Raw genomic sequence first — 72,089 nt, 5'->3', positions numbered from 1 at the left:
AGATTTTGAAAATCACCATGATAGCTTCACATCACGTCACATTTATTAAATATAGAGGGAGTTACGTTTTACCAAAATATGGCATACCGATTTATTTTAACAGATATAAGCTAATTCTCTCAATTTTAGCAATCGATTCTGGCCTTGATAGTCTTGTGATAAACATAATCAGACTTCTACCTATGGTTCTTAGGTTCAAATTCCGATGCAACAATTTAAAGAGAGCACACTTGGAGTTTTTGGTGAGGATTTTTGTAGGCTGTGCCAAGGTGTACCAAGTATTAAGTGATCGTGACATGTTTTCAGGGTTGTAAATCGAAGTTTTCGAAATCTTTTGCTACAGAGGACAGTATGTGTTTTTGCAAAGATATTATTGGGATTCTGAAAGACCTAGGTGTCGTACATAAGTCAGATAAATGGCGTTTATTCATAGATGCCTCAAAATTACGTTTAAAAGCAGTTTTGTTTCATAATAGCAACGAATTTTCATCAGTTCCTGTGTTTCATTCAGTTGGACTTAAAAGAAAGTCATGAAAGCATATCTAAGGTTCTACATGCTATAAAATACCAGGATTACGGTTGGAACATATGCAGTGATCTAAGGTTATTGGTTTTCTTGGGAGGGGGGGTTCACAAAATATTGTTGTTTTTTGTGTTTGTGGGACAGTCGTGTGATAGAAGAACATTATGTTGTGCAACATTGGGACAAGCGGGACGAGTTCATACCAGGATTCCTTTAGTGCAATCAAACAAGGTTCTTCTTCCACCCGTGCACTTCAAACTTGGATCGATGAAAAATTTCGTGAAGGGACTAGATAAAGAAGGTAACGGATCTGCATACTTGAGAAGTGTGTTTCCTAATTTAACATATGTCAAACTTAAGGAATTTTCATAGGACCCCAAATTGGGAAACTCCTGAAAGACGATGTGTTTGAAACCCAGTTAAAAGAGGTTGAATTGGCAGCTTGGCGATCATTTAAGGCGATAGTACGTTTTTTGTCTAATTTACTCTAGTGCTACAAAAACATGGGCTGTCGAATGTCGTTGAAAATTCATTTTCTTCATTCCCATCTCGAATTTTTCCCCGAAAATCTGGAAGATATGAGTGAGGAACAAGGAGAGCGGTTTCATCAAGATATTTACATGATGGATAAACGGTACCAAGGCCGCTGAGATCCTGTAATGATGGGGAATTACTGCTGGTTCCTTGTGAGGGAGGGTAAGCATGAATATAAAAGAAAATCCCTTAGCAGCAAACATTTTTAAAAACAATTACAGGTATGCTGATTACATAAATTATTATTGAAATATAACTATTTCGCAATGATTTATGATATTTTTTCTGAAGTTAAATGAGTTATAGAGAACGTATAATATTTTTTTACACTTGTATTACAAACTTGAATTATTCGTATATATCCCTTTATTTTAACATTAAATGTTGGTACATCTTTTGATGTAGACGTGTTAGAGACTTTTTTATGGTGATTTTCTGAATCAGCGCGTTTATTTCCTCCAGAATCACATATTTTCATTGAGAAGGTATAACAAAAAACTTTTTTGTTGGCTAGTGTTATTAATACAAAGTTAAAAATTATATTGCAACAAAAATTTCAAAAAAGGAAAATAGTAAAATTAAAAATTAACAAAATTTTTAATTATAATTATAAGGTTTAATTTACATTGGAGGTTTAATTATAAGGTTTAATTTACATAATAACATTGAAGAACGTTCTTACTGACCTTTTTTTAAGGTCGTTTTCTGAATATGTTTTTCTTTTTCTTTTTCATATATTTAATCTTTATTTACTATTATTAACTTTTATATTTAAATTTTAATTTTTTTAATTATATATTTTTATTTTGTTATTTATTTATTTTATTCCTTTGGTTAATGCAGCAAAAGCTTGTGGCTTCCTTGTAGCTAATATTAATACTTCCTATTATGTTAGTATTTAGATGTTTTTTACTCATTAGTTTTTTTTTACTGTAATCCTAAAATTTCTGAGTGTTCAAGAACTGTACACTAATATTCTGCAATAAACGAGTTCAACCCTTCTAGGGCAGAAAATAGGCAGTCTGACTGGAAAGAGGAACACCACATCAGTTAATATTAATAATATAGCGACAAGGCGGAAATAATTTTCAAATCTAGAAAAATTCTACAAAAACACTGTAAAAATATAGGTCCTTCTTTGCATACGTACAAAAGAAAGTTTGCACGTACTCACATTAAAATGGACCCAAGTGCACACAACCTGTTGTATTTCAATTCATCATGACATGCATCTTTACGAGGATTATTAATTCTCGTGCGGTATTGAACAGTAAAAAAAAAAATAATAATAAAATAATAAAAAATATATACACATATATATATATTTGTTTATTCTCCATGGTGGCCACATAAGGCCAGAGGAGTTTATAAGATAGAGAGAATACAAGAGCAATACTGTATTTAGCGGTCAAGTGAGCTAGAACCATAATCAACTAAAACGATTGTAAGACAGTGCCCTCGCCTTTAAAAACTTAGCTAAGGCGGTCATGATAAGGTTTGTTGCATTAGATTGGCTTAGTTGCTTACAGATCGTAAGGAAGCGAAAATTACAAACATTCCTAAAAGCATCCATATACATTCGTTAGGTTCAAAGGACTCATAAAACCAGACCAATGGAAGGATGGCCTGCACACAAACCAGTTTTAAAGCATCTTTCAGAAAATACGGGCTAACATCAACCCATATGGGAAAAAGTCAGCATCCACTAAGTAGGCATTTCAACCCCCAATGCATGCACAAGACATTCTCAATTCCATTTAGATCTGGAGAATAGGCGGCCAGGGGATGTTGGAAAAATCTCGGCAATGTTCCTGGAACTATTAAGATATAATTTTTGAATGGTGGATAGGTGCGGTATTGTCTTGAAAGATTCTGTCGCAATCAGGGTAAAAATGAAGCATTCGGAGATGATGTTGGTCCGATATGATAGAACGATATTTACTGGAGGTAACACGATTTCTAATGATACGAGCGGATATCACGCCACATTTTCACCCTACTATTTGTGCAAAAAAAAAAAAAAAAAAGTGCAAATCGAGCCTCCTCAGACCACATGACTTTCTGCTATTTCACAGTCCAGTATTGGCTTTGATGGCACCACTCCAGTGAATCTTTCGATTTTTTACAGAAAAAAGTGGCTTTTGTACATCAGATCACAGATTTTGTGCCATCAGATCCCAGATTCTTCAACTCTCGTCTCATGGTTCAGTTAGAAAAGAGTGTTTCTTTGCCAAAATTGAAAATTTCACTAATTTTCTGCACACTGGACTTTCTGTTCTATACTTTTGAGATGGTTGCTTTCGACACACCAATGATTTCCTCTGTTTTCTTAATCGCTCCTGCTAAACAAGTTCGACCAACACCTTTCTGAAAATCAGAAAGATCACCTGTTTCCCCAACCGAATCGACTGAGAAGCTTCAGGAAAGCGTAAGTATTTATATGATTCCTAGAACTTGTGAAACATTTGCGTATTATCGTACGTTTAATTATCTGTTGACGCCAACTACAAAATGTTTCTAATATTTTGGCCAGTGAGACCAAAGTACATGCATCTTCAACTTTGTAGCTCGATGAACGCTACCATAAAACTCCCACTGTTGTCGAATCTTCGATAGAGATTTTTTAGGAGCTCTCAAAGCCACTTCTTAAACTTCTTGCAGTTTATTTCTGTTTAAACCCATGACCTTGGGTTATGGTTACGGTTATTAACACTACCTGTTTGAGAACACATGTATAATGCAATGAACAAATGTCTTATTTGGTAGACGCTTGTTTGGACATGGGCATTTATTACTCAATACTTCTTGCCATTAAAAAAAATGATTTAGATGCAAGATAATGTTCCAAAATAAATGCACATTTTTCTTGTGAAAAACCCATTTATGCACAGCACTTAATAAATGCTGCACCGCTCCTCAAATGGCCTGATTACACAAAATCGTACAAAAAATTAAACAAATGATTTTTATCCAATTCATGGCTGACTATCTCAAGAGTTTCCTTGTTATTTCTCTAGAAAGACTGACTGTTCACTGAATACAGCAAAAACTACTCCTGCGCTTGACAAATTACCAATTACATAAGGAAAGATTCTTATGTTATCTTTATAGAGCAATCTAATAACTTGGGAGTTTTCCAGCGTAGTTTCCATTCAAATTATATTCGTGATGTACACGAATATGAATGGAAACATTACACATGTCCGTGCTATTGTTTTACCTACAGGTCCTTAATAAGGTTTCGTGCCATTGGAACACCAGTCTTAAAAACTTCGCAATGCACGTGTTTCGTGAACAGTGAGAGAGAGACCGGAAATAGATTTTCACATATTACGGCTTCGAGTAATCACTTCCATAAACATATTTTTGTTAAATATTTACAGATGTTAACAATATATGTTAGAAGTGGGGATAAGAGGGAATATTTTGACTTATGTCAGTGTTTAATGTTTAGAGATCTTACCACATAAAAGTTTCGTTTGACATTACCCCTAAGCCTATTCTAAAAGCAATTAACATAATATTAGGGTCCATATTCAACAGCTACTTTAACTGTTGACTTTGGTCCAATATATCATTAAATTTTTATTCAATGCTCCCAATTGTCATGCCAAAATACTGAACGTAATCAAGCATAAAATTAGTCTTAATCAACAAGTTTCAGAAAAATTTCAGCAAGCTTAGAAAATTTGAAATATGTAATTTAGAATTACAAAGCTCAAATGATATGAATGAATTACTGAAATGATAATAACATAAAATAAAATGAATACTATTAAAAAAAGACTCGATATACATATAAACTAATCATAATTCCAAATATCGGTGTGCTGGTCATCATTTTCACGGATCAGTAATTTTATAGCGATGTTGAGCCATAGATCTGGGTTTTATGTCCTATCGAATGGGCTTTTCAAATTTCGTGATCCACAACGTATCAACCCGTCACGAAAATCTTTCGTTTTAATATTCTGCAACTGATAACGAATAATGAAAAGGAGTCCTCTTGTTTAAACTTGTAATATTTAATATTAAGAAACTAGTATGAACCAGTTTCTCAACATTAACATAACTATGCTGGTTGATTTGGCCCAGAAATAAATGCTGCGTGACCTAACGTTCTGATAAATAGCGTATTCTTCATAAAGAACACATGATCACCCGCCACTATGGTGTCAAAAGTCCTTAATATTTTTTCTCTTGCCCCCACTCTAATGACCATGCACTTATCTGATAACTCTTGAATTCATTGCGGTCGATAAGGGAGATAGTGTATGTATGTATTATATCTTTTCTCTTTATGGTTCGTGGTATTCATTGTTGTGATGAACGTTTGAGTGGCTATTTCAGTGATCCTTCCACTGAATTTTCGATTACAGCACTACCGACGGCTGTCTCCCAGTCCCTGTCTCATTTCAAAAAGGAAAAAGTTCATTTATAGGGTTCTCCAGAGTGCGTCTGAAAGTAGATCTGAATGCTTCGAAGACGCAACTGCATATTTATACTCGTGGATCCACCATGGACTGGAAAGATACATGCTTCAATTGAAAAATTACGGGAATCCATCAACTAATTAATCTTAAATGTCACAATTTATATGAAAAACAGAAAAAAGTAATACTACTTTAAAATATAAATAAGATCTTTATTGTACAGTTCACCGGTACACGCAGGTACCACGACCATACAATACCCTTCACGGCACCATGCCAGGGAAGTGCTCAGACTTTTGGCCCATCCTGTATATGATTCTTTAAAATTTTATGAAACTATGAAAGACATTCTTGCATAAGGTGGCTGAAGTAGGCCTAGAAGTATTAGTAACATTAAGCAAGCAACACAGAAACTTACCTCTATAAATTTAGAAACATACTTCTCAGTGTTCCTTCTAGTGAAGCTGTATGCCAATTTTTGCTGAAACAGATGGCAAAATTTATGGGTTGCAGAGTAAACATGCCCATATCCCAAAGTCGCGTAGAAGAATCACATATATTGTAATAATCGAAAAATCTATGCATACTTTGCTTTCAGCAGCACGTAGTGTGTCGTGACGTCAAAGTCGACTACAGCGCCACAAACTGTAGCTCTAATTATAACGATGATGCCTAATTTTGCCAGAGAATTCCGAATAAGTTTGTTAAAATGAAATATATATGAATAACGCAACATACTTATTCTGAAATAAATTAACGTTGCTCATATATGAATTTCACATGTACGAACTCTGTTAATCTGAAAAAATACCCTAAATCGAGGTGTATTATAAAAAGATGTCAGTAATAATGTAAATATATTGCACAAGCTGCACATTCTTCCAATTTTCACAATCTCGCAACTTGTAATTCATATTGTTAATACTAATATAAACAAAATTCACAGTATTAAAAAATAGCCATGAACAAAGTCAAAACGAAAAAAAACATATATAAATATTATATTATGTACTATTCTTTTAACCATTGGTTATTTACCATATAGAGAAATAGTTAAATAAACTTTAAAAACACAACTCCTCAAATTTCCATTCTGCTGCTATTAAATGTCTTGCTAAAATTCCGAGAGGTGCAAATACCTCCCTGCCCCCACCACAATAATACTCCGAAATGAGATATGATTTTTATTCACCAAATAAATAAAACTTATTTTATTTTATATTCACTCCAAAATGAGAAATGATTTTTATTGGCCAAATGAATAATAAAAATTATTTTCTTTTATATTTTCATAATTCGCCACACAAGTAATAAATTTTCTCTTAGATTCAAACTGTCTAAAAACATTATCCAGATCGGCTCTGTTATTTATATACGATAGCTACGCCTAAATTTATCATTTATAGTTTCGAATGCTCAGAATTAAACATTTAACCTTTATTCTGAATTAATAACTAAGCATCCACGCTAAATCACTTTTTTATCAGTATGTTCGCTTTCATTTATCAACATAAACTTTCCCTACCCACCAGTGTTTTTTTGGTAATGATGCCCACCAGCCTTAACATGCACATTATCATAATGGTATTCCATTCAACCAGAAAAGCATTTATTTTCTTTAGTGACTATTGTAACTATCGCGTTTAATTCTTTTTGGTCAATTTAAAACGTAAATTCGAAACACCTATAACGCCGAAAGCAATAATTATCTAAAGTGAAATATTCATCTAACACTTCTTTTATATCACTACCATCATACAAAGGATTAATTTAGGAAATTGCTATTCACGACATGAATATCTCAATGCTCATTTACTCGCATTTCCGTCATCTGAAGTCACGTGAGCAATTACTTAGCGAGATGGGTAATAAATAATTATTTCTCTTTGACATAACACAATTTCATTTTGCCACGCTTACCTTACATACTGTATAGCTGAATAAAGGAGATGTACGCGTACTACATTTTTCTAAGCATTAAATGTTAAGAATGTCACACCTGTGAGTTACTGAAACGTTAGGCCTAACGCTTAAAGATTATTTTATGCAAAGCAGATAACTGTAATAAATAACGTTTTATCTTGAGGAATTTAGACTGCCACCTGGTGCGTGTAATCATCAATCATGTTTAGACATTCGACTAGCATAATTAATATAAATTTCCGGTAGTTTTCGATTATCAAAGCATGCAGAGACGCAAAGAAAATCATTAAATTATGATATTTTATTCTGTAGATGGCTCAGTTTGGTTCATAAATAAAATAGGGTGAATTTTGTTTAGAATGAAAGAGAATTAACCGCCAGTACTAATTTCGTATTTGGTAATAAACGTGAGCCTTCGATGTAAAAACTTCAATTTTTTTTTCAATATTTCTTTTATTTTTTTATTCGGCAAGCACCGTTCAGGTTAGACGACTTGCTGAACAACATCCAGAAATCGAAAGGTGTTAAAGTTCCATTAAAACACGATAATGAGAATTAAATGAGGCGAAGTGTGGTCCATGGAGACGCTGACGATGTGTTCTAACTTGATTATACTTATAATCTGATTGTCTTCCTTCAACGCGCTTAAACAAAAAAAAAAATTCAGAGAGAAATCAGAGCGAAATTATCTGCAAACAGCTTACACCTAAAAAGCACTCTTTAGCACAGATCTTGCTAAACTCTGAAGAAATAAAACTTTTTACTCATTACATAATATGTTGCTATTATTATTAACAATAATTTTTCGAAATATGAATAATTTCTCGAACATCCTCAATCATGTCAAAAGACTGTTTTCTTTAAAATTTTTACTTGAACTACATGCTTAAATTTATATTATAAAATGAAAATTATATTCTCAACACAAATTTCATGTAACCGAAGTTATATGACACGTTGTAGTCTCCAATGGGTCTTTTTGTCTTGTCCACCCGTGGGTGTTTCTCTTTCTCTCCCTTCATCCCCCAAGGGTGTATCTCTGATTGTCTTCCCCCCTTCGCATATTTCCTTCACTTCTTTTTCTCGATCAATACCTCTCCTAGCGGCGAACTGTCACGCCCCCGACCGCCACCATCTACCTGGCCTTTCGTGTTATGGACTCATAACGCCAGGTGATTTACGATTGCCGGACGCCGTTGTCGCACGTGCTTTGCTCGCTACTTGTCGACTAGCCCAATTACCATAGCAACGGGACTTATTTGTTCGCTGGTGAAAACGGGCGGTTGCAAGTAGCAACTGCAAGGACATGGTAGGTATAAGTGGTATTTGGTTACGATGGGGGAATGAAAATAAAGATGGGGGATACGAGGGGGTCGTGTAAAGGTGAGATTATGTGCACGGTGATGTAATGTATCCTTCACGAGAATGTGATCTTCTTGATGGACTATTACATTCGGGATGTCTCAGTCAGAGATTACATACTTTTGGAAGCGAAGTGTAGTAGTATGTCTGTATGGTTAGAAACAACAACACTTATTTTTACAAAATTATTGCTCAAAATGTTAATAGAGAATACCCAGATTTTTATATTATATTTTAATAAACAAACTACGAACTTCCATAACTTGCAAACGAAAAATCTTTATTTTAAAAGTTTATTATTTTTGTCTATAGTTATCATAGTACAGATAAAAATGATTTATGGCTAATACTTTTACCTATAATTCCCGTTTTGTCTTAATATAAATAATTTATTCATTTTTCAAAGTTTTGGGACGAATAACGCCAAAATCCCACATTTATAATAGAATGTTTTAATGAATTTTTATGCTTGGTTCATTCCCACCAGAGAAAGCGGAATCTAATTAAACTTATTTATTTATTTTTGGTTTGTTTTTTTTTCTGCGAAAACAAAGCAATCAGTCTCAGAGATTAAAACAGTTTTTATTTGATCACGAAATATGAGGTATTTAGTCGGTTGTCACGTAAAGCCACGTTTGAGAAATCTGGGTTCAACTACCTAAAGTGAAACATGGCTTTCTTGAATCTGATGTCGTAAATGCATTTGTTGGAGTTAACAAAGAAGCATTTAACTTTGAAATTTCTTTGTATTACTTTTATTATTTATTTCTTTATAATTATCATCAGCGTCTTCATGCCGACCGGGCTAGCCGAGTGGGTAAAGTACCTGCCCGGCAACCCAAAGGTCGCGGGTTCGATTCCCGCCTCGGGCTTGGATCAAAGTACAGTACTGCAAAAACCTTGGGAGGTGCAATATGGCCACAGAAGCCGATGCGCCAACAACTATCAAAAAAAAAAAAAAAAAAAAAAAAAAGCGTCTTCATTTTCAGACACCCTCATGGACAGCCAGTTGGTATAATCTCTATTCTCTTCACACCTGGTGGAAAACACCCCAGTTCGAATCCTGACGCGAGGAATTTTGATGGTTATTTTTCACAATGTGGTTGAATTAGCTAGTCTCGGGCGAGGGTAGCATGTTTTTTTCTCCCGAAAACTCGAGTTTTTCGTCCAGCAAACAGCAAATCGACGCATTATGGACAAAGTTGCTGATGCGCCTAAAACTCTACGACAACAAAGCAATTATTCTCAGAGATTAAAACAGTTTTTTGTTTTTTTTATCACGAAATATGAGGTATTTAGTCAGTTGTTACAAGGTATCATACTTAAAGGAGACAATTTAAATATATGTTTAAAGTTGATTGTTTATGAAACTATTATTAGCATTCATCATTAACATATTCATTGTCAAGAACGTCGTTCTGGGATAAGCAAAGATAAAAAAAAAAAAACTAGCTGTACCGTCTCATTCATTCAGTATCTGAGAAACGAGTTTATTTTTTATTTAACCAAATAGTTTGCACCTAAACAGCAAAGTTGCTAGTAGGGCACACATTGTATTACGAAAGATAAAATTGTTGGTATAGAATATTTAAATTTTAGAAATTTGCAACGTTGAACCTATACTTTTTTCTATTTACAATATTGTGAGATTTCAATAATTATTATTAATTTTATTTACATTTATTTTAATACCAGATCAATGTTACAACGTTCACGTGGGATTCTTGCTTTGTTGGATGTCTTAATATCAATTCATTTGTTCAAACGTTATTTAAGACTAGGAGAGTTTTACGCCACTCCTTGAACCAAAAAAAAAAAAAAAAAAATTAGATATGTTTTTCAAAATGATATGTTATGTATTTGACTTTGCTTATCTGTATTCAATTTGTTCTTGCAAGAGTTCAGTCGTAGTAGTAGTAGTGGCATGTGATGCAAGAAAGCAAGTGTATGTATGAGCTTATGGAGCATCAGCCAAAAAAAAAAAAAAAAAAAAATTACAAAACAGTTCCCTCTAAATGTTTGTCCAGTTCCTCCTTAAATTTATTTAATCTATCAACTTCCACAACAACAGATTTCCTTTACATAGCGAACGACACAAGCTAAGATAGTTTTCAAAGCCAGAAAAACTAAACTAAAAATAAAAAAAAATTCCATTAGTATTAGCTTAGAGCTTTAGTAGGCATTTAGAATATAGTAGGCAGTTAGAAGCTGGACCAGACCAGTTCGTTTCAAAGAGGAACATACTCTCAAATTAGATAAAATAAAGCTATTTAATATATTATTAATTTTATGATAGTAAAATACCATCTGGTATACTGTCTGAAGTTATCTGTCATGCCTTGTTTCCTAATTGGAAACAAGGAATGGGGGGGAAGCTGTTGTAGGGTTTGTTTTAGGTGTATCAGAAATTTAGGCCATATTGCGTTGTATGTAATAAGTCTGTAAATTGCACGTGTTCTGTTGTAGATTTGCAGGACAAAAATCACACCATCCTCGCCTGAGACAGACTAACTCAGTCATGTTGTAAAAAAGACCCATAAAAATTCCTCGCATTATTTTATATCCGGTATGGGGAGGACAGTGATTATATCAACTGTGTTATCTAGGATGGCTGGTATGGCAGGAAGATAGAGGGTAATACTACCGCCCATAGTCCAATAACAATGGGTAGAAGCATTAATCTTAATGACTTCAATAAACTGTTGGTAGTTCTAAAGTGTCGTAGCACAAAATTATGAGGAACACGCCAGAAAATGTAGATATCTGTTGAACGAAATACCATTAGAAGGACATTGCATGGAATGAGATATTGTGGGCGTGCATTTACTCACAAGTCCATGCTATCGCCTTTGCAACTTTAGCTAAAACTTGTCATGGTGTACAGAGCGGAAGCAGTGGCAGAGGATAATATGCATTAATGAAGCACGCTACGCAAGCATTTATCAGATGGACGTACCCGGAATTTTGAGTTTCAGGGAGACCGCATTATATCCAGAATGAAGTTCAGTGGTGGTAGCGTAATATTCTCGGCCTATTTCACTTGGTTTAGCATAGACTGATTGGTTGCTGTACGTTGAGCCATGAATGTTGCCGCATACCCAGACATACTGAACAATTAACACTCTGTAAATTTTGGGAATTTTATGGAGACTTATCAAACGCCATCAATATTACAATGCTAATATTCTACGTCATGGAAAGTCTGCCTTGATCAGTCCGAGATCCTGACTGTAGTCCAACTGAGCACTCATGAAATTCTTTGGAACAGTAGCTTAAAGCCATATCAAGATGACCTATGAATGAATTAGTTACTCCAAGTATAGGCCAAGAGATGAGGAAAGGCTCAATTTTGATGTATGTAAACAGAATTTATACTGAGAGAATGTTATTTACGTCCATGGAGACATTAAATAAAAAAAAAACAAAACATGTGTCTTTGTATCTTAATATGTGATGTGTCTTAATACGTGCAGGTTGAAATCAAGATCCCTTCCCTCGACCTTTTCATCAATCAAAAAAGAAAAGTAATACTTTCCTCTTTGGGCTGATGACAGGATTACTCATGGGACCAAGAAAAGTTGCCCTAGATTTTTTATAATTGAAAGTATACTTATATTAGGATTTTACATTACTTGCATTATTCTATCTGTACTTAAAAAATTGCTGAATGAAAGACCCCTTCAGTCGACTTTGTTCATCAATAAAAAAAGAAAAGTAATACTTTCGACTCTTTTCACTCGAATTTTTCGACATCAACTTGGCACAGATTTTACTTCATGTTCACTCCTATTATATCTCAGTGTTAATTTTGTCACTCCCATGCCAAATTAAGCAAATTAGTCGAAGAAACATTGGGTAAATCGAAAAAAAAGCTCAAGGATCAATCTGCTATGATGTTAACACATAGTAAACCTAAAAGATAGTCATTATATCCATACGAAAGAAAACGCGATATGTTTAAAAATAATTAAAGAGTACATAAACTATTTGAGTGAATAGGCCTACAGCTTTTTCTCTTGAAAAGATTTTTAATTTCTGAAGTTCTCTTCTGTACAGAGAGAGAGAGAGAGAGGGGGGGTATCTGCAATTTATGTTTTTTTCCTTAAATGAAAATAAAATGCTGCAAATAAACTACGAACCAAAGGTCAGGCAAGTCAGTGTCGTCATGGAAATTCTAACCAATTTCTTTAACGGCCTCCTATTTCTTTAATGGTGGTGAATATAAAATCATTGCTAGGAATCTGTTGTTTTTTTCTCTTATCTGTTTTTTCATCGTATAATAGTAAACATTATAAATTGTTTCACAGAATTTTTTTTTAAATAAAAAAATTGCGGTACAAATGGGAGACGGATGTGCTTTTCTTGGCCACCGGAAAGTCTTGGTTAACAAATATGAAGGATTTAAGTTCAGCTGCAATTAGGGTTGAGGAGAGGACTGCCTCCTTGTGAGACACCTCGCGAAATGATGAAACTTCTGTGGAAGTGATGTGCGACTTGATGTCTGTGTTGAAGAATTGATGACAGGACTCTCAAGGAGTTTACAGTGATGTTGAAATAGAATTCCAGGATGCGAAGGAGAGCGGAGTTGGATATCCGATCATATTGCCGCTTTGATATCAAGGGGAAAAAAAAAAAAAAAAAATAGAGTCAAGTTCTGATTTGCAGTTAAAAACCTTTATATTCGGAAAAGGGTGTCTGGTGGTCGTGGGTCTTCCACCAATCACGGATAGGGAGGTCTATGACTAAAATAGTGATTATTGCTGAGTAGATTGCTTTTTCAAATATTTTAAGTAGTGAGTATTCGATTGAGATGAACCGAAAATCTTTTGAACAGTGCGGAATTTCAGTGTTTGGAATTGGCTTAAAGTAGCTATTACATACTCTTGGGCTTGTGACAGTTTTGAGGATTTCCTTAAAAATGTAAGAGTATCGATTATTGGTGAAGCATAATTTGATCGATCTGGATCTACTGTCACCTTATTAGATCTTGTTCATTATTGTGCTGAGATGATTTTTAATTGCTGACAGGGCAGGTCTATTCGATAGTTGAATGTACCGTAGAGGGAGTTGAATTCCATTACGGGCGAGCTCACAAGACGTATATTTAGTTCACTCGGAGATGGTGCGTTCATCAAGAATGGTATTATTAAATTATGTATATCTTAGTGCATTTGCATCATTTATACACAGCCAATTATAGATTATCAAATTTGCAATAGCGGCATCGTTTAAGTTACAAATCGTTTAAATTGCAAATTTGCTAATCTATAATTGGCTGTGTATAAATGATGCAAGTGCACTAAGATATACATAGTCTAACCCTTTCGCAGCTTGAGGCATAAACCCTTAATGCATTAGAGTCCTAACTGGTATTATTAAATTGTTTGGAACAGATCCGCTTAACTTGTAAAAGGCGATTCAGATTCACACGATAATGAACTTATCGTTTCAGTTTGACTTAACAGATTCTCTCTTTCTTGAAGATTATTATTATTTATTTATTTTTTTTCTGTTTATACTCCGGCACGACAACCAAGTCAGTAGAAATATTTATCGTATTTAGTAGTAGTAGTAGTAGTAGTAGTAGTGGCATGTGATGCAAGAAAGCAAGTGTATGAGCTTATGCAGCATCAGCCAGACAAAAAAAAAATCACACCATTCCCTCCAAATGCCTGTCCAGTTCCTCCTTAAATTTATTTAACATATCAACTTCCACAACGACAGATGGAAGTTTGTTCCAGCAATTAACCACCCGCTGGCTAAAGGCAAATTTCTGCACATCTATTCTACACCTGTCCTTTCTTAATTTGATTTTATGCCCCCTTAGATTCGTAATCTGAACAAGCGGAAGGATCTCATCAGAATTCAGCGTGCTCACCCCATTCAAAGCCTTATACACCTCAATCAGATCACCGAGCAGGTGCCTAGTCTCCAGCCAATGCAATTTGCAGGACTTAAGTCTCTCTTGGTAAGAGGATCCCTTCATTCCCCTCACCAATCTTGTTGCCCTTCTCTGTACACACTCAAGCAAATCTACATCCTTCCTAAAATGAGGCCTCCAGACCTGTACGAAGTACTCAAGGCGTGGCCTGACCATTGCGTTATACAGAGGGACAATCACCTCCTTTTCCCTGCTAGCAAAATTTCTATATATCATTGACAAAACCCCATGACCTGCCCTGGCAGCCTGTCTGCATTACTTAGAAAACTTCATATCTGACTGCACAATTACCCCCAGGTCTTTTTCATTTTCTACCAACTTAAGTGTAGTAACACACAGTTGGTACGTTTCTCTGGGGTTACTTCTACCCATATGCAGTACTTTGCATTTGTCAAGGTTAAACTTCAGTTGCCACTTCTTAGCCCATCTGCCCAAATTATCTAGATCCTGTTGCAGTAGCAGACTGCAACAGGATCTATTTCTCTGTACAATTGTTCATTGTACTCATTCGAGTCATTAGGCCTATAACACACTCCTACTCTTATTTTTGCTTTCGCAGTGCTTATGTCACACCAAACTGACTCAGCAGTGCACTGTTCATCTATATCAACTGGGTGCACTTCTTTTGATTTTATGTTTTTCTTTATTAACAGCATAACACCTTCTCCCTTTCTATCCTGTCTATCTTTTCTGTACACATTGTACTCCCCAAATTCCAGTTCTGCATTCCTTATATCTGTGTGATACCACGTCTCTGCTATCCCAACAATATCCGCCTTTGATGTCTTGACCAACACTTCAAATTCATCAAATTTGTTTACTATACTTCTAGCATTGGTATACGTCACGGGCTTGAACCCCGGTCCACTCAAGGAACGCGTGCTATGCATTCTCGCTCCTGACCACTGGGCTACGTCAGACCTATGATGTGACCTACTGTTGATTTAATTTTTCTACATTTTCTGAAGGCTTAAAGAAGGGTTGGATGAAATAAAGTACCTTTTTATTTTATCAAGGCTGATGCTGAATAAACTTAGCTTCACCATATCGATTTGTTTTTATTAATAATACGTATTTTTGCAAGTAACACACACATAATACGTTATGCAATTAAGGCTGTGAAATGTCAATATATTGTATGTATTTTGGGGTCGATTTGCCTTTTAACTGTACGAAAAACCCATACAACCCTCGCCCGAGACTGACTAACTCAGTCACGTTGTGAAAAAAAAACGTCCATAATGTCATTGAAGGGAATCGAACCGAGGACTATTAAAGCTACTGTGCTACCCGGGACGTCAATACTAATACAAATACTATAATAAAATAAAGTATATCTATCTAGTTCAGATTTAAAAAATAATAAAAATACCACAAAAGGTATTACAGTCAATTTGTTTTTCATGATAGAAGGCCGTTTGCATTTATTTACGAAAATAACTGGTACAAAATCCTTTTCGATTTACTCTTTCTCTTATTCCTCAAAACCCTGGTTCTAAAATATTTTTCCTCCTTGATTTAAACCGGATAAAATATTAAATCAATACAAAATGGGTGTTTTATATGCAAACTTCTTTTAGCTTAAGCTAGAAGTATAGTTTTACAAGTGCGCCAATAATATTCTAGAAGAAAAAAGAAAGTAAATGAAATAACAATTAAACTGATCCACGGCGGGTATTGATGATATCATTGAAATCCTTTGATTATTTTGACAAAGACAACTCCTCTCCACCCCCTTCGCTATTCTTTGTGTACTCGGCGAACTCCTCCACAGGTTCTTCCTATTACCAAACAGCTGTTCTCTTGAATGGTGTTTCCTGCATCATACAATTGTCCCCATGGTAACGTGTGTTCCCACTAACGTAGCGAAACCTGCCAGCAAATGATTTTGCATTGAGTTTCCTCTTTAAGCTCGTAATTAGATGTATGAGAAAAAGAAGGAGGGAAATGTTTTACTGTTAAAGGAACGAAACCGTATAAAATTCTCTAGAGAATTAGTAATCTCCGCCTGCATAGCCGTTTTCTTCCACAGATATCGATGTAAATGTGAGAGTATAGTTTTATAAGATGCTTGTCTGCGTTTCAGTCATACGAATAATTATGTCAGAAACTGGGAGTGATAAAAGATAGATTTTTTTTTACTGAAATGCGAGAATTTTGTTCCTCAGTTCAATACGTAGGACGCTAATTATCCGATTATTATGCACAAGTTACTCATCCGAATATCCAAAATACACCAAGCCTTAGGGATAGCAGAATAAATATATCATTCTACATATCTGCTATATGTAAAATGTAAATATTTATTTTAATGTGTGTGCTACTTTACGCATAGTATACAGCCAAACAAGGTTTAACAGTTTGTGTTTATCCTGCCTTAAAATTTTACGTAAAATAACACCTAAGTGATATAAGGCAATTGTAAGACCACATTTAGAATACTGTACTGTGTTCAAGTATGGATTCCCAATCTGAAAAAAGACAGAATTTTTGAAAGGGTCCAAAGACGGCAACTTGCATGGTGAAATCGGCAAAATGGCGACCATATGAGAAAAGACTCATATGGTCAAATGAAAGAAGGCAGAATTTTCAATGTTAAGAGAATTCCAGAACTCGAAGGCAAATTACAGGAGAAAAGGTTTAGACTAGATTGTAGGAACTTTTTTCTTTTAGCCAGCGAGTCTTTGATTGCTGGAACAGGTTGCCTTCACAGGTAGTTGAAGCTGACAGTTTGAATAAATTCAAAGGTTAACTTGATTGTTACCTATGGAGGATGGAAGCATATAATTTGTATTTTCTTATCTACTTTTCTTTCTTTTTTTTTTTCCCGGCCAGTGCAGCAAAAATCCGTGACTCCTTTGCACTATATGGCTATTACTTACTATTAAAAAAAATCCGCTGAAATTCTGTTGTTGTGTGCTGCTGTTGTTGTGCTTTCACTTTGCATGCAAAAGAGTCACATATATCGAATTTAAATCTGGTGAACTGGCTGGCCAATTTAAATGCTCTACAATTCCCCTTGTGTTCCTAGTGCCACTTTAAACAGTAGAGGCCCTGTGAACCGGACAACTGTGATCCTGAAACAGGAGTATCGAAATAATGAGTGCTCCTCAAATGTTCAGTAAATGGCACAACCTGATTATCCAGAATAATTGTATAGTCAGTCAGATTCATCCTAGTGGTGTTTCGAGTAGGGTTCCCGTCCATAATAGTTAATAATAAACTTCTTTTATTATTAGTATTGCTGCTAAATACGGTACAGGTACTTAAAACATCCCCAAAAGCATCACTGACCCACCACCATATTGTACGACACATTGTGTCGTACAAGCTGGTGAGGTCCTCCTCCTCTTTCGTGATTTCTTAAGGCATTTGAAATTATTTTTCGTTTACTAGACGGGATATTTGTCGCCAATCACGATCACGCAGCACAGACTTTCGAACATACTTCTGCTACCGCTGATTTCTGGTTGATTTTAACTCGCATAATTTCTTAAAAACTCTTATTATTATTCTTTCTAGAACACCAGCAAATCCAGCAACTTCTTTAACAGTATATCCTAATGACCTACCAAATGCCATGACTCCGTTTTGTCACTCATCATCATCCTTTCTGCTTGCCGTCATTCGTGGTAGCAACCCATGCATCTTCATTCGCAACTTTGCTTGTAAAGAGAGAAAAACGGATTAACCTTATGCAGTACACTAATTCAAATACTGTAAGCAAACAAGCGTTTAAATATATGCCATAAATACAAGTGACTAATTTTCTAAGTTGTCAGTGCGTTCTCGTAATTAATTCGTCAATATTGTTTATAGAATACAATATATCATTAATTCTTAAGAATTAATTACTCTTATGAATTAATAATTCTTGATTAATAATTTAAAAATTAATAATTAATAAGAAGAATTAATAATTAATAAGAATTAAGAATTAAATATTCAATATTAAAATATTTTGAGAGTTTGTAGGTGGCGTATCAAATACAGCTCGAGACACCGTTTGATCCAAAAGTGAACATTTGTTGATAAAGATTATTTATTAATGACAAGATTAAAAAGTATTTTGCTGTTCTTTAATTATCCTCTAAAAAGTGTACTTTTTTATTTCAGTTGTAATTATGAAAGTAGGTAGACAATAATATTTACGGACTGAAATAGTAACAGAATGTTATAATAATACCCAAAATGAACTTATGAACGATAAAAAAATGCTGGCCATGATCTCGTTATAATGTCGGTAAGTTCTACACATATTATATATCCCTTATATACTTTCTAGAAACGACCGACAAACTAGAAGTATATAGTGATATTATTCTAGTTTGTCGATCGTTTCTAGAAAAGGCTTTAAGCCTGAAGCTTAAGACCTTTTTTTCTAATATATATTTCTGCCTACACTATATACGCATCTGGGCAGTCTCACTGTTCAGATGAAAACTGTCGAAAGCCTTCCAGCCATTCGACCAGCATCCAAGTTCGGATTTCGTTTATGAGTATTATATTTTAAAATGTCTACAAGGGTAAAGAAGCCCTTAAGCCACTATAGTAATAGTAATAAAAAAAAGCGCTTGCAACTTTAAATACTGTTCAAAATATTCATCGCATTATTGGAAACAATCTTGCTGGATTCGGAACTCATCCAGCAGTTTAAGGCGAGAAACTCTTATGGCATTGCCCATGCGCAGAGAGAGAGATAAGTGATGTTATGTTTCCCTTGAGTGTGATTCTTTCGCGCACTTTAAATTCCCCCAGGCTACTTCTGGCTGTTTCTGTGAGCTCCTGAGGTCCCTAGAGGATGTCGGATTTCTTTTCGTGATTTCTTAAGGCAGGTGGAGTGCTCCTGCCCAGGCGATTTATGACCATCTGAAGAAATGGAGCGGGCGTAGTTTCTGCTCGTGTTATCGATCGATATCGAAGTTGAGCAGCCTTACTGGTGTGTTTACGGAAGGAATGTAACCGACGAACGACTAAACACTGAGGGGGAGATGTTGGAAGAGGGCTTGAAAACGTGCGCTATCAGGGTTAGGGGCTACTTCTTGTCTCCCCCCCGCCCCCGCCGTTCTGGATGAAGCTCCTAGAAATGGGCGGAACACGACAGTATCATCACGCCCGGATATGACTCCTTGTAAGGGAAATGGTAGAGGGCGTGATAACATTGGTTTGCCCATAGGGTATAAAGTACCTCAGAGAATACTATTAGAGCAAAGTTTTCGCTTTGGGGGTCGAGTGATAGGAGCAAACTTCTTCTATGGAAGTTGGTTTATAGGTTATCAGCTTTGACTGCAGAATTTAGATGGGAAAATTTAGTTTTCAAAATTCGCAGTTTACCTAACTTGTTTAATTCATTAGTTAGGATTGAAAAAAAAAAAAAAAAAAAAAAAAAGATTTGAACAACAGATATTTATAACTTTATTTCTTGATGAGCAATATTATTTTAATACGTGTTTCGTGTAACTGATATGTGTTGTTTTTAGGATGGCCGATTTTTCTTTTTCATTCTTCTTTCTTGATGCCAGGGTGATCTAAGAAACCAGCTAGATAATTAAAAACCATCTAGATAATTAAAATATGAAAATCGAAAAGATTATTATTTCCATTTCTTACACAATGAAACGTAATATCATATTTCGTGAGAACTGAAATTGTATCTCTGAAACTTTGGTTTAAACTTACACTGCTCAACAAAATTAACAGAACAAAATGTTTTTCATGAATATTTTATTATGAACAGTGTCGTCGAAGGCGAATAGCCGTAGCCTAGTGGTCAGGCGCGCGGGTGCATAAGTACACGTGCCTTGAGTGATCGGGGTTCAAGCCCGTGACTGCTGAATACGGTGCTGTTTCTTGTAATCTGTCTATCTTGTGAACTCCTCTGACCGTTTGGTCGTCCCGGAGTATAAACAGAAAAATTTATTTATATAATAGACATCCTGGCATGCAAATTCCGAGTAACCAATAGAAGTCTACCACCTTACAATTATTCATGCCTATAAAAACACGGGTTGCGACCACTTCACTTCGTTCCCGTTTTTTGGATTGCTCAGTGGGATAGCCACATCTTCAGTACTCAGAGTAGCAAGTCATTGTCGTTTAGATGATTCTTTGAGATGGCAGAGGCGGCACTTCAAGTCGGGCAGTCGCAGGCGGAGGTCTCGGCACTATGCAGTTTCAGGAGACAGGAACTATCACAAGAAGTGCTGGCGAGGACTACATCAACCAGAACAGACTGCTATCTGGCTCTAACAGAACGACGAAACCCTCATCAACTGTCTCTTGAGGTTGCTGTGACCAAAGGTGAAAACATTTCCAACTGGACTGTATTAAGAAGGTTCAATTTAAGTGGATTCTACGCAATGAAGTCATTGGTTTGCATCCCATTAACCCCGTCTGCGCGGGGTAGCACAGCGGTATCGTCACCGTCCTCCCCACACAGGGTGGAAAAGGCCCGGGTTCGAATCCCGTCGATGACGCGAGGAACTTTAATGGGTTTGTTTCACTCCGTGGCTGAGTTAGTCGGTCTTAGGCGTAGATAGCAAGGTCTCCCCCTTCCCCCAGAAACTGGGGTGTTTTCGTCCAGCAAAACAGGCAAATCGACCAGAGAACACACTTTATTTACAGACATTACATAAACGGGTATATGTAAGAAATTACGGGTGGTCCTAATATAATAATTTGAATTTGAATCCCGTTAACCACAAACCACTGCAGAGCTCGTCGAAACTGGTGCCATGGACTTGGAGCCCTGACCAATGGAGTATAGTTCCGTTCTCTGATGAGTCCCAGTTTAGCCTATAGAGAAATTCTAGACATTATTTCATCTGGAGACAACGAGGAATGTAGTAACATCCCTCCAACATCAGAGAAAGGGACACTAACGGTGTAGGCGGTGTTCTCGTGTGGGGCGGAATAATGATCAACAGCCGCACCCCTCTTCATGTTTTTGATAGGAGTACCGTAACTGTGCAGAAGTACCGAGAACAGATCCTCTCACCCTATGTGCGACTTTTTAGCGGTGTGATTGGCCGAGATTTTCTTTTCGTGCACGAAAACTCCGCTGTACATATAACTCAAGGGCGTCCCATTGCACGCCGCCAGCCAACTTCTCGGTCATTTGGTGAGCTAAGATCTGTGCTGGTGGAAGAATGGGATTTGTTGCTACAGAATCTTATAGACACCCTTATATCGAGCATGGTTCACCGTTCTTAGGCCTGTTTGACCGTTGGAGGAGCGCATACGTACTGATATGGTCTCATGCTGTCCCCTCATTTCATCGTTATTCTATTGTACACCATCATACCAAATTTTGTCCCGCCTCATCGCAAGCTGCGCGAGTTACATCACGTTTTCTAAGAGTGTTCTATTAATATTGTCGAGCAGCGTATTAACTGATTCCTTTGAATAAGTTAAATGTAGGATAATCTGGGGGTAGGGGAAGAATTAAGGAAGGTTTCATACTTTCATGTGGAATGTACTTTCAAGACATGAAGTGACAGTGATCGACGTAGTAGCACGCGCATTTGAGTTAACCGCTATTCAAGTTCACAGAAACCAGCTAGATAAACCAGCTAAGCACGGCTACCACTAAATATGATAATGTTGTTGTGGTAGGGTTTCAGGAGCATCAGCGACTAAGGCCATATTGCTCTGTGTGTATCCCCTGAATATCCCGTGTGTGTATTGTCTGTAAATTGCTTGTGTTCTGAGGTTGATTTTCTGTTTGCTGGACGAAAAAACCCAAATTTCTGGGAGGTAAAACCATGCTACCCTCACCTCAGATCGACTAACTCAGTCACGTTGTGAAAAAGTCCCAAAGGAAAAGAACAAGAACTCTTTATTGCATTCATAAGGCGCACGCCGTACACAACACCCTTCACGGCTACTAGCCAGGAAGTTTCCTCCCATCATCGACGGCACTCGAACTCAGGTCTTTTCCACCAGGTGTGGGGAGGACGACGATCCGACCAACTGTGTTACCCACGAGGGCAATGGTCTTGTATATGCCTCTGGCTCTATGTGGTCATTTAAGGCGCACCAGCGACTTAGACCATATTGCGCCGTTATATATCGTGTTTGTACAATTTTTTTGTGTTCACCGGCCGATTTGTACGAGATGAAAAACCCTCGATACTCACTGAAAGAAAGAAAAGAAAAATTATGGTCTCAATTGAAATAGACTTTAGGAATCCCTCCGGTCATGGAGAGGAATCGAACCAAATCTCAACAAATGGGTGAAAGTGACTAAATCACTATACTGTCACAGAGAACAGTAAATAGTGTAATGGAAGGTGGCCTGAACATGATAAATACAGTATTTACGTGAAGTGATGTTTAGACATGAATAAAATTATTTACAAAATAGATGAAAGTGTCTCAGAATAATAGTTAAAATTATAAATAATATAAAGATTCCCAATCAGTCCAATCTATGGACCAGAGAATTTTGTACATCGGTCCATTCACCGTTACTGTTAGTCTTGTACTAAATTTTTATTAATACTTGGTTATTAGAAAAAATAAATGAGAGATTGATGTTCTGTATACAGAAGTAAATTTAGAATATACCGATGTACAAAATTCTCTGGTCCATGATATATGCAGTCCAGACCTCAGTAGCCAAGAGTGAAAAATAAGAAGTTTTTTATTAAATGAATTTATTAAGAATATAAGCAAGGATATAACATGAACTGTTGACATCATTAAGAAAAATGTTGCAATTTTTCTTATTATTAAGGAAAATTTCGCTGGCCAAATTCAAAATGGCAATATTTATTGTATGAAAGAATGTTCATCTAGTATAATTACCACTTTATTTTTTTTATTTTGTTTAATGGTTTGAAAATTTTTTAAAAAATTTGTGAAGAGACTGTACCCACTAAATTTCATTGGCATTTTCGAGTTGCATATGTTCCAACAACCTTGTTCAAGAAAGTCTGTTTTTGGTGAAATCGTTACCATCTATCTATGACAGCAGTGTCGGAGGAAGTGCTTGCCATTTATTAGATAGTGCCGATCTTGATCTTTCTGACTCTAATCCTGCTTGTGCTTTCGGGGAAAAAAAAAAAAAAGAAAGAAACCCATCTGGTAGAGAACCAATTCAGTGATGACGATGAAGTTAAACAGTGCTTCGAAATTTTGTTGAATGAAACTGTCCCTGAATATCAGACTTGTGAAATGGTTGGACAAGTGCCTGAATGCAGTCCTTTAGCGCGTCTTTTCATAAAAACATGTTAACTTACTTTTTAGCTCTCTTATGTTTAGTACTTTTTTTTTAACGACAAAGCAACTAAGGCTATGAGGGGTCACTATTGTGTCTGTGAATTGCGATTATTCTATGGTTGTTTTCTGAATGAAAATCCCGACCTCTGCACAAGATACAGTATCTTCCACCGGGATTCGAGTCCAGGCCTTTTTCTATACGCTTTGAAATAATACTGACTATAACCATGTGCTATTCGCAACAGTAGTTGTTCTATGTTTGGTTGTTGTAAAGTTTTAGGCGGCGCATCAGCAACTCAGGGACATATTGCGCAGTATATAATATGCCTACAAATTGCGTTTGTTCTGTGGTCGATTTGCTGTTTGCTGAACAAAAACCCTTCTGGGAGGAAAAATCCATGCTACACTCGGCTGAGACCAACAAACACAGCTACTGTAAAAATGGCCCTTAAAAATTCCTCGCGTTATTATTATTATTAGCCATATGGTGCAAAGAAGCCGGAGGCTTATGCTGCACCAGCCAAAGAAAATTTGCGGAGAGAGAGAACCAGAAAGTAGAAAGGAATCATCAAGAAAGAGAAGAATGGTGATATCTAGCTCAGGACCCTGGGTGTGTCAAGCCCATACTCACCAGATATGAGTCCCTGGGGTGATTGACGGGATTCGAACTGAGTTCTTTTCTGCCCAGTGTGGGTAGGACGGTGATTATACTAACTGTTCTATCCATGCGGGCTGGATGTTTGGTGATACCAGATGTAATATTCTAGGTCAGTGCTTCGCAGTCATTTAACGCCTCAGTGAAACTGAGTATTTAAGTCTCTAAAATAAAGAGGCGAAACTGACCCTCGGCGAGAGATCTGAACGCCCCCCTTCCCCATGATCTTACATACCATACCAGACCAGCCGCCAGCTCTGGAAATATCATTGGGAAAATGTCATGGAAAGATCATTCAGCTGAAATATAATTTCAGTAAATTTTCCATAAGAGAGAGATTAATGCAGACTACAATAATAGTTAAGAAGGTGATGCGCTAGGTAATGAAGTTCAATAAATACAAATAATTAAAATCAAAACCTCTTTTTGACAACACCCCACACTCAAGAGTGTGTAATCTGAGGGTTGTGGGATTTATACTAATTTATCTAAGAATTTAATAATTTTTGTTTCTAATTATTTTATTTCATTTAATTACGAATATCAATTAAGCTTCGAAAAACGAACTGTGCGCCAGTAAATCAATATTTTTCCTTTAAATTGGCCATTTTGGACGCTTTCGATGGTCGATAAACTTTGTACATTAAGTTTCCATTTACTTTCCCAGCCTTGGCATCTCCATTTAATGCAGTCTGCTTGAGAAAATTATTGATTGAAGAGAATGGGGTTGCAATTATTGGACTTAGATTTCCACACCTCCCCCTCCCTCACTCACCCACCCACCCATAATGCCGGCTTTTATCTTTATTTGTATAAAACAAATAGAATAGCCGTGTAGGAAGTTATTTAGCTAAATTAAAAAAAAAAAAAAGAAAGAAACTGTATCCTGCAATTGAAAAGATGCTCTAATGGTTCATTTTTCTCCATTATCAAAGCCATTTAGGGATCATTTCCTCTTTTTTTTTGTTAAATTTATTTTTGTAGTGCAGAGCGTCTGACATAAGCCATCCCTTCATGTGCTCACGTGGGAGCTTACGTAACAGTAGCGTTCTGTGATTCAGCCACTTCATATAATAGGATGCAAAACCATCGTTGTTGAAGTGGAGACGGGAGATTCATAGAAAGACAACATCACAATGGTTGCCATGGCTACAATAAAAATTAAAACAGTTTCCTCTGTGAATTCGTGATGTTCTGATCTAATCCAGCTAAAAGAGTTTTTATGTGTGATTGAAATGCATCATAATCAAGCGAAGAACAGTCTGTATATGGAAAATATTCGGCTTTGTGTAGCACAAATGAGACTTACTGCTTGAGAGAACTTGGAAAATAAAGTTTTTAGCTTTTTTTTCTCTTCCTATTTTTTTTTACCGCAGATTTTATTTTTTATATAAGTGAAAATGAGGCAAATTTCGTCTTATTTTCATTCGCGTGTATAAAATTACTTGATAACAACTGATTTAATTATAAGGATAAGGTTTTAATGTGGTAACCATGGAAACCATGTGAAATATTCCACTTCGATATTTCATCATAACCGACATCAAATGTCAGATTGTTTACAATTTTGCATTTTGTTTTTAGCTGTGCAGCACCTGTTTAGGAGATTTTTTTTTATCCTCAAGCTAAAGTGATTAAATTCGGTTTCTATGGCAACAGGAAAAATATATATGCCCTGGTGCCTGGGCTACGTGGTTATTACCTTAATAGATTAAATATTTACAGCTAGGAAGCTTGGGGTGACGTTGCAATATTCCGGGAGAGTCTGTTGCAGAACTGGTTGTGTATATACCAGATGGTGCTCCTAGAGGGGTCACAGGTTTGATTTTTATTATTAATGGAAGCTAGCTACAGAATAAATAACCATAGGGATTCTAATCTGGAAATTCTCAGCATTGGAGAGGTTTCTATACTTTCCACTGTAGGCTTTCATATACTGCGGTATGTTTAGTGAAAAAATAATACTGGATTAGTTGAACGTAGTGCATAAAAGTTTTTCTTTAGCACTCGGTAAGTTGAACGAACTAAGAGCATAAATTTGTTTTCCTTTTTTAAGCAGCGGTGACTATTTTTGTGTGCACGAAAATAAAATAAATGAAGTAAATTTTTAACTTTTATTATATGTGTTTTTATATTTAAACAACTAATCTGAACATCATGACAGTTTTTCTAATGCGGTTACCATGGAGACCATGTGAAACCGAAGGATGCGACCAGAATAGAGTACAATTATACAGACACAAATGATTAATGCATGAAACATTCAAGAAAATTTCATGAAAATGTTCAAGAAGTCTCCCGTTCTAAGGATAAATTGGGTGGCGTGCAAGGCAAACATTTTATTGTGCACGCGCATCTGGTAATACACACACAACACATTCAACCGTTTAATAAAGTCTTTCACCCCGAGCAATTTTTTACTCCAAACTCTAACAAGTAATATGCATTATAGTGGACTCATTTAAACCCGATGGAGAAGAAAAACTTCAAATACCTTATATATCGTATCACAATTTCTTTTAAAGGAATAATGGAAGAACATTGCAATCTATCCGTTTCATTTCTACAAATAGACAGCTCTTTGTGTATTTAATTTTCATTTTACTATGTTTATACGAGGTGTGGCAATAAAGTTCCTCGACTGATGCAATAAAAAGAACACAAAGTAAAGGGGCTCAAAAATCGTTTTATTTTTATTCAAAGTAATCACCACCTGATTGAATGCACTTTTTACACCGTTCTAAAAGTTTTTGAAAAGAGTCAGAGAAAATGTCCAAATTAATTATGTTCATTTCGGCGGATACGTTTTTCTTTAAAGTCCTCTACATCCTGAAATCTCTTTCCTTTAAAGACAGCTTTCACTATGGAAAAGAGGAAGAAATCCATTGGTGTTAGGTTGGGAGAGAAGGGTGGATCGTTGATCTGTATAATGCCATGTTTCGTTAGAAACGTCTTCACTTGTTGTGAAGACGTTTCTAACGAGTTGCATCTACTCACACTACTCGAGAATCAAACGTAAACGTCTTCACTTGTTGTGAAGACGTTTACGTCTTTCAATGAGAAAATTGTTCCCCGTCTTCGATTTAGTCTGTAAACGTCAGAAAATACTTCTGAAAATAACGTCAACCGATTTTATTTGAAGAAAAAACATGCGTCCTTAACATCGCATGATTTCATGCGATGTTAAGGACGCACGCTCTTAAGGACGTGCATTTAGGCGTGTATGGTTGCGGGTTATATGAATATAGTTTGGGTTGCATCTACTCGCACTACTCTAGAATCAAACATATCTTCTTATTTATAATAAGTTCATAAATTGAGTGTTCTCTGTACGATTTGCCTTTTGCTGGACGAAACCTCAAGTGTAAAAAACTTGCCATCACCGCGTGAGACACTCTAACTCAGCCAAGTAATGGAAAAAGCCCATTGTAGGTCCTCGCGTCTTTGACTGGATTCGAACCGGGCCATTTTTATCCAGTGTGGGAATGACGGTCTACCCGCGCGACTCTAATCACATTGCAATCATTGTGTTTGTCTTGCTTTCTTCTTCGAATAAAATCGGTTCATGTTCGTTTCAGATGTACACCGATCACGTTTTAAACTAAGCAGTTTTAGACAAATTTTAAATTTATAAATCATAAAATGTGATCGATAAAACATCAGTTTTAGCATTAGCATTTAGCATTAGTAGAGGCATAAGATGCAAGGAAGCAAGCTTATGCAGCATCAGCCAAAAAAAAAACAAAAAAAACCGCTCCCATTTCACCTCCCCCCCCCGTTCGTTCCAAATACCTGTCGAGCTCTACCTTAAATTTATTTAGGCTATCAACTTCCACAACAAAAGATGGAAGTCTGTTCCACCAATCAACTACCCGCTGGCTAAAGGCAAACTTCCGCACATCTATCCTACAACAATTGTCTTTCCTCAATTTGAATTTATGCCCTCTGAGGCGATTATTCTGAGCAAGAGGAAGAATCCCATCAGCATTGAGCATGCTCAAACCATTCAAGGCTTTATACACCTCAATCAGATCACCTCGCAGGTGCCTAGTCTCCAGACACTGTAATCTGCAAAACTGAAGTCTTTCTTCGTAAGGGCAACCCTTCGTTCCATTCACTAATCTTGTTGCCCTTCTCTGTATTCGTTCCAACAGCTCTGCATCCTTCTTAAAATGAGGCCTCCAGACCTGTATGCAGTACCCAAGGTGTGGCCTGACCTGACCATTGCCTTATACAAGGGGATAATCACCTCCTTATCCCTGCTAGAAAAATTCCTGTATATCATTGACAAAACACCATGAGCTACTCTTTCAGACCGTCTGCACTGCTCAGAAAACTTCATATCTGCCTGCACAATAATCCCCAGGTCCTTTTCATTCTCTACCACTGTCAGTGTAGTACCACAGAGTTGGTATGTTATTCTGGGGTTACTGCTTTCCCTTTAATATCAATTTCAAAAATTTTGAAGGGAGGGGTCTTTACCCTCTGGTCGTCCTTAATACAGTATTTTGGATTTCAATTTTGCAGTAAAGCTTCTAGTGCTTACCGTCCCTATGTATCAATGTCTGAAAAGATATGCTTCTTTTCTTCTAGTATGTAGCGAAACTTCTGCTGCTGCAGTCCATCTCAGTGCGATTTTTTTTTTTTGGAATACATGAAACGTTTGGTGTTCTTACCATCGTGGCTATCACAGTGGCTAATTTGTCCACACGGTATGAATGAGACTTGGGTTTAGCCCTCATCTAAATAGGAGGACGATTTATGGCCTTCTTATACGATGGCTGAATTAATCTCTCAGGTGGAAGTTGCATGATTTTTTTGTCTCAAACTCTAGTTTTTCATCTAGCAAACACCAAAGCGACTACGAAATATATATACAATTTACAGACACGATAAAGATCAACAGATATAGTGGCGAAAACAGGGGCTCACATCTGATACGGGCTTGGCACACCCAGGGTCCGGAGCTGGAAATCATCGTTATTCTCTTTCCTGGTGATTCCCTTCAACCTCTCTCTCTCTCTCTCTCTCTCTCTCTCTCTCTCTCTCTCTCTCTCTCTCTCTCTCTCTCTCCATTTTTCATTTTCTCAATACTTTGACCTGTGTAAATAAAACACTGATATCGATGGGCATAAGATGAAAAGAAACCGTCAGAAGGCTAATAGGATATGATCTGCGCGTGCGTACTCCACCATTCAATTCTTTTTATTCCTGAATAGAACTCAAAGGAGGAGAAATATATAAATCAATGACACGTGCCGCGTAAAGCGTAGATAGGATTTCATCTCTTACCTAGGAAGGATATCCCCACTGCCTTTTTTTTTACCTGAAAAACTCCCGAGCCAATGTGTCTAAACAATTAATAAAATGCCCTTCGCTTGTGATATCTCACGCGTGTTGGAGCTTCTAGGGGAGTAACAAAAAGGTCCAATACACCCACTCAGAACTGCATTAGAGTAATCCTGCTCTGAATGTAATTGGTAGATATACGACTGAATGGAGACTTGTAGGCTTCCTCTATTCTCCTGCTTACTCCCCCCCCCCGTACGTCCGTAACTGTGTTATGAAACGCTTTGGAAGGGGGTGGGTTGCATTCAGCGAGTGGAGTTTGATGTACCTCGCCATTTCTGTGGGCTAACCATGGAGACAAGCTTAATGAAGACCAACGATGCCCCTGTGCCCCAACTCACAAGTGTGATTTGTAGGTATATTTAACAGGAAATTAATGGTGGTCGCCATGGCAACAGTGTCAGCCGTCATCCATTGTGGTTTGTACTAAATGAATCGCTTGTCTCTGCAATGGAGGAATGGTTTAAAGGAAGCAAAAAATAGTAAGCGAAAGCGTATAATACAAGGAGAAAGGCAGATAAAATGAGATCAGATCAAGCCTCAGAAAAATCATTTAACGTTTCTCAGAAGGCATCCTATTTATGGTAACTCGAATACATTATTTATCCGTTTCTTTCAATTGTAAGTGATGTAATCTGTTTCAACCCCGTTTGATGGTAGATCGAAATAAAAACACCTTCTCCTATCAGGATACTCGTTTTTATAATTTTAGTAGTCGCTATCTTGTTTCAAGATGGCAGCCACTCAAATTAGTTGTAGGAGGAAACGAATGTTTAGCTATTAAAATTAGTTAGTTACAGTTAAATTTTCACTAAACATTTTATTATTTGACTCCTTTAAAACGTTTATCAAGCCATTCCAAATCAGATATATAAATCCGCATTTTTAATGCACATCTTGGGTTATTTATTTTTTTATCTTGGTGTATATATATTCAAGGAATTTTTATTAAATTTCTGAGCCCATCTATTTAGAATACCACATAAAAATAATTAAACAAAAGTGATTAAAAATATTAATTTAAAGAAAAAAAATTGAACACGCTTGAAATGCGTAATCTAACTTGTCGCTTCTTACCCTGTTCGCTCTTCCAATTTTTCCAAAAATTGTTGCTACACGATGCATCAATTATTAAACGTTTTATTTTTCGTTCTAGTTTGAGCTATATATGCGTGTTTTCGTTATTTTTATACCTGTCTTCAAACAGTCAGCATTTGTACAGAAACGCAAACTAACATCCAGTTACTAGAAAGATAAACAACTACTACTTTCCTGCTACTTATCTATATTTCTTATTACCGACCTGTGTTCCACTGTAGATATATCTCTGTTATTAATGACATCGTGGAAATGGGCCCCGTCCTGATAGAAGAGCGATGTATTATTATTTTTTTTTTTTTTCGTTCTTTATTTAATATCATCCTCATTTTGTGAGTAAATGTAGGCACATGACAGTAATGGTACTCAAACTGGGTTACACCGTCAAGCGCATATTTCCTACTGTTCTGGTATCCATGGCAACCAGGAGAAACAAATGGTCTAATTGCAATGCTCGCTCAGACAGCTGATTAAGATATGGCGAATCGCAAATAGAAGCAGCCAGAACAAATTTCTAAAAAAAAAACACTATACTAAAAATGATAAATATGGAGAGCGTCATGGCCCGATGGACATCACTGAACCCTGTCGAATCCCATGAAGAATGAGCTTTATTTTATTTAATGAGTGCTTTAGCAAGCCCTTATTCATGACTGGTGTTCACACAGGTAAACAATAGTAAATCCATCTAGCGAAGGTAAGATACAAATGGTAACTCCTGCAAACTGTGCTGGCAAAGGAAAGCAATTAAAACGATAATAACAATCAAAACACAAACACTAATTTATTCATATGAAGCGTGGATTGCTTGTTATTTGTTATTTCTTTTCTTTCAGATCACCTCTTCGTATCCGAGATTCTCAGATCCAATCTGGTTGCAGACTACAGAATTTTCCTTTTCCACCAACCGTTTAAACTTTACATGGGGATACCACTGTTTCCCCAATCCGCGTCTCCCTCTCCTACCTCCCCTCTGTGTATGCATCGGCGTACCGGTCACGGTAGGCACTCCCCATTGTGTCCACAACTGTGATATTGTGCGTCCCTGAACCCTCTCCCTCCCCCCTTCCCAAAAAACCTGGAACGTCATCAGCCGCCATCGTCAAATCTTCGGTGAGAGGTTAACAGGACCTGGGTTGAAACAGTGCACTCAGAATGGAAGAAGACTTCAGAAGGAACGCTACCCCACGAGTCCGTTCGTTTGTCCTACTAGCATCGCTCCTGTCCGGTAAGCTTAAAAGGAATAGGCGTTTACTCGATCGATTTAAAATCGTTTACTTTTTAATATGTCGTATTTTGAATTGATATGCGTTTACAGGAACATTCAATATGTTTTAAATTAATTCTGTTTTAAGTTTCAAAATTAGCACATGTGATCTATCGTAATATTTTGCTGAATATAAAGTTATTCGATTTCGCTGGTTAGAAATTAGAATTCGAAATGCCATTTTTGCATACAACCAACTGAATTCATTACCATCACGTGACAGAACTGAATGGTTGCTAGGTTACAAAATTGAAAGAAACTACTTAGCAATTCTGAAGTTTGAAAATAAAAGCATTCTATACTTGATAGTGATTATTCAAATATAAATATGAAATATATTACTGTATTAAAATACTATTAAATATCATTAATGTAATGGAATTAAAATATTATAGAAATGTCTGGAAGAAAAATTGCTATATCGATAGTTTGAAGCATGGCGAGTTGAATTGTTTTTATGTTGAGAACATTGTTTACTTAGAAATTTTTTAACAAGACACATTACAAATCTTATGTGCATAGAATGAATAATAATAATAATAATAATAATAATAATAATAATAATATATATATATATATTGTCGTTATCTTCCTGCACTAGCATGAAATGTTCTGTCTGACCATTTTCTTTCACCGAGTTTATCTGATTCAGTAAGAGGATTCGGGATTATTGCCCAATGATTCAGAAACATCTCCAGGCAATTTATCATCGGTCAGTGTTGCAGACAGAATTACGACTAATCTAGAAATCTGTACTCGGCAGCAGTTTCTGCTCTGTGGTTACCGCGTGTTGTAGGAGACGTCCACTTTTTGGGGCATTCAGAAGTGGGACAACGGCGGCCAGATCACAGGGCGTAGGTCAAAGGAAACCAGTGTATTATGAATGCCACAGGAGCTCCCATCTGTGAAGGAACCACTTTTCACGATATTTGGGGTTCGCTGCCATGAGTAGTAGGGGTCAGAGTGCTGACCTTTCCTGCTACTTATGTGTGTGTACTCAGCTATTCTAGTACCTGTATGTCTCTTAGAAGGCTTGTGAGGAGTTATTTGGTTGTCATGGATACTGAAGAATGTCTGCTGGATTTACCGTTCCTGTCAACACAGAAAATTCACTTCGCTTTGATTACTCATATATACACACACGGAATGGGAAAGAGAGAGAGAGAGAGAGAGAGAGAGAGAGAGAGAGAGAGAGTGAGTGAAATAGTGATATAGAGTAGAAGACAAAAAACAAATAAGAAGAGAAAGGAAGATAAAAGAGGGAGAACTACGAATAGATAGATAGATAGATAGAATAAGAATGAAAGAGAAAAATTGAATGGAATAAAAAGGGGCAGACCGGGGGAAAGAGAAAAACAGAAAGGGGAAGGAAGTGAAAGCATTTCTCTTTCTCTCTCTCTCTCTCCTTTTTGAGAGTGGGAGGGAGGGAGGGAGGGGAAGAGAGACGGAAAGACAGAGAAAGAGGGATAGAAAGAAACATAAATGGAAAGAGAAGGAGAAATGAAATGACAGAGAAACAGATATACAGCAAGAAAGATGGAAGAATAGAAAGACAGAGAAACAGAAGAACAGAACGAGGGATATGCAGAGAGAGAGAGAGAGAGAGAGGGAGAAAAGGGGCACAGAGAAAAGGAAACAAAGAGAGTGGAAATAGAGATAGAGAAGGAAAAAAGAAAAATAAGAATAGAAAGAAGAGAAAGAAAGAGAGAAAAATTGGATAGAATAAAAGGGGGATGGAAAGATGGAGGAAGAAAAAGAGACAAACAGAAAGGAGAATGTAGAATGAAAGGGTTTCTTTTTCCTTTTTCCTTTTTGAGAGAGAGATAGGGAAAAATAGAGAATGTAAGAGAGAGAAATAGGGAAAGATGGATATAAATAAACAGATGAATGGAACGAGAAAGAAAAAAAGTTACACAGAGAAACAGAAAGATGGGAGAATGGAAAGATAGATGAACAGAGGGAGAGAGACAGAGAGAGAGAGAATCAACAATGATAGTTTGAAAACAGCTGCTTCAGAACTTATTAAAAGCATTTATTATGCTTCCAACCAGCAGCCCCTTCTGTGGCAACTTAAAGAAAGTTCTCTGTGGCTAGTTAGTCGACACACCCATTCTCGGAACACGTCCAGCCTAATGTTATGTAGACCGCATCCTAAAATACTTCTTAATGATAGCCTGCATTGTTGGTTACTCCCTCTACCGGTGTAGTTCCGTATCAAAACATCACTAGAACACGTAAGAATTGATTATTCATATATAATAACTGGCATTTCTTATCCTAAGTACTGGAAACATTCTGAATGATTTCTTTAGCACTCACAACGCGACATTATGGCGTTCTTGTTACTAAGCAACCCCAAGTTATGAACTGAGGCGTGCATCTTCCCACACACAGAGGAAACGGATTGTGGACGCACACTATGTGGGCTCTATTCATTGGGAATGTATTCAAGGTCGCGTAAGCATATGTAAAATATAGTTAACCCCTATGTCTGGTAGGGGGCCCAATCTTCTCCTAACAAAAGATTTGTGAATAGTAGTACTCCAGGAATTGCCTTAATTTAAAAAAAAAAAAAAAAAAAAAACATACTGTCAGTACATCCGGACCCTAAGCGTTACTGTTAAAAAAAAAAAAAAAACCCCAAAAAAACGGCTTTATTTAGATCAAATTGTTTTGTCTTATGGCTTGAGTCTCTTGCTCCCATTGTGATAAACTATTCATGTTTTCCATAAAATAAAAAAGACCATGCCTCAGGTGCGATGTGGGTCATATGAACATCATTTCTGGTTCACTTGGGTGTGTCCGAAGCTATACATCCGGCGCTGAGTAGCGTTTATCTGTAATTAGCAGATTATTTTCTGGTATGCAACATGGGCGTTTCTCCAAAGGCGGAGCTTCGACTGTTTCTAATTTCGCTACTGTTTTTTTTTTTTTTTTTTCCTTCTTTGCTAACATTTTAGCTTCGAAGAGATAAGGGATTCTGTTGGAGCAATTGGGAATTGCTCCAACAGAATCCCTTGTTGGAGCAATTCCCAATGAATCATATTTCAAAGTGAAATATACATTATTCACCGATCATCTGCTACTACATATTAATCGTAAACGTGGAGGCCACCATCTGGTGATGGGAGTTAAATTATACAATGTCTGGTTAACGAGTTAAACCAGAAAGCAAACAAAGGCTCTATCAGACACTATGGAGTGCCTTTCATAAATTCGCTTCTGTTACACCACTCCGAACTCTGGTTAGTTCTTTTGGAACGGTAGAATTTAGATGAAGAGCGACGCTTTCTAATTGGCTGCCGGAATGTTATTTAGTGAGACCCCCCCCCCCTTCATCAACGAGTGAAGATATAGCGATTTCAGTTCCACCCCTTCTGACAATTTTCACAGCTGCTGTGTGAAATCCCTAGTGATCAGCGTCTCCGCTACCCCGAGGTAGATTGCTAGCTGGAGGTTGCGAAAAGGGTCGGTAACTGTCATTAATTATTGGGGACGAAGGATTTCTGCCTATCCCTCGAAGCTGCAATGGATAATTTTAGCTGAGAGGATGTGGCATTCTGCTAGGGTAACGTTTAAAAGCTAAAACTGTAAAAGATAATACTGTTCAACTACATAACACGAAGAAATAAAGCTGATACTGATAGGAAGTCATTGATAATAATTTTCACAAACAGAGGCGTATCCAGAATTGCCACCAAACACGTGATAGTATAATTATATAATATAAAACAAACAAAAAAAAATTATCATTATTTTTCTCTTTCTTGGTGACTCCCCCCCCCCCCTCACAAGGTAACTCGGCAGTTTGGCTGGTGCAGCATAAGCCTCAGGCTTCCTTGCACCATATGGCTCATAATAATAATAATAATAATAATAATGTTCTTGCTGGCGCTTTAGCTCCCTTAGCCCCAGTTCCCGTGGGTGTACCTATGTTCATAAACATGGGAACGATTTATATTTGTTAATAACCCTATCTCATCATTATGATTATTGATCTGATTCTTCTATTTGCCCCTCCAGGTGTCTCTACTTTCTCCATCTCTTGCCCAAATACTTATGTGGTTCTTTCTGGAGATATTGATGTGATATACAAAATACCATCAAATTCCCCAAGTTTAAGAATTCAGCTTATGGAAAAAGAACATGGCAAGGAGCGACCTCTAGTGAAAAAAGATGTTCCTAGAAATTCTACATCAGGGAAACTTATATTTCCATGCGGACTTGTGGATCGTGCCGGAGAGGCGTTCTTTAGACTAGTTACAGCGGATGAGGTAGGTGGCGTTGGCGTGCTAACACTGTTTTGTCACTTTTTTTCCTCCCTCTTTTTTTATAACCATGGAATTATAGAGCTGATTAATGTTGCTAAAATTCTTCGCATGTGTGCCTACAGATATCTCACGTGATATCTTTGGCGAGTTGTTGGCTAGCCCTCTGTCATGGAGTCGCGAAACATGAAAATTTCCCTAGGATTACTTCAAAAAAGTCAATCAAATGTGCACAACCAGCCCGATGAAATGAAGCTTGTAAGTCGCGTGCTAGCCTCACACAAACTGCCAAGCTCGAGTTGATTAATTACCTTAAACATGTTGGTTGTCTCGAGTGAATAGTCAAGCATTCCAAACTTCAAGTGACCTTCAAAATAATACTTTTTTCCCCTGTTACTGAAAATACGTTTATTGTCACGCTTTGCGTCAAGCTACAAGTTATGTTTATTGTAAATGGATCTTAGTTGGCAAGAGGAAGACCAAAAAAAAGTACTAAACGTCATTAATTTGCTAATAAGTACCTTGGCAACTTTTTAGTCCAAAAGACGCAGTTAAGCATGATCCATTAATTTTTTTCTTGGTTTATGTAATTAACTAAAATTATATTTTTAAAAATATAATAATGAATAAATTATCTTACCGAAATTTATCATGGACATTATGAAATTGTTTATGTAGGTGTAATGGAATATTTGGAACTAAATCCGAAAGAAATGTATTATTATTATTATTTTTTATTTTTTTTACTCAACAAAAGCAGCTTTTAGTATATAAATAAACAAATTTTATTATGTAAACAGCGCCAAGACAGTATTATCTGATTATTAATACACTTTCGTTACTGGGATGATTCATCAAAAAATAATAAAATTAATGATAAAATAACTGAAATAAAATAAACAAAAAAATAAATAAAACTGAAAATGAAAAATGATTGTATTCACGCAGCAAAGAGAACTACAAATGTCTTTTTGTTTTATGAGACAGTAGAACGAAAAGTATTTGTTGGAGAATTAGATTAGCCTAAGGTGAGGTTAAATAATTCAAGCGTTGGCATATTTCCAATATACAATATTTATGGCTGCAGGTACTAATAGACGTCAATTGGAGTAGCGTAAAATAAAATAAATTAAATTATTAGACCATTTCTCTTAAATATTTTCGTATATGAGGTCTAGTCGGTGATTTCTATCAATCACTTTTTAAAGAACTTAGTCTTTTTTTTTTATCAAAAATATATTTTTACATTCTCTACTATTGTCTCTTGTATAGAAAACGTGAATTAAAATAAACTGAATAAATTTATGTTTAATAACAATTAAAATTAATCGAATAGCTATCTAAATGAATTTATTTAACCACACCGGAAATACTCAGTCAGGTGTCTACATTACGTTACAAAATATTCGAAACAGTATTATATTTTTTACGGAACCTAACATAATCAAATCTGATTTCACTTGAACTTCTGAGCAAGTGAGGTTAGATAATCTAGTACTCGATAACATATTACTGCATTTTGTGGTTCTAGCTGTTTTGTTCTAAATTAGCGACATCTATCTGCGTCTTCGGATATTACGGAGTCAACGTCTATATACAGTATTTACATATATTATAACTCGTCTACATCCCAATAAACAAAATAAGAGGGCCACCTTTCAGCCTTTCAATAGAATGTCAATATAAAGCGAACACAATCCACAGGTAATCTTAACATACTATCAAGGGTTTCTGAAACAATTTGGCCAAAAAAAAGGAAAAAATAAACCTAAACTACTTTTGCAAAAGAGCCAATGTATAAAACTCCGCCGGACGTGGGTCGGGCATCAGAGAAGAGGTTCGCTTACCGGATCTCTTTGCTGGTGCTTGCAATGCCTGTAATTCTGTTTCACTGTTGCTGCATTCTCCATTCTTCTGGTAGCAGATCTTTACAAAGCATGCTCTTATAAGTTGAGAGCCATTGTGATCCTAGCACAATGGTATACACATCTTCCTAACTCCTTGCAGTCCTTAATTTATACGCCAGTGGAGAAGAGAATGCAAATCGCTCGCAGCACAACATTTTCTCCTGGTGGTGATTTTTGGAACATTTTCTTTTCCATATTCTCTTCGCCATCCTCCTAATAACACATCTGAGAAATTTGGTTACATTTCCTCCATTAGATCGCTCCAAACAACTCTAAATATTTCCATTGTGACTACCCGGTACACGTATCATTTAGGTTTGAGCACGAACATTTTTATTCAGAGTTGAGACGTCCATAAGAACCAGTATTCCTTGGCTTTAATTTTGTGAAATCATGAGTAGGCATCCTTGGATCTCTTGAAAAGCGCAATGTGTATTAGCTAAGATTACAATTAAAAATTCAAAGTACTCTTACTCCTAGAGAGATGCTTCACGATTGAAAATACCAAACACGGTTTGATACAATACGAACCATTCACAAGGGTTTCATGGAGGTCGCATTCATAATCGTATTCTACAAATAGTAAACAAAGATCGTGTTTATTAAGGAAAGATGGCGATTGTAACCAATGTGGGTTACCAAGAGAGCAGCTCAAAAGACTGTCATGGATGTAGATTGAAGAGTTTAGTGCAGTGCTGTTGGGTTAAGAACTTTATATAAAAGAATCTAGGTTTCTTGGAATTTTTTGCTATTTAACCCTGAATCGAGAGTAATAAAAAAATCATGTTGGGAGTTCCGTGACTTGCAATACTCGATATTTGTAAGTTTGTTTTTTTTTTTTACAAAATAGAATGTCTTAGACGTCAGACCTGATCCAAACGGAAGAAAGTCGAGAATTAAAATCGCATTCGTAATCGAATTCCACAATTAAGAAAACGAAGGAAAGATAGAGAGATATTTTTAAATATTCTTTTACCGACACAGTGCGCTGGTATAACAAGAAATGGAAATTGGTGAAATAATGAGCACTTCAACCTATGTGGAGTGTAATCTGCCTTTAATTTCTTAAAGAATTACAGATTATTCTCATATGTAATTAATGAGAATCTGTAATGAGAATAATCTATAATTCTTTAAGAAATTAAAGGAAGATTACACTCCACGCAAGTCGACGAGAAATACCATTTAAAAAAAACACGCATGAACGAATTTTTCGTGCTGCATATTTCATCGCAATTATCTACGAATTAGAAAATCTAAATATAAATACTGAGATGGCGTGCATATCGCTAATAAAACAATATGTTGTTCATTAGTCTCAAGTTTCAGCAAGTAGGTCACGAGCAGTGGCAACCTACGCTAGTGATAAGTATAGCACGCGAATGCCATTGGGTGGAGCCATCAATCTTTAATGCAAAAGTTTAGAAAATTAAGTCACATGGTACGTTTTCAACCTTGAATAATATTCAGTATGAAACAGTGACGTCATTTTATTAATTTCCTGAACATTAAAAGAGATCATTTCAGAGAAATTTGCAATTTAGAAGTAACTGAACAAATTTATTCTGTCGTCTGGTGTGGCTCAATGGCAAACGAAGTTCGCTTGGAAACAGAAGATAGTGTATATAATATCAGAGAATTAGAAAATGAATATATTATAATTTATCACAATAAATTATTTTAATTATGTATAAAATTAAATTAAAAATAGTCTTTCACGTTTCAAGTTTCAGAGACTGTTCTAAATGAAACAGCCCTAATTAATAAATGAAACTTCCTTTCACAGAGATCAGAAGATTTGTCAACTGTTTCGTTGAAGAAAAAGAAATATTTGAATTAAAAAACATATAACAAATTCTCCAGAATCTCGATGTTATAATAATTAAAAACAATTTATACTGATGGAAGATCCGCTTCCATCGGAAACAAGGTAATCTTTTCATTTGTCTTTTTATACAACAGGAAAAGGAATTAACCAGAACTGAAGTAATAAAAGTACAGTGGCCGGCCGTGGAAGTTCATGTGCCATTGCTGGTAGAAACGTACAGTGCTGATGTGGTGGTTCAACTCTATGTCAGATCTCTTCGATGTACTTCCCACCAGAAAGATAGCTTTGTAACTTACTTAGAACTATTCTATATAGGCCCAAATCTTCCAGCCATAGAAGATGGCTCTTCTTCGTACCGCTCTTCTGTAGTTATTAGCCAGGAACTGTCGGGATGGTTGATGAAGACAGCTTACGATGTTACCCTAGACTGCGAATACTTCGACAGGGCCGGATATTACAAGGTGAGATATTTCGTTTCATCATGTTTATTGAGATTTGATTCAGACTAAATGCCATATTTAAAACTTATTTAAAATATTTACATTCCGTGTGCTTTTTATCTCAGTATTTGTATGTTCAATTTTAATGTTTTTTCAGGAGCGAAACTACCATACTACCAGGTCCGTCACGTATTTCTTGAATCATTGAAAAACGAATTTACAATTTATGAATAGTATATTCAGCATGTGTGGACATGTTTGTGTCTTATGTACGGCGGCACCTAAACGTTAGTTTAACCCAGCCATGGTACACGGTGATGAATACAAAGTTCTGTGAAATGGCCAGATACGAGTATGGTGTTATGTCTGCAAAGTGTGTCTTGTTTTGTTGTATCTGGCCACTTAGCTACTAGGGAGCAGCGATCACCAGGATGGCTGCTCCCTAGTACCCGTCCACGCCACGAGGAGGCGTGCCACAACAATATGCGTACTGTCAAACGAAAGTGACAAGATAAGAATCCCGCATCCACTGGAGGAAACAATTCCAGTGGATGCCAGCAAATCCCGTACCACTGGGAGCCCAAACCTGCGATACCAGCAAATAGATTAAAAAAATAATAATAAAAAAATAAATAAAAATAATAAAAAAATGAAAGCAATGAATGTAAGCGAAAAAAAAAAAAAAAAAAGAGAACAATCAAATTGTCAAAAAAAAAAAAAAAAATCGAATTGTCAGAAAACAAGACAAAAAAAAGGTAAATAATTAAATAAAAGTAATAAATACATAAAAACAAGCCACCACTAATAATGAATTCAGAAGTCGTCATGTAGCTTAGTTAGTGATGGAGTAGAAATTAGCAGCAGTCAAGTTGTAGAGGTAATCAGTAGGTAAATCAGTAGGTAAAGTCTGGCAGCCCTTGTTGCATAATAAAATTTCAAGTAGATTTCGCCAGGGCGACACATGGCAAAGCAGAAGACTCAGTGGAATTGATGCCACAGAATCGCCTGATAGTAGGGAAGCCAGTTAGCTGGCGCTGTCTGTTAAACATTTCTTTTGCAAATTCTTGGAAGATTTCAAAAGTTTCCTTATTTGCAATTAAATCGTGTTCATTTCCAGGAGCAAAGTGATGAGATGTAGTTGAGATCTGTTGCCGAAGGTCTTGGTAAATTGAGCAAGAATAAATTACGTGTTGCCAGTCTTTGGTGCCACCGCATAAGCAAGAATCTGTAGTATTCAGCGGGCTTACATAGTTGCATCAAGTTTGGAAATAGAGTACATGAACATATTGCACTGAGCATTCTCCTTGCTAAGACCAGAAGATGACGACACTAATTTGGTGTGACATCGAAATGGTTTTCACTTTCGAAATTCTGTTTTACTTTAAGGCAGGCGCCTCCGTAGCCAGGAGCGGCAGTGCGTAGCACACGCTTCTTGATTAGACCGGGGTTCGAGCCCGTGACCACCAAATACGGAGGATGCGGAAAGGTCAGGGAATGACCACCGCATATCCCCGGAGCAATATGGCCTTAGTTGCTAATGCTCCTAAAAACCAAATAACAACTTTAAGGTTGTGTTCCAAAACGTGGGCATCCACAGAAGCAAAATTTATGGAAAAAGGGAGGGGGGAATAGGATATTGGAGAAAAAAAATTAAAATTTTTTGTGTGTAATATCATCGGCAATTATGGTATGATTTCTTATCTCGCCTTAATCCACTGAAATGCTGTCAGAGTAAACCTCTTTGGCATTTCTTGTATAAGCGAATATTATGCACATCTTATCAGTGGTACTTGACGTTCAAAGAGTCACGTTTTCCGTGAGGTATTTCGAGTTTCTTTAGACGAATCTTTATACTCCTTCATGGAAATGAGTTTCGAAATTAGAAATAATCTCAGTACATAAACGTTGGTTTTCTGTATGAGTATAGCACAGGTCTACTATAATCTAAAATAGTTCCACCCAAGATAGTAAAAAAAATATGGTCCTTAAGGCAAATTTGAATGGAAAAAAAAAAATCACACAAAACTTTAAAAGTGTTTATATGAATGTCATCAGACTGTTCTAATATTTACGTACTTTATATATACTGGTTTCCAAAACTTAAACAGTCACAGGAAAGGAAGACTACAATAGGAAATCGAACATACCAACATGGTTGACCGTGACCAGAGGTGTATTGCTAAAAAAAAAATAGTACCGGAACGCTCGTCGTAAAAAAAATTGTACCGGAACGCTCGTTCTCCAGAAGACTATATGATAACGCCACATCGACTGTACAGTAACTGAATCAGAGTTCAGACTCACGGTTCATTTAACAACCAGTTCTAGCGTTCGGCTCATGGCAAATTAAAATGCAGCATTCGCACTCATCAGAGTATATCTCATTCGTTGGATCTCTTTATCTAACATATTGTAGTTTAGTAAGAAACGTTCAAGTTTCATTGCTAAATTTATATTTTTGTTTTTAAATAAATTTTTAAAAATCTTAATTTTAAAGATTACTATTAATATATATTTTTAGTAGCAATGGGTAAAATAGATATTTCTCCCTCCCCTTTGATTATGGCATTGTTTCCTAATATTAGGTGTATAAATTTAATGATTTTCTATTATGAAATTTAGAAAAAAGTACCGGAACGTCGGTCCGGCCCGAATACACCACTGACCGTGACATCTGCATGGTGTCCTATATTCTGTATTTATTGGTAAAAATTATTTGGAATAAAGGACACCATGTTAACTATTAACTATTTTTTTGAAAAAGAACTGAATGCCTCAAAGAAGGCAACTTAAAAATCGATATAACAGTCAATAAAACATTTGTTTTTGTTTCCATCACGATACTGCTGTTTTTTTTATTATTTGTTTTTAATTATTTTTTTTTAAAGGACTCCTTAGTTTGAGTGAATTCAAATTCAAATAAGATTTATTACCCTTTAGGTGAGAGTGAGGACATCATCAGAAGTCAATTCATTAATGGCCGAAAGCGATCCAATCCACGTTTTATGGAGTCATCGGTATTCTATCAACGTCCCACAGTCAGCTATAGAACCATGTAAAGATACCATTTCCATCATCTATCGCTATCCTCGATGCACACTCGACCGAGATCGAATTCGCATTTATGGAAGACGACAGTTGCATTCGAAGACACAAAATCAAGATTTGGAGTATTTGTTTGAAGATCGCGTTCAAATCGGGCGGCATTCTGCCAAAGTTGAATGTGAAATATTTAAGGATGTCTACAAGGAATTTTGCTTCTTCTACATTAGTACAGCTAGGAACGGAGCTGTATTTCAATTAGAGAGTCATTGTATGCCTCGAGCCATTGACCCAGGTAAGAAACAGTCAATTAAATCAAGTGCATTGTCAATATTGAGTTCTAGAGTTATGAATGAATTTTAGCGTATTTCTTCCGTGATTGTACCAACTGTTAGCTATTAATCATCCTTTTTTTTCTCCTGAAGGTGGTAGAATAATTACATCTCTATTATTCCCTGCAGCGTGCGAACTTGTCACAAAGAAAAATCCTTGAGTGATGAATGGGAACAGAGTTTAACATTTGCAATCTCTTATTCCTTTTCTATATGCACGATTAAATAACCTAGCCTCCCTTCCCTATACTTTTGGAAATGATGGAGCAACTTCCCTCCAAACAGCTCCACCTAAGTAATTTTATAAGGTCAATCAATATCCGTGCTTGCAGTACCCACCTAGAGTACGCAAGCACGGTTCGATTGGTCACACCCACTGATAGACGACTCCCAATAAACGAATGAACAATTACTAATTATTTCCAGAAATGTTACTATGCAGTTGATGAAACTTGAATTATTGAAATAAGTTTCCTGGACAGCCATTCGGTCGTTTGGATTTCTTTTTCTTAGAAACTAATGTGAGTTTACTGCTTATGCTAATATTAAAACACGTAAAATTTTGTTTTTGAAAATTATAAAAACTACTTTCAGCATTTATACATGCCTTATGTTGTTTTTCTAATCTATATATTCGAAAAACTGTTGACTATTGACATGTTTCCCTGACGGGTAGCACAGTGGGTATAATCGCCCTCACTCGCATCGGTGGAAAAGGTATGAATTTGAATCCATCAGTGATGCGAGGATTTATGGCTTTTTCAACAACATAGCATACTTCGTCTCAGGAGAGGGTCGCATGGTTTTTATCTCGTAAACAGATATTTATTGCATCAAACAGCAAACCGACCAAAGAATAAACTCAGTTACAGACACTTCATATGCTTAGTTACTTTGGCAAGGGGTGCACTGCACTCGGGCGCCAACGTTCAAAGGGCGCTTGAACACCTGAAACTTACATACACATATGAAGAAAATTTTAAAGGGGGCGCCAAATTTCAATTGGCACCCTGGCGCCACATACCCTAGGAACGCCCCTGCCTCAGATGTTCATATCTAAGTCCATTTTTCTAGAATGTGTTCCAACTTCAGCGTTTAAATCAAACGGCACCGTATTCAAGTGGTCCCCCCCCCCTCCCGACGAACATGAAAGTTACATGGCAACAAATATGGTCTATCGCAAATGGGGAAGAATTAATGCCTAGATAAGTTAGACCATTGTCTGGGTCCTGCACCACTGAGTTTTTGTTGTACTGTCTCTAGAAAGTAGGCACGTGTCAAACAGTATATATTTTATATACTGTTAACCAGTGGTGTATTCGGACCGGAATGATGTTTCTGTACTATTTTCTAAATGTCATAATAGAGAATCATTAAATTTATACACCTAATATTGTGAAACAATGGCATAATCAAAGGGGAGGGAGAAATATCTATCTTACCCATTGCAACTAAAAATATATATTAATAGTAATCTTTAAAATTAATAGATTTCTTTGAAAATTTATTTAAAAACAAAAATATAAATTTTGCAATGAAACTTGAACCTTTCTTACAAAAGTACAATGTGTTAGATAAAGAGATATACTGTGATGCGTGCGAACGCTGCATTTTGATTCGCCATGAGCTGAACGCTAGAACTGGTTGTTCTATGAACCGTGAGTCTGAAGTCTGATGCAGTTACTGTACAGTCGATGTGGCGTTATCATATAGTCTTCTGGAGAACGAGCGTTCCTCTACTAATTTTTTTAGCAATACACCTCTGCTGTTAACAGTATATAAAAACATCTTCAAATAGCACCTTGAAGATTTCCCCCTACTGCCACTGTAGGCGTGTGAAGCGCCAAAGCAACTACAGCTATGAGGCGTCAATATATTGTGTTTTTTGGTCGATTTGTCTATTTATGAAAACCTGAGCGGCCGGGAATTACACCCATGCCACCCTCGCCTAAGATCCCTAACAGAGCCACGTTGAAAAAAGTCCATAAAAATTCCTCGCGTAATTGATGGGATTCGAATCCAAATCTTTACCGCTTGGTGTGGGAAGAACGATGATTATATTTAATGTGCTACCCGTGCAGGGCCTTTATATGGATATTTTGTCTAATGCCCATTCATTGATATATTGTTGGAGGAAGGTGCTGTTAAGGCTATGAGGCGTCAGTATACTGCGTCTGGAATACCTTGTATTCTTCAGTCAGTTTACTGGACGAAAATTTTTTTTTTTTTTTTGTCCTCGCCTTTTCCCATTATATATATATATATACTGTATATATATATATATGGTGTTCGCGTTTTTATTGTTTTGGCATGAAATTTTTACGGCCGGATGCCCTTCCTGACGCCAACCCTCACCCTTTATCCGGGCTGGGGAACTGGACGAAAAACTTTAGTTTCCAGGAGAGAAAAAAAAAAAAAAAAAAAACATGCACCCTTTGCCTGCGAATGACTAACTTAGCCACCTGAAAAAAACTCAAACATTCCTTGCATCATTGATGGGATTCAAACTCAGGTCTTTTCTATCCAGTGTAGGTGGATGGTGATTATAACCACTGTCCTACCGCAGGGACCGCTGCATACTTGCAAAAAGATTGGTTAAACCGCCATCATTCTCTATGAATTTTTCATGAATCTTGTGCTTCAGGAGATAAAAATTGAATCACTGCGTGCTGATCCATTTTGAACGCACCACCCGTATCAGAAGTTCTTAACCTTTTTTTTTTTTTTTTGGTCATCTCACTTCTCTTATTTTAATTTCAAAAATTATAAACGTATGTGGTCAGAAAACTGAATTTTAAAAAGGTCTTCTTTAAAGTCACATTCTCCGAACTACAACTTGAAAACGAACAGGTGAAACAAACAAAAAAAAAAAGTGTATTTTGAGAACCCTCCTCATTTCTAATCCTGTAATCCTGCCTCGGCCTTCTAGTCTACTTGAAATTCCATACAAAAATTTAAACATGCAACTATAAGAAAGGACAAATGAAACGAAGTACAAGGGTGGTTCAATAAAGAATCGCCCTGACCTAGCTGCAGAGGTGCTAGCCTGTTGATTCTTAGCACAGGTTTTAGTCCTTCTCTACATAGCCACAGTGCAGATTTACGCATTTTTCCCATCGATGGATGAGGCTACGGATACCGTTTTTGTAGAAGTGGTGAGATTGGTCTTTGAACCATGTCTCTGTGGCAGAAATGAGTATCTCGTCGTCAGGGAAGTGGTTCCCTCAAAGAAATGATTTGAGGAAAGGAAACAAGAAAAAGTCCGATGGTGCAAGATCGGTTGAGTAGGCTGGATGGGGCAGTATTTCATATCCACAAGTGGCCGCTTGTGTTGTTGCAATTTCAGAAGAGTGAACTAGGGCATTGTCTTGAAGCATTGACACATTTCGACAGAATGCCACGCCTGCATGTTTTGATTTTCTCCCGTAATTTTGTGAGTAAGTTGGCATAATAGGTACCTGTAATTGTTCTACTTTCAGCAGGTAATCAGTCATTATGCCTTTCTCATCCCAATACACTGTCAGCAAGACCTTTTCTGCCGACGCTTGGACCCTTGCCTTCTTGGGGGATGGGGAACCACGATGTCGCCATTCCATGGACTGCTTTTTACTTTCAGGGTCGAAATGGTGTATCCAACTTTCATCCCGAGTAATTAGACTAGAGAAAAAGTCTTCATTTTTTTAGCACAGGGATAACAACTGTTGTGATTTCTGTTGTCGATCAGCCTTCTGGAAACCAGTCAATAATCGGGGAATCCATCTTTCACTCAATTTCCGTAAACGGAGTTGGTCTTGAAGGACTGTTTCAACAGAGCCCACGCTAATCTTTACCTCCTGGGACAATTCATGCACAGATATCGGTGATCTTCCATGATTAATAACTCCACTTTTCTGGTGGTGCTATCATCAATGGCTGAATGGTGACGACCTGGAATGGGCTAAGATTCTACCGATGTCCGACCACACCTAAACTGTCTATACCAGTGCTTCACAATGCCATAGGATGGGACTTCATCCATATATACAGCACTCATCTCCTCGTGGATTTCTTTAGATTTCCCCTTCAAGAACAGATACCGGACTACAGCTCTGGCTTCAACTTTGTCCATGATGCTACTTCGTCACACGTTGAGCAATGTAAGAGAAAAACAAATTAAGACAGTGCTGAAATTTTACACCTTTAGTACAGAGATACGTATGATGCTACACACAAACTATCATGACTCTGAGATATGTAGAAGTAGGTGGAGAGATTCTCTATTGAACCACCCTCGTAAGTCTTGTCATAAAACACGTTTGAAACATTTTAAAATGATGCGTGTATTGTCAAACCACTAAGTCAACCTATTAATTGACTTACTGGTCCTGCGTGCATTGTAAAGTTCTTCCTCCCCATTTGAATGTATCGTATCATACAGTCATAATAATTCAGTAGTATCTTTCATATAGATTAAAACGTTCAGTTTAAAATATCATTAAATGCAGATGCGTTAGAAAGAAATTCCAAAAAAAAAAAAGGAAAGAATTTAACAACATATACACTATCCTCTGAAAAGTGTTCAGACACATCCAAGGAAAATAATTTTCATTTTAATGTGTGTATCTGAATTAGCTGTTGTTGGGTGTTAGGAGCATCGGCAACTAAGGCCATGCTGCTCCGTATATATTGTCTGTAAATTGCGTGTGTTCTGAGGTCGATTTTATGTTTGCTAGACGAAAAACCCGAGTTTCTGGGAGAAAAACCATGCCACCCACGCCTGAGACCGACTAACTCACCCACGTTGTGGAAAAAAAAAAAAAAACTATAAAAATTCCTCCCGTCATCGATTCGAACTCAGGTCTCTTTCCAACCGGTGTGGGGAGGACGGCGATTCTACCAGAATTAGCAGTGATCATTTTGTTGAGTATTAATTTTGCTAGAAGATGAAAAGTTCAAATCCACAGAATTAGCACAGTGAGAAAACCAAGCTGGAGACGATTTTCGCAAGATGATGATCATCACATGTAACGATTTTCACGCGGATTAAGATAAATATTTAAAATTTCTTTCACTTTTATCTATCATTTCCGCCTTAACAGCATAATGTTTCATGAGCGTATTCAGAGGTGGGCAAAGAGGCATATGCCCCCCTTAACGAAAAATTTGAAATTAAAGAAAAAGAACGCAGGTGGTGTTCTAAAAAAAATCAAAACCATTACGATGATGCTTGGACCTGGTTTCCATCCCCGCCCTTACGGTGATAACTGGATACGCCCCTGGATTGTTTCAACAAATAAAATCGGGCCATCCAGATATTCGAATGCTTCGCCTGACGTTGCTAGGAAACAAGCAAGTTCATTTCCCAAAGAGAGAATCTACCTTTTGACACAGTGGAATATTCCAATGCGCACTTTAATTCAGCAAGGTCAGATATGGACTTCTGTTTGTTTTTTTTTTTTTTGTTTTTTTTAAGTAACAGCATAAGAAATATTCTGATTACGGGTAACACAAAAGAAAACATGCAAGAATATGCTTTTGGAATAATGTCGGAGTTAATTATCCAATTATCATGAAACGTTTTCGAAAAGCAAACTTAAGAGGCACAATTACCCATTGTGCCTCTTTCTAGAGATTTCGTGATTACAAAATAACATACAATAGTTTTTTAAATTTGAATTATTTGTATCGTACATGTTAACTGATGAACTTTTATTTGTAGGCGGACCACAGAGTGCTTGGAGTCAGTGGAACAATTGGAGTCCATGTTCTGTTACATGTGGTACCGGTGTTCAAAGTAGATATCGTTTTTGTCATTCAAAAGATGGCACTGCATGTCAAGGCAAAGCCGTGCATACCCAGTTATGTGGAGCAGTAACTTGTCCAGGTAACAAAACTTTTTTTTTTCATTCTCAAAAACTACTAAAAAAACGTAATTTTTTTTTAAACTACCAATAATTACAGTGAATATTCAGAAATAAATGCAATCATGTTTCGATATCAATTTGAAATGTTTTTATTTGCAATATTTAATTTAAAAAGTGATGCATTTTCTGTATATTTTTTATGGTCTGCCCCAGCCCCTCACGGCCAAGGTGAGAACTTGATTACTTAGTTACTACTCTAAAAAATATAAGCTGGGTAATTAGGCAAGAACTCATTTATCCAACTCAGAGCAGAACTATGGGAGGAAAAGTAAGTTACTTGCTCCTGTTGTGTCAAATGAAGAGGCACAAAAATGCAAGAGCTAAAAATTTATATATACACTCCTATATAAAAGTTTGGAATCACAGCATATGACAATAGTTTAATTTTTTTTGAAATTAGCTAGGATAATGTAAGGTTATATTTAAAAAAATGCACACTACAATGTATTTTAAGATTTTTTTATTAAACATCAAAAAATTTGTAGTAAAATAAATATTGAGATGATTAATATTAACAATACTGATATTTCCTCAAAATGTCCTTCACGAGAGTTTTTCACTGTCTTACACATACTTGGCATTCTGCCGATTAATTTTATAATAGTGTCTCGACTAACATTATTCCAAATGATCTGCAAGGTTCCCATAAATTTTATGAAGATGGGTAGGCTGCACAGACTTGGTCTAGATCAGTTGTTCTCAACCTTTTTTTGCTCGTGGCCCACTTCTGAGTTTCATTCACATCTGTGGCCTACCCCTCATTGTTTAATTATAATAAATATGTTTTTAATAAATATATACTTTATCAACTGCACTTTTTATTTACACCAATCACCCAAAACATTATGACCACCTACCTAATATGATGTTGGTCCTTCACGTGCAGCGAAAACAGCTCATACCTGGCGACGTATGGATGCTAAAAGATTTCTAAATGTGTCTTTTGGTTTCTGGTACCAACATGTAACCAGCAGATCCTTTAACTCCTGTAAGGTCAGTGGTTGAGACACTGCAGATCAGAGTTGCTGTTCCAACAGAAACCACAGATGCTCGATGGGTTTGATGTCTGGGGAATTTGGAGGCCAGGGCAATACCTGGAAGTCTTCATTTTCCGCAAACCAGTTTTGAACAATCCGAACCGTGTGGCATGGTGCTGAAAGATGGCACTGCCAGAGGGGAAGACCATTGCCATGAAAGGTTGTACCTGGTCAGCAATGATGTTTAGGTGTGTGTGTGTGTGTGTGTGTATATATATATATATTTTATTTATTTACAAAAATACATAAACATTGTTTACAATCATTCAAGCCTGTGTAAGAAACTCCAGCAGAAAATGGAGCTTCTCTTACAAAATTCTAAAATGCAACAAAACTCTCAAGACTCAAAGGTAAAAGAAATGCATGTATGCACACTCAATGACATTTACATATGTGTGTGTGTGTGTATGTATGTGGCCTGTCTGTAGCAGCTCCAGGACCAGGGTCCATCTCCACAAATTGTCTCTGTCTTCACTACACAATCTGTGTAAATATTGCCTGAAATGTGAGCAGCCAACACATGAGCAACTGCTGCCTGATGCCCGTCCCAAGGCACATGGAGCCGGGCATAATCTATTATCTTCGCCTCAGTAGTGTGCTAAAATCCCGCATCCACTGGAGGTAGCGCAATACCAGTGGATGCCAGCAATCCCGACAGGATGCCCAGTCCTGAGTACCAGCAGAAAGAAAAATAATAAAAATAAATAAAATATATACATTAATAACAATAAAAAAAATAATAATAAAAAAACAATAAAACACCAGTGGTTGACATCTCTGAACAACCCTCAGAGATCAAAAGAATTCAAGTCCAGGATGACTGGTAGGTGACACAGGGAACAGCTCAGCAAGAGCTTGTTGAATTATCCAGTGTGAAGCATCTGCATTCTTCTGCTGAAGATGTTGGTGAAGATTTGAGGGCTTGAAAGTTAGTCTCATTTTCAATTAAGGCTTTAAGATTGGCTTTGAGTTGTTCTGAACTTTATTTTTAAGCGTTGTCCATTGTTCTTTGTAGTTGGGACAGGACAATAGGATGTGGTTCCAGGATTCTTCTTCCTCACAGGAGCAATGAGGATTTGTCACCAGTCCGAATTGGAACAGTTTCGCTTTAAGAGCACTATGTCCTGTTAGGATGTAGGACATGCTCATGGATGGGTAGAACCAATTATAATGCGGCTTATTCACGGCAAAGGTGACATCCAGGATAAAAAGTCTGGAGACTTCTCCCAAGGGACTTTCATCCCATCTAAGCTGCCAAAGGGAGAGGAGTTTATTCCATAGGTTTATTTTTTCTTGTTTGATATTTGTAGCAGGATTGCTGTCTATTCCAACGAGTGAGGTTGGTAGGCCTTTTTTGTGTTTGTAGATGCAGCCTCTATAAGCTATATATAGGTCCAGGGGAAGGGCCTCTGTAGAACCTGCAGTGCATTAGTTGATGTTCTTGGTACTCGGTGTGTCTCAAGCAGCATGGTTCTTTGTATGGAAAGGTGTTTGGCCCAGATTTTACTGTTAGTGACCCTATGGAACCAGACCCCAGCAGCATAAGAGGCAATTGGCAAGAACACAGTTTTATAGTAGAGAGATGAGGTTCTTTTGGTGAGTCCCCAGCCCGAACAGGAGATCCTGATGATGGCTTTGTTTGCTAAACAGTTCACATGTGGTTGGAAACTGAGCCTATCGTCCCATATTATGCTAAGGTATTTAGTTTGTGCCACATGTTTAGGTAGGTGGTAGACCTCAGAGTGCCCGGCCCATGGATGACTGAACTCAGGGTATCCCAGCAGAACATTGCCCAAAGCACGACACAGCCACTACCAGCTTATTTTCATCCATGGTGTATCCAGGCACCTTCACTTCCCCAGGTAAACGACACACACATACCTGGCCGTCCACATGGTGCAACAGGAAACATGATCCATCAGACTAGACGACCTTCCAATCACTCAAGTACCACAGTTTTGATGCTTGCATGCCCATTGTAGGTGCTGTTGCCAGTGAACCCTAGTTAGCATGGGCATTTGGATCAGCGTGCAGCTATGCAGCCCCATTTTCGATGTACTGTGTGTTGTGACACATTACTATTGTCGCCACTTACCATTTGGGAGAGCCTTTGGCAGACCACTTTTGGTAGGTACTAACCACAGCTGACAGTGAGCTCCCCACCTCCCTTGCCATTTCAGATATACTCTGACCCAGTCGTCTGGCCATTACAATGTGGCCATTGTCAAACTCTCTTAAGTCCGCTGCCTTTCCCATTTGAAGAAAAAGAGTAACACTGATGAATGAAGCCGAGTATCAGGTGCTTTTTATACCATTTCCCAACCCACACATGCGCCATAGTTCACCTGCAGTTGCTTCGATTTGCATGACAGCTAGCTGGTCAATGTTTTGGCTCATCGATGTATAACATATATTATTTATAATATAAGGAATATTAATAATAAGAAAGGATTTATTAACTACAATCTTTATTTATGATAGAACTTTTACTCATATAATATTTTGTTTATTCACAATATACAATTATGCTCCTAACAAAAAATATTACAATATTATTGTCCCTTAGTTTAGTGAGATCCTTGTGGATCCCACTAATTTCTTTTTTATATTAGTAAGAATTTTATTTTAGAAGTGAACTTTTTGTGGCCCACTTGACTGTTTCCATGGCCCCCAATTTTACAACTTTTACCTGTAGCTCCCCAGAAATATGGCATGGCCCCCCATTGAGAACCACTGGTCTAGATGATCTTTATTCAGTTTAAGTCAGGCAACTGGGGAAGCCACACCATAATTTGCAATACTCCCTTCTGTTTATTTGCTAGAAAGAAAGTCCCTTCAAAAGTTAGAGCTGCACTTTGTATTGTTGTAATATAAAATTCCTTCCACAAAGGCAAAGTCCAGAGGATATTACATCACATCAAAGAATGGTTTATAGTTTTCCTTAAAATTCCTCCAGAAAAATAGAAACCACTCCAGATCATGGAGTTTTCTGTTTGCATTGTTTATGCCTATAGTCAACCACCACCGTGCTTGACTATAGGCATAACAATGTGGCACCAATTTTTCTTCACTTTATCACCTCAAATTCTGCGTTTGTGAGGTGATGAATCACTGTCTCTAAGATTTTTTTCTACCACTGAAGTCTGACTAACCGATCTGTAGTTACCAACTTCACTCTTAGAACCAGGGGCACATTATCCAATAGGCAAGAAAGACATCTGCCTAGGGCCCCAATCAGAGAGGGTTCCCAAAATCACTGTTTGAAAAACTCATTGCAGTTTTTTACTAATATTTTTAAGCGATTTTTATCAGAAACTGACTTTCTACCTGAAGGTCAATGAACTTGAAGATTAATTTGAAAATTACATTTTCTTCGAAAATGGTTTTACCAATTTTGATGAAATTTTATATTTAGTTCTTCCTTAAATAGTTGAGTTAATTGAAAAAGTAAAGACTTCCTTGTATGGAACCAGTGCCCCTGACAGCCTTATGCTTAAGGGTGTTCCCACGTAGAACACCTGTTAGGCGTGTGCAAAGTGTGGTACTTGTTAGGTGATACACAGCGAAAATAAATCACTAAAATTTAAAAGACATGAAATTTTCAAAATAATTAAATTGACAATATTGCTGGCTGCACAAATTGTAACTAAAAGCCACCGTTTCAAGTGGCTGCATTTTTGTTTTATGGTTTTCACACTCCCTTTATTTTCACACAAAGCATCTCTTGATAGTGTTTCACACAAACTGTCTACTTGCAACTAATTCTTTGTATATCACAGTGTCCAGCAGCTTTAAGGGGAAGGGCTAAGCAATGTCCAGTCTATTGCAGCCAATACTTGAATAGTTGGCAGTTTCACTTTATGGTTTTCACATTGCCTTTGTTTTTTTCACAGCAAGAATCTACTTGTGATTAATTCTTCCTTTGTATACTGCAAACAAGACTGTTTGGTCACAGCCTATAAACAATATATTTTTAACCTTTTTATTATATATGTATCTGTACTGCAAGATTGCATGAAGATCCTCAGGAGCTCACATCTGGTGAGTATGGGCTTGGCACACCCAGGGTCCTGAGATAGATATCATCATTCTTTTTCTTGATGATTCCTCTCTCTCTTTCTCTCTCTCTCTCTGGGTAACTCAGGAATTTTTTTTTGGCTAGTGCAGCATAAGCCTCAGGCTTCCTTGCACAGTATGGCTAATAATAATAAAAAGCTTAGAGGTCCCAAATGAGTTATTGGAAAAATTAATAAATGAAGTGAATGAAATTAATAAATCAGTGCCAACGGGATTCTTACTCAGAATAATCACCTGAGAGGGCATAAATTCAGATTGAGGAAAGACAGATGTAGGATAGATGTGCAGAAATTTGCCTTTAGCCAGTGGATAGTTGGTAGTTGGTTGGTGGAACAGACTTCCATCCCTTGTTGTGGAAGTTGATAGCCTAAATAAATTTAAGGCTCAGCTGGACAGGTATTTCTAACGAACGGAGGTGTGAAATATGGAGGTGTTTTTTTTTTTTTTTTTTGGCTGATGCTGCATAAGCTTGCTTTCTTGCATCATATGCCTCTACTAATGCTAAGTGATTGATATACGTATATGCAAAGCAGAATAAGATTATAATACTTGCATGTTTGATTATAATTTGTATGATTTTTTTGAAAATTATAATCTGTGATTTTCATATTATTAAGCTGTGATTATTATCAGTGGTATGGTTTTTATGAACTGACTATTAGTATTTAGATGTTAAATAATAAATATTTCCTTTTGTTTTCTCATATTCTCTTATTATAACATTCATAAATATACAGATGATTTGTAAGTAACATATACTGTACAGATTTTGTAAATATAAAATAATAATAAAAAATATACACATACTGCACTTTACCTACCCCCCCCCCCCCCATCCATCCATCGATGGGAAAAAATGTGCAAATCTGCATGGTGGCTATGTAGAGAAGGACTAAAACTTGTGCCAAGAATCAACAGGCTAGCACTTCTGCAGCTAGGTCAGGCGATTCTTTATTGAACCACTCTCGTATTTAAGTTTTAAAATTGATTGAGTGGCAGAGTATACAATATAAATAGGATAAACTGCATAATCAGTATTTAACTAATATATATTCTTCTTTTCTTTTATCAGAAGTAAGCACTGTGATTTTAGAAGAGCAAGCACTGGTGTCTGAAGAATGTATGTGTGGCTGTGCCTTCAATGTTACTGAGCACATTGTTTTGAAGATGTCGATGACAGACTGCGAATTGCCTGCAGTGTGGTTAATATATGCTTGGCCATCTGGTTTAATATCTCTGGAATTTCAGATGGTTAATCTGGTTCCCGATTACCAGTGGTTAACTATACGAGATGGAGAATCCCCACTTGGACCTGTATTAGCTCTTCTTAGTGGAATGGAGGACACTCCTATGCTAAAATCAATGACTGCTGCATTAAGAGTTGAAATGCATTCTGTCAATGCATCCTTTGGACCGGGCTGGGGATTTAAACTATTACTGAGGAGAATTGGTAAGTGCTTTACACGGAATTTTTAGAATTTATATTCAAAGAGCTTAATTATCAAATTATAACTTTTAATTCCTATTAACAAATATGCAACTATCTACACAAATGAGTTGTTAATATCCACTAATGATAATAGCTTTAGACTGTTCATCACAAAAGACAGTGAAAAATCTTCTACAAAAAGTATCCTCAAAAATACTGGGAAAAGCATGCACAAACACCTAATATATTATTTACCCTTGGTTACACTAATGCAGTGGTTTTCAACCTTGTTTTAAATAAAGGCATCCCTAAGTAATTTATTTTATTTTGTGGCACCCCTACTCAATTTTCTGCCTGTTAGATCCAATTCTTTGTGTGTGTGTATCTAATATTAAAAAATGTTATGATAGTTATTACAATAATATAGCTATAAACAAAATTACAATTCATAATACAAATTTTATATATATATATATATATATATGCACACACAGCTAGGCCTCAACATAACGCGAGTTCGATTAACGCTATTTGAAAAATGATACCACTTTACACGATGCAAATTTCTAGTTGATGCAATTTTTTTATGCGATAGTTGAAAAAGATTTGAATCATGTGTTAAGCTTACCGCGAGTCGTACGGTCATAAACAAACGTCTGCCTGCTGCCTGCCTTGGTGTGTTCCATCAACCATCGGAAGAAGACGTGTTTGTTTCCTGCTAATAAAGTCAATGCGGACTTGCATTAAAAATTCAAATTTTTAAATGAGCCAGATGAAAATGTTACCGCGAAGGAGATAACGGTAAAAGAATTAGATGAAATCTTTCGTATCGCATAGAACCTCAAACAAAAGGTTTGATGTTCTCTGTGATATTTATTTTGCCAGGGCCCAGAGAAGATTGTTCTTGGCTATCGGAAATTGATTGATGAAAAGAGAAAGTCAACACTGTTCAAATATTAGCATTAGTAAAGGCATTTGATGCAAGAAAGCAAGCTTATGCAGCACACAGCCAAAAAAAAAAAAACCCACTTCCACTTCACCCCTCTGTTCGTTCAAAATACCTGTCCAGCTGAGCCTTAAACTTATTTAGGCTATCAACCTCCACCACAAGGGATGGAAGTCTGTTCCACCAACCAACCACCCGCTGGCTAAAGGCAAATTTCCGCACGTCTATCCTACATCTGTCTTTCCTCAATTTGAATTTATGCCCTCTCAGGTGATTTTTCTGAGCTAGAGGAAGAATCCCATCAGCATTGAGCATGCTTAAACCATTCAAGGCTTTATACACCTCTATCAGATCACCTCGCTGGTGCCTAGTCTCCAGACACTGTAATTTGCAAAACTTAAGCCTTTCTTCGTAAGAGCAACCCTTTGTTCCATTCACTAATCTTGTTGCCCTTCTCTGCACTCGTTCCAGCAGCTCTACATCTTTCTTGAAATGAGGCCTCCAGACCTGTATACAGTACTCTAGGTGTGGCCTGACCATTGCCTTATACAATGGAATAATCACCTCCTTATCCCTGCTGGAAAAATTCCTGTATATCATTGACAATACAACATGAGCTACTCTTGCAGCCCATCTTCACTGCTCAGAGAACTTCATATCTGCCTGCACAACCACCCCCAAGTCTCTTTCATTCTCTACCACTGTCAGTGTAGTACCACAGAGTTGATACGTTGCTCTGGGGTTGCTGTTTCCCATGTGTAGTACTTTACATTTGTCAATGTTAAACTTCATTTGCCACCTCTCAGCCCATCTGCTCAACCTTTCCAGATCCTGTTGCAGCAGCATAGTGTCAGTAGTGTCCTCGACAACCCTGCCAACCTTTGTATCGTCTGCAAACTTGGACATTAAGCTTGATATACCATCATCAATATCATTTATAAATACAGAAAACAATAATGGACCCAACACTGAGCCCTGAGGGACTCCACTAATAACATTAGTCCACAATGAGCAGTGTCCATTGATTACCACTCTGTCTTCTCCCCCTCAACCACCCCTTTATCCATAGCAGCAATTTGCCTCCAATGTCACACTGCTCCAATTTGTGTAGCAGTCTTCCATGTGCAACAGTATCAAAAGCCTTTCTAAGATCCAAGTATATGATATCAAAGTTATTCCCTGCATACAGTTCTTTTGTGACTGCATCATAGTATCCAATCAAGTTGATCAGGCAAGACTTCCCCTTAACAAAACCATGCTGTGTCTGAGCTATAACTGAAGTCTTGTCTAAATGATCCTGCAGTGCTTCTTTAACCAGTGCCTCCATTAATTTTCCTGGAACAGAAGTTAAGCTCACAGGTCTATAATTACTTGTGTCAGCCTTTGATCCTCCTTTGTGAATTGGGGTCACATTTGCACATTTCCAGTCTATGGGTACCTCCCCTGAGTCCAAGGAAGCTCTCATAATTATGGCTAAGGGTTTGCTTACTTCCTTTGCTGCCTCCTTTAATATAACTGGATAGATCCCATCCACCCCGGGTGCCTTTCTTGTGTTTATCTTCAACAGTTTCTCCTCCACTTTACTCCCAGTTATTTCAAGATTCTGTAGCTTACTGCTAGAGTTGAATACACCTCTGGAATTCCCCTTGCTGAATAACTCCTCATGTGTGAATGTCGATGCAAAATATTCATTTAGTTTGTTAGCTACCTGAGCAGGATCATCAACAGTTGACCCATCAATATCAAGTGGACCAATCTGATTCATCCCCTTCCTTCTAGAGTTTACATAAGTAAAGAACTCTTTGCTGTTTTTCTTTGCATCCCTTGCCAAGGATTTCTCGTAATCTGCCTTCGCCTGCCTAACCTCCTTTGTAACTTGGTTGCATATCAACTTGTATCTATCATAGGCTTCTGTGTCATGTGTTAATTTGTAAGTATCCCATGCATTTTTCTTCTCTGCCATATGCCTCATTAGTTCATCTGACATCCATTTTGGACTAAACCTTGAACAATATTTCTTAGTTAGTATGTAAAGCCTAGTAGCTTCCAAGATAAGTTCTTTGAATGCTTCCCATTTTGAATTTGCTGTTGGTAACATCATCAGTTGGTCCCACTGTATAGAATTTAAATACTGTCTCAGTCCATCGTAGTCGCCTTTACGGAAGCAATAACCTTTCCCTTTACCCCTAATGGTAGTTACCTCTTTGAGTAAATCCCACTTCAGCACACTGTGATCACTGCCACCTAGTGGTTCATTTATCTGCAGATTCTTAATGCATGAAGAATCACTGCTGATAATCAAATCAAGAGTATTACTCCCTCTAGTTGCCTCCCGAACATGCTGATGTAGAAAACAATCATCCAATAAATCCACAAAAGCCCTGCTAGTGCGTGAGTAACCAGCCCCCAAATTCCAGTCAATATCTGGGAAATTAAAATCTCCCATTATAAGACTCTCTGATTTACTGGCCCACTCTATTTCCCTGTACAATATCTTATTATACTCATCAGAGTCATTAGGCCTATAGCACACTCCTACTCTCAATTTTGATCTTCCAATGCTTATGTCACACCAAACTGACTCAACACTGCACTGTCCAGCGATGTCAACTGGCTTCACTTCCTTGGTTTTTATGTGTTTCTTAACTAATAGCATAACCCCTCCCCCCTTCCTATCCTGTCTAATCCTTTCTGTAAGGCGCCTCCGTAGCCAGGTGGGAAGGAGCAGCAGTGCGTAGCACATGCTTCTTGATTAGACCGGGGTTCGAGCCCGTCACCACCAAATACGGAGTATGCGGAAAGGTCAAGGAATGACCACCGCATGTCCCCGAGCAATATGGCCTTAGTTGCTAATGCTCCTAAAAACCAAATAACAAATAACCTTTCTTTAGACGTTGTACTCCCCAAATTGCAGTTCTGCATCCCTTATATCTGTGTGACACCACGTCTCTGATATCCCAACAATATCTGCCTTTGATGTTTTGAGCAATACCTCAAATTCATCTTTCATATTTCAATTAATATTTCTGCAACAGTAATTTCTTCATTGTGTATTTTATGTCAGAGGTTCCCAAAGTTTTTTCAGTTCACGGCACCTTTAATGCCTCAGTAATTTTTTCAAGGTGCACCCAGACCAAAAGAAATACCTAACAGTTTCGTTTAGTAGTTAGGTCCAAACAACTTAATAAGAAATGCTGAAACTGAACTACCTCAAGCTAGTAGTTCACGCAGTGTCCGATAAATGTTGAGTATCGCTGTGTTTCCCTTGAAAATTTAAAATATTCCACAGCGCACAGTTTAAGACCTGCTGTTTTATGCAATAAACATTTAATTCCATAATTATTTTCATTATCTTTTACATTATATACAGTTAAAAAGTTATTTAAAAAGGTATTTTTAAAATTCTTATGTACATTCCAGAAGGTCGAGGACCAATTATAATTTTTCCTATTGGTTATGATATTCGATTAATGCATTTCCGTTTTGCGCGATGCGCTCGCGGGACAAATTAATCAAGGAACGCCTGTATATAATTTTATTCTTTATACTAAATAAACACGAATTATCATCATCACACCATTTTCAATCAACTGCAGGATGAAGGCCTCTGCAGCAACTTTCCAGTTCCTTCTATTTTGAGCACTGGCCATCCATTTACTACCCACAAACTCATGAATTTCATCTATCCATCCCTGCCTTTGTCTTCCAGGTTTTCTTCTAGCTCCTCTTGGGTACCATTCTGTTATTTTCTTAGTCCATCTGTCATCATGTCTTCGAGCTATGTGTCCTGCCCAGGACCATTTTAATTCTTGAGTTTTGATAAGAATGTCCTTTACTTGAGTTTGCTGCCTAATCCATGTGTTTCTCTTCTTATCTAACAGTCTGATTCCCAATATAATTCATTCCATTCTTCGCTGTGTAGTTCTCAGCTTCTCTTCCATTCTTTTGGTGAGTGCCCAAGTTTCACTTCCATAAGTCATGGTGGGGAGTATACATTGGTTCATTATTTTACGTTTCAGACAAACTGAGATATTGCTCTTCAGTATGTGACTATATTTCCTGAATTCTATCCATCCAAAATTTATTCTTCTCTTGACTTCCAGCCATTTATCATTATTACAGCTAATAATTTGTCCCAGATAAGTATGACTCCACCTTTTCAATTACTGCTCCTTGAATCATTATTTTCCTTTCTGTGGCATACTCATTCATCATTACTTTTGTTTTAGCCATATTCATCTTTAGTCCAAAATCCTTACTAACTGTGCATGACTGATTAAGATTTTCCTCTAATTCTTTGGGATTGTGGCTCATGACCACAATGTCATCTGCGAATCGTAAATGGTTTAGGTACTCTCCGTTCACGTTGACTCCTTTCTGCGACTAGTCTAATCTTCTGAAAGCTTCCTCAAGGGCAGCAGTAAACAGCTTCGGAGATATTGTCTCTCCTTGTCGAACTCCTCTCTCGATTTTAAATTTCCTACAGTCTTTGTCTAGTCTAATTAAAGGAGGTAGCATTCTCATATATTTTCTTCAAAATCATATGTGGGGTATCTATGACTTGTCTTTCCAATGCCTGAAACATTGCCTTATGCTGTATGGAGTCAAATGCCTTTTCATAATCCACAAATGCCAGGCATAATGGTGTTTTATATTCATTTGTTTTCTCCATTAGCTGTGATATTACGTGAAGGTGATCCATAGTTGAGAATCCTGTCCTAAAGCCAGCTTGCTCTTTTGGTTGATTCTCATCAAGTATTCTTTCTAATCTGTTAGTTATTTGGTTTTTAGGAGTATTAGCAACTGAGGCTATATTGCTCTGGGATATGCGGTGGTTATTCCGTGACCTTTCTGCATCCTCCGTATTTGGTAATCTGTTAGTAATGACCCTTGTAAACAACTTGTAGATGTGGGATAACAAGCTAATTGGTCTATAATTTCCAATTTATCTCCTTTCTTTATGCAACAAAACTATGATTGCATTATTCCACTGCTCAGGCATCACCTTTTCTAATGCACTTTGTGAAGAGCCTTGCCAGTTTTTGTGTTATGTCTCTTCCTCCAAATTATAACAACTCTACAGTAATTTCATCTTCCCCTGGGGCTTTCTGATTCTTCATTGCATGTTCTCTACCTCATCAGGAAGAATATCAGGTATGTCATATGTGTTGCTAATTTGCAATCCATCTTCCTCACTGCTGGCATCATTCCCTCGCTCCTTGTATAATTCTTTATAGTAGCCTTCTGCTATTTGAATTATGCCTTCTCTGCTGTTTATAAGTACACCATTGCTATTCTTCAGTTTCAGTATCATTTGTCTTTCTGTATTACTGCTCATGGCTGCTGATTTAAATCCTCTGTTTTCCCTTAATGCTTTTTCTACTTTTCTTGTGTTAAATCTTCTTATGTCCTCTGAGTCTCTTTCTAATGGTTCTGCATAACTCGGCATACTCAATTTTCTCCTTGTCAGTGTTTATCTTGCTCTTCATTTTTCGCCTTCAGTTCATCATAATAAGTGTTTGACTAATTTTTTCTTCTTTGGATTTCTTTTTTCCCTATAGGTTTCTTGGGCTTTATCACTTTCAGAAAGTTGTAATATTCCTTGTCGATATCTTGGTCCTGAGCAGTCTGCAGAAGCTCAAACTTGTTCTTAAGTTCCAGTACATACTGCTTTTTCTTCTCTTCTGTTATCTCAAAGACCTTAGTATTATTTACTCAAGTCAGTTTTTTCCTTTCCTACATCTATGTTTGTTATTTGGTTTTTAGGAGCATTAGCAACTAAGGCCATATTGCTCCGGGATATGCGGTGGTCATTCCCTGACCTTTCCGCATCCTCCGTATTTGGTGGTGACAGGCTCGAACCCCGGTCTAACCAAGAAGCATGTACTACGCACTGCTGCTCCTTCCCACCTGGCTACGGAGACGCCCCTACATCTATATCAAGTGTACATCTTACCATTCTGTGATCACTTCCAACATTTACCTTATTCAGGACGGTAACATCATTCACAGTATATCTTCTGTTAGTGAGGATGAAGTCGATTTCATTAGTTGTTAATCCATTTGGACTCTTCCATGTCCACTTTCTGTTCACCCTTTTCTTGGAGAAAGTGTTCATTACTGAGAATCCTTGAAATTCTGCAAATTCCACAAGTCTTTCGCCTCTCATTTCTTTCACCACTTCCAAAATTTCCTATAGTTCCCCTTTCTCCGCTGTTTTGTCTTTTTCCAACCTTAGCATTAAAATCCCCCATAATATAGTGTAGTGGTGTTTCTGCTCATCTAGAAGACTCAATTTCGGTGTACATTTCTTCAACCTCTTCATCATCGTGGCTCAGTGTTGGTGCATAAATCATTATAACCTTTAGCTTGTACCTCTTAGATATCTCGTACCTATTAGGAAACACCAATTACTTAGATCACCACAAAATTACAAAGATACCATACACCTTTTTATAATTAAATGAATATATAAATTTAAAAAAAAAAACAAGTTTAAGTAACTTAAATCCAAATTACATGGCACCCCTGGAACGTTTTGGCACCCAAAGGTGCCGTGGCACCCCAGTTGAAAACCGCTGCACTAATGTCTAGAATTCATATATTATGAAGGAAATTCTTACTACACTGAGGAAAGAATAGAATATACTCATTCCTCCTTTAGAGCACAGCCTAGTTCTTCCACATAACTTTGGATGAGTGCATAAGGGGATTTCCTCTGGAGATAATTTTTTTTTTTTCCATCACATGAATAGTACTGTCATATTAAAAGAAAAAAAATTCACATATTGGAAAAGACTGCTTGCCACTTCCTTCCCAGGGCAAGGCAGTTGGGACATTTGCTCATAGGCCTTTTTCACATAGTATATGAGAATCCACTATGATACTTGCGAGAGCTAATCAAAAAGGCAATATTCACTGGATAGAATAAGTTTGGATTTCCATCATTCCCCAGGAAAATCCCTCCACCTCAGCTAACTCAATTCCTACTTGAAAAATCCCTTAAAATAGTCTGTCTCATTGACAGGATTTGATCCTTAACCTTTTAGATAGGCTGTAAAATGGTGGGCAAGAGCCTAAGTTTCTCTGATAATGGTGCAGGAAATTAATGGCCTATTTAAAGAAGACAATCCACTTACTCAATTTTTCATTACTCAAAAGTCACTTTTTAGGTGTATTCATGTTAGAGTTCTGCACTGGGTCAGTCCTGCACTGGTTATCAACTAGTGAGTTAGGTTGTGGGTCAGGTCTCAGGCAATTTTGTGATTCACAGGTTAGGTTGCTGTTTCAGTTTTTGAATGTAAGTAATTTATCACAATAATTTCAAAAATTTAATGTATTACCTATATATTATACTATGAATATATTTTCAGTACATTTTTTCTATTTATTTTTTTAAGTTTTTGGGTATTGTATACAATAAAAAAATCAATATCGTTGATCGTGTTTTATTGCATTAATATTGACATATAAAAAAAATTAAGACGTTCTTAATTTTTTTTTGTTTGTGGATACAAACAGTGGGTTGGATTCAGGTGTGGTTCCAGTTGCTATGGGTGCAGGTCAGATGCAGATCTAACACAATGGACTGGCATAGGACTAATTCACATATTGCAGCTTATAAAGAAAAGTGACAAGCAAAAAATGACTTTTTTTTAGTTAGTGCAGTAATAATGCAAAAAGAGTTTCTTGAAAATAATCATGTGTAAATGCAGTACTCTCCCTATTAGAGCACTGTCACTTTTCTTACTGCAGATAGTCAGCCACGCATTCAGATATAACATCTCTCATTTGGGAAATATGTAATTTTTCCTGAGGGGAGGCAAGATGTGTAAGGCTCCTGTTGTCATATAACAGCTTGACTCCCAGTGGAATGAATTTTCATGAAATCTTATATTTGGGTCTTTTAGAAAGATTTGTGAGCTGTCCTAAATTTTTATTAAAATTGGACCAACCAATAGAAATTTATCAATTTTTTTACCCCTGTACAATTGAATTATTCTGTACCTAAATGGAAGTATATTGCAGATGTCTGGTCATTACTCAGTAAGGAAAAGGCAGACTGACAAATTGAGCACATTTTGTTGGTCCTTGGAGGTTTCTGGTCCAATTCCAATCCTATAGACCCCCCCCCCCCCACTTTTTCTATTTTCCCCTTACAGAAACATTAGGAACAGCAGCCCTAGGTCTTTTTTCAAAACTTCAGGGCTTTTTTAAAATATTATTTTAGACCTTTGCACAAATATGTCAGTAGATTAACCATCCCCTATACCTTCTCTCAACCCCCACCCCCAAATTGTTATACAAATCTCAAACTCATTATCCAATGAGGGTTTGGAAAATACTTAAATATGTTATGGAGGATTTTTAGGTACATTATACTCAATAATAAAATGTACTCAAATTGTGATACAGTATCTAACTCCCTTCACCCCTAAGAACAGTAGTGTTAAATTGGATCAGATAGACCATGAAAGTGACCAAAACCATAAAGTGTCAATATACTGCCCTACAAACCTTTATAAAACTAAAACATTGTGTGAATAGTGTATGTGATACAAACCTGGAGCCACATCTAGATGACAAAAGGATATCTACAAATTTTTATTCAGCAACTGGAAAATATGTATGCAGTAGATGGCAGCATAATCACAAAACTGTAATCATGGCAGAATTTACCAACCGGGAGAAAGAAAAATGTTCAATGAGCTGTAGTTGTCTACAGCTGTGTAAATTTTTAACACTGTTTAAAAAGAAGGCACCAGGTAGTCATACAGTTCTTTAATGGCACAGAAAATTCATAAAGCACCTGTTTGTGCAATCATCATGTCATGGTTGTGGCTGAACAAAAGTCAGTGAGGGCGCAGTGGAGCTGGTTTAAGGAAGCTTTACGTGAAACTCAGGGTAATCCATGGACATGCCAGTCATGAGCATAACATTAAGTTCAACAGGGTATAATGTGTTTATTACTCTGAGGATGAAACCATACAGGTTACAGAACTGACCATGTGTCAGTTCTGTTTCCCAGCAGTTTCTTCGACATTGTAGAATAGGCATTTAAGATCAGCAAGAATTTTTCTTACAGAATAATCCAAAAATTCTAATCTAAATATGAATGTGACAGTGCTTTTCAACATTTTACTTGTGAAAAAATTTACCTGTATTCTTCAACAATTTGTATACAACCAAGGCAGACTGAACTGCCATTTTTATCCTAATTTATAAATAATGACAAGTTAATAAAACATTGTACTAGATTAGGCAGTTTTGATTATCCCATCCCACATTACAGGAAGGGTGATAAGTAACAATACAAAATAATTTAAGTTTCCTATAATTGATACAATCTGGCAGTATACAACTTTTTTCCTTCAGTTCCCAGAAAAAGTTAATAAGGTATTAAACACTTAATTACTATATTTAAGTTTCTAGGTTTCTTTTTATACCTGGTTGTAGGCTTAGCTTAACAGAATCAAGAGTAATATGCCACAGACAAATCCTTATTTAATTGCAGGACCAGCTCCCTCAATTAAATAAGGATTTAATGAAAACTGAAAGATGTCTTTCAAGCAGAAAAAAAAGGGTGCTACACTGAAATTTACAATGGTGTCAGAAATTTAGTAATTTATAGTAAGACCTTGTAATATAAATGTTTACTATAACTTAATTTTTGCATCTTGAATAATCTATTTTAACCATTTCTATATTTGGTCAATCAGTTGCATCCAAATTTTGTTCACTGCTTACTTTGGAGACAGATTCACTTAATCACTGGCTCAATATATGGAATTTTGACATTCAGTTTATACAACTCCTGTCTACTGAAAAACTTCAGAGAGGACAGTCCAGAAAGAAGTAAAAAAACAGTGGTCTGCTTCACTGACCAGCCACACCTAAATTTTGCCGTTTACACTTTCATAATTTATTTGTGGTGTTTTTTTTTTTTTTTTTTTTTTTAGATTTTGCCTTGCCAGTGCAAGTTAGACATTATGATGTCAGATGTAGGTATTCACAGTATATTTGCAAACCTTATCCTAATTGCACAACCATAATGAACACGAGAACAACCCTGAATGAATACATATTTTACTATACGAATAATAATTTTTTTTTTTTTTTTGCACGTGTACCATAAATGATTTATTTTGATTACAATTCACAATGTTTTTGATATATATTGTTAACTATGTGTACTGCAGAAAATTGCCTTCCTAATTGGATGCACACTCAGTAATGAATAAAAATTAAAAGATTTACTAACAGTTGCATAATCATTTAAAAATATTAAATAATATCAGTCATCTTATGAGTAAAGTAATGTAAATATGACATTTTTCATGCATGTTAGTTTTTTTCTCTTAAATTGGATTTTCTATAATTAATAGGAGAAAAAAGTAAATACAGTGGAGTGTCAGTTATCCAGAATAATTGATGTCAGACCTCTCCCAGATAGCCAAATTTTTTGGATAATTTTTTAATCAATATACAGTAAATACATGTAAATGTGCCTAAAAATTCATATTGAAATAATATGTAAGATATAATATCAACTAGAAAACATTAATTAAAAAGATGGAAATCTTAATGCTTTAACTGATATCATTAAAAAATACCCACATGCATATGTATATATTTAAGAGCCTATGGGAGAATAAAAGAGGGTAGGAGTTCCCCACTTTTCCCCCATAGGCTCAAACTTGCTGTTCATGGACATCTTTAGTAATGTAACTTTATTTGATCATCAGGATCCTGATATATTATTACTTTAATGATTTTAGTCATTTACCTATGTTAATGAGGTATTTGATTTCATGTAATTTCAGATTATACAAATGTATATCAAACTGATTTTATATTTTATGAAAGAACTTTCTATTCACTTTACTATACATCCAGAAGAGCAAAATTACTATTGTGTTAAAGTCTGACTAAACTTCATATTGCAAAGTATTGATTCAATACTATGGCTGTCCATGCTAATAAAAATATTATTTCAAAATATTCAAAAATAAATAAAACATTTAAAAATTAACATTTTGAATATTTTTCAAAAAGAACCAGAGTACAATACATTTTAATGTTTCATATAACAAAATATGTTCAGCATGCTTTTATTTTTTAAATGTTCTTCTAATGATATTAAAGATCTTAACAGATATTTTGTATTTCTGTAGAAAGTCATGAGGGAAACAGTCTTTTAGTGAAGCAAATGCAGTTGCCCGAGAGAGCATCTCTGAGTGCAGTTCATGTGGCTATTGTAGTTCTTGGCATACTAGTCATGCTGGCAACAGTGGCCCTGTTACTGTTCCAGCATTTACGGTGTTTGAATGTTAACAAACATGGCAGCCTATGTAGTCATTCTCCTTGTGGCACTCCACACCCAGAGGGAGAAGTCTGTCCAAATACATACTTATTAGCTGCTGCCACCTCAACATCTGAACTTTCTGGTTCTCCAATGCCAATAAGAAAGAAATCTCGACCAAAATCTTTGACTCCGTCCCAAAGTCCAGAAGACTACCTTGAAAATACTTTCCTATTTCGCTCTAGGAGTTCCCTGTACACAGCCACACCTGCTCCTACTCCAACAGACAGTCGCCGGCCAAGTATTACAATTGGACCACGGAAAGAGATTTTCACCCCAAGCCCAGGCACTGCCCGGAAGGTGCTAGTTGCTACGGTTTCACCTCAGCCACAACTAAGAAGGCAAAAGCTGGAAGAGCAACAAAAACAACCTGTGAAGTCAGTGAACTCTAATGCAAAGAAAGAACCTTTGTCTCCCATCAGAAGAAGAGATAAAATCCAAGGAAAAGGGATACAAAAAATACAGCGTGAAAGCTCTGCCCCATTGACTGCAGCACTTTCTGAATTATCTATTAATGAATCAGAGGATGGGTTTGAATATGATTACTATGACTATGGTTGTCATGACCTGCCGGGGTCATTCTTTTGCACAGATTCAATGTTAATGGGATGGCCTCCATTTATTCCTCAGCCACCTGATGGTATAGATGATTTACCTCTGCAAAATTTTGTGTCACCTATGCCTACACCGTCCCCAAGTGAGCTGGATGTGCAATCAACAAAATCCTAGCAGGACAAAGGTTACATGAACATTTTAAACCGTAGTGAACATTCTAATGGAGACCAGTGTATCATGCATCTTGACTGAAAGAATCTTGTTTTAAAGATCCCATTGATGGTATATGGTCTTGTATTTTTTTTTTGTTTCTTATACCAGATCATTAGCAAAACATGTGATCTAGTTAAAGTGAGATCCTATTTCCTCATATCTAGAATGTAACATATCAGTTGTTAATGTCCTCACCTCTCCGTTTAGTACCGATATCAGTTCTGCAAAGATATGAGAAATGTGTTCATGGTTGCTTTACACAGTATAAATTTATTTTTATTTTTTTTTTAAGAGTAGAACTATTAATATAAAGCTCCAACTATAAATGAAGTCCTCATTGAACATTTTACTTCAGTAATTTAATTGTTGGGCATTTCCTTTGCCTTATGGATTTCAGACTAAATTCACTGTGCTACCAAGACTTTTTGGTTGGAGAAACATTGGGTTTTGGATTCTAAATTGAATTTAGAACTGCTCAATAGAGCAAATTGTCTCAGTAGTTACATATCATACTTTGTTTGCTCATATTTTTGTAAACTGAGATAAAAAATATAGCTTGTCAATTCTTCTGACCCATCCATAAATTATTACTACTGTTTTATGCAGATGTTAGTTTTATGTAAACTAACAAAAACCATAATAAGACCTGCCTGAACGTGCCTAAATGTAGCTATCCAAGATTGCCAATTCTTGTTAATAAAATATTCATAGGTTCTGTAGATAAAGTCTGAATCTAGCATAAAGTACTTTTTTTTTTTTTTTTTAAAATACTGAAATGTTCTGTTTATAGTCTGTGGCATGACCACTAGGTCAGAGGAGTTTACAATCAATTATTTTGACAATGAATGCAATCGTCAATCATATTTAGAAGTCTTAGGGGTTTGAACTGCAGGTAGTTTAAGTAATAATCATGAGTAGATTTTAGCAACAATGTTTGGAAAAATTTAGTCTAGGTTTTTTATTTTTAATTTATTTTTATTGTGTAATATATTTTTCAAAGGTTACACTTAACCTTAAACTAAAGTTTCATAATTTCATAATGTCTACCTATAATTTTAATGATCAGCAAACATGAGTGAAAATATTTTATCCACAGGTAGGCATGCCAGTATTTCTGCATAGGAGTTTTAATTGAGTGAGATTAATTGTTAAACAGTCAGATTACATGGCTCCCATTTACAGTTTTAAATATATGGGGGGGGGGGCTTTTTGGTTATTTCCAAACTGAAGGTAGTAATGAGCTTATTTTTTAAATGTAAAAAATTATACATGTAATTAAGCTCCATGTGAAATGCTGTTATGCTTGTACATCAACTAGATTCAAAGTAACTTCAGGCATTAAGTTTTATTTAAAATCTAAAAGGTTGAATTCATTTCTACTGAATAATGGGAGACATCAGGAGTAGTAAGAAGTCAACCTAAACAAATTTAAGAAGAATTAGGTGTATCTTTAATATTGTTTTGTGATTTATGTTTTTTATTTTTTAAAACTTAAGTTTATAATAATATATATCAAAATTTGATTATTATGTTCATAATAACATGACCCTCTCCCAAATCTTGGTAAAGTCTATTTAATACTATACATAGTTGGCAAAGACTCCAAGAGAGATCTGTCAAGATTGGATTATGTCTTAGCATAAAATCATGGCATTCTCTTTCCAAACCATCACAAAACATGTGGAAAAACATTAAGCAAGCGCACTCTTTTTGAATTATAAACAGATGCTAAAATACTGGGCAGGCATAAAAGAATGCCAAGTGAGAGACCATAGCTTTTTTTGGATTCTCTTTAACAATAGGGATAATGTAGTACTTCTTAAATATCATGCTAAAAGAATCTAACACATTAGGAAGATTTTGGAAGAAATTAAAAATATACAGGAATGTGAAAGAAAATATGAGTGGAATTTAAAATTAAAAATTTTAAATTCACAAAAGCCTTGCTAGTGTGTGAGTGACCAACCCACAAATTCCAGTCAATCTCTGGGAAATTAAAATCCCCCATAAGACACTTTTGGTCTAGATTTTTTTTCAAAACATAAGACATTTTGGTCTAGATTTTTTTTCAAAATTTTAGAATACTACCAAGAATACATCATCTCCTTTATATAGTAAATAATGGACAGGCACAATATATATTGTGCTTCATCTGTTCTGACAGTATCAGCAAGACTGTATAAAAATTCTTAAAATATGCTTTACCATAAACAGAAAAAGTTGAAGTTGAATTTTTGAAAACTGAGCTATAGCAATGACATTTGAAGAATGTCTAATTGAAAATGTAAAATATTAAATTAATATCTTCACAGGAAAATCTCCATTCAAATTTAATCCTAAAATATAAATAAAATTATTTAATTATTTGAGAGCATGTTTGGTACAATAGAATTCATGATACATTATCATTTAATGTTAAAACCTTTAGGTAAATTTATTGTAA

The 72,089-nt window shown here is 36.5% G+C and overlaps 1 protein-coding gene across 1 annotated transcript; it reads left to right on the top strand.

Moving 5' to 3' along the window:
• Positions 1–36,293: 36,293 nt before the first annotated feature.
• gogo (thrombospondin-1 like protein golden goal) lies at positions 36,294–69,607 on the top strand. Its single transcript, XM_090379274.1, has 6 exons — positions 36,294–36,581; positions 40,445–40,771; positions 43,691–44,087; positions 49,823–49,987; positions 56,214–56,591; positions 68,691–69,607. The coding sequence occupies exons 1-6, from the start codon at positions 36,294–36,296 to the stop codon at positions 69,605–69,607; spliced, it is 2,472 nt and encodes an 823-aa protein (XP_090235400.1).
• Positions 69,608–72,089: the final 2,482 nt, after the last annotated feature.

Source organism: Mastigoproctus giganteus, chromosome 1 (assembly GCF_048544385.1).
Source record: "Mastigoproctus giganteus isolate SK-2022 chromosome 1, ASM4854438v1, whole genome shotgun sequence".
Lineage (NCBI taxonomy): Eukaryota > Metazoa > Arthropoda > Arachnida > Uropygi > Thelyphonidae > Mastigoproctus > Mastigoproctus giganteus.
The sequence above is the reverse complement of the archived record's forward strand: the minus strand, read 5'-3'. Positions and strand labels throughout refer to the sequence as shown.

Bases quoted from the DNA above. Each gene is read 5' to 3' on its own strand.
- gogo (XM_090379274.1), top strand. From the start codon at position 36,294: ATGATTATTGATCTGATTCTTCTATTTGCCCCTCCAGGTGTCTCTACT. The intron at 36,582-40,444 runs GTAGGTGGCGTT...TTTATACAACAG, and splicing joins GACTAGTTACAGCGGATGAG to GAAAAGGAATTAACCAGAAC. The intron at 49,988-56,213 runs GTAACAAAACTT...TTCTTTTATCAG, and splicing joins TGGAGCAGTAACTTGTCCAG to AAGTAAGCACTGTGATTTTA.